At 40.8% G+C, this 72,089-nt stretch overlaps 2 protein-coding genes and 1 long non-coding RNA gene across 4 annotated transcripts in view; 1 reads left to right on the top strand and 2 right to left on the bottom strand.

The window, feature by feature from the left end:
• Window positions 1-11,545, bottom strand: part of LOC113935672 — a 19,466-nt gene extending 7,921 nt beyond the window's left edge. The window contains exons 1-2 of the long non-coding RNA XR_003524087.2: window positions 11,357-11,545; window positions 9,941-10,259 (exon numbers count right to left, since the gene is read on the bottom strand). This is a non-coding gene — a long non-coding RNA (uncharacterized LOC113935672). The remainder of the gene's footprint in view (window positions 1-9,940; window positions 10,260-11,356) is intronic.
• A 688-nt stretch (window positions 11,546-12,233) lies between these two features.
• ZNF792 (zinc finger protein 792) lies at window positions 12,234-20,072 on the top strand. Of its 2 annotated transcripts, XM_027617778.2 has the most exons (4): window positions 12,234-12,574; window positions 15,038-15,164; window positions 15,631-15,753; window positions 16,393-20,072. In XM_027617778.2, exons 1-4 carry the CDS (start codon window positions 12,527-12,529, stop codon window positions 17,991-17,993), a joined length of 1,899 nt encoding a protein of 632 aa, XP_027473579.2. In that variant the 5' UTR covers window positions 12,234-12,526; the 3' UTR covers window positions 17,994-20,072. The 2 variants fall into 2 exon arrangements, with proteins under 2 accessions (XP_027473579.2, XP_035580905.1); XM_035725012.1 differs by lacking the exon at window positions 15,038-15,164.
• Window positions 20,073-33,704: 13,632 nt separating this feature from the next.
• Window positions 33,705-56,527, bottom strand: ZNF30 (zinc finger protein 30). The gene is given in 11 exon segments (XM_035725015.1): window positions 33,705-34,462; window positions 34,464-35,035; window positions 35,037-35,398; window positions 35,401-35,609; window positions 35,611-35,949; window positions 36,471-36,597; window positions 37,550-37,664; window positions 50,917-51,015; window positions 52,013-52,163; window positions 53,390-53,478; window positions 54,792-56,527. Coding segments are annotated over 5 exon segments (1,560 nt in total). The 5' UTR covers window positions 35,916-35,949; window positions 36,471-36,597; window positions 37,550-37,664; window positions 50,917-51,015; window positions 52,013-52,163; window positions 53,390-53,478; window positions 54,792-56,527; the 3' UTR covers window positions 33,705-34,350.
• Window positions 56,528-72,089: the final 15,562 nt, after the last annotated feature.

The following is a 72,089-nucleotide window of genomic DNA, read 5'->3' as shown; positions in this document are numbered from 1 at the left end:
GTAAAATGCATATTGTTTTTCCCAAACCCCAACACTATCTCTGCTTCTATACCCTCTGACGTGACTTCTTTCATCGTGGTTGATTTATGCTCTGCTTTCTTCAGCAGACCCCCTTTATCTAACCCCCAATCCCTATTTATCCTTGCATGCAAAATTCAACAGTGTACCTAGACCACCATGTTCCAGGGTTTTTCCAAAGTCCCCACTTGTTTTGCATGAATGTTAAGTGCATATCTGAAGACTCTGGGCTTCTCTTATAATTCAGTGCTCAGTCAATATGTGGAGGACCTTCTTTGTTCTACTGGGTTCAGTAACTCATGGTTAGACACTTACTAGAAGCTCTGGCTTGTGTTAACCTTAAAAATAAAACTGTCAATGATTTTACCAGCAAAATGGGTTTATATGGGAATAGTAGAGAATTACAGTTCAGGACAGGCAAGCTACAGCAAAACAGTGTGGGAATCCAGAGTACAAAGGAGAGGAACGCTCTTTTATAGAGTAAAGGGGGAAATTGGGAGGGGCTGTTAGCAACAAAAAGTCCATTGGAGTAAACTGGGAGTCCAAGACTGGCTGCGTTGTGACTCTTTCATTGGCTGGGCTGTTGCTGAGCAAGGAGAAAATCTTCCTTCCCCATTCCGGGGGTAGTAAAGGAGCCTTCTTCCTGTTGGAAAATGCAAAGTATGTCTCTGCAAAGGGCTGTGAGGAGTGGTACAGCATGAGAGCTCCCCCTTCTGGCCTCCCAACTCCATTTTAAATGACATTCCCTTTTATTCAGTTCCACTGTTCTAGCTCAAAAGCTATCTACTATCTATGCAGATATTAATTCTCCTAGTCTTAACTAAAGTGCAGGCCCTTGTGAGAATCATAAGTTCTGCTATCTGGGATGAATTCTGTTACCTGGGATGATTTTGTGTCAGGCTGAGACTCATATTCATGGGGTTCTGGAAATCTGTAGTGGCATATGCTGCCTGGAATGTTCCTTCTGAGGTGAGGAGATAAGATCCATCAACAAAGAGGGTGAGGTCTGGGTCTGTAAGGGGAACCTCTAAAAGGTCAGGATGAGGAAGGGTTAAGTTTCGGTGGCTGCAATGCAATCACATGGTTATCCTCCAGTTAGGAAAAGAAGAAGAGCAAAGATTTTGAACAACGGGGGATGGTAATGTGAGAAGGAGAGAGCAAACAAATCTCAAGAGAGGCAAGCTGAGAGGTACACACACACACACACACACACACACACATACACACACACACAGTATTTCAGTTAGGAGAAGGATCTGGGCATCATGGCATACATAAAATTCAGGGTATGACCCAACACAAGATCCACTGTAACTTGAACCAATTTTGCTGTTCCCATGACTGCTCTAAAACAAGAAAAGGCTTCAGCCACACAGTCTGGAGTGAGGCTGAAATACTCAGTGGGCCTTTAGCTTCCATTAAGCTTCCGAGATAAGGCACCTAAAGTGTGTCCTTCTCTCTCATGAGTGACTGGGGAAAAAGGCAAAGGATAATTTGCTTGTCTCAAGGTGGAAGCAGAGGAAAGGAAGGTTCTTAAAGATTTGAATGCCATCATGGAAAGTGAGTCCCATTGCAGGAGGTCAAGTAGTTTCCTAAATTATACCATATAAAGGGGACACTACATTAGAAAAATTAGGAATCCACTTCCTACAATATCCAATTAATCCCAGAAAGCCCCAGAGTTGTCTTTTTGTTTCAGGTGGAGGGTAGTTAAAGATGGTCTTGACAGTCCCGAGGAAAAGGGTTTTCCCTCAGGGCAGATATCATGTTCTAAATATTGCACCTGGACAGCAAAGTTGTATTTTGTCCCTTGAAACCTTACATTCCTTGTAAATGTGAAACTGAATAAAGAAAATCTCATTTAAAATGGAGTCAGGGGGCGCCTGGGTGGCTCAGTGGGTTAAGCGTCCAAGTCTTGATCTCAGTGCAGGTCTTGATCTCAGAGTGGTGAGTTCAAGCCCCACACTGGGCTCCATACTAGGCATGGAGCCAATTAAAAACAACAATAACAACAACAACAATAATAATAATAATAATAATAAAAGTCTTTTAAAAAATAAAAAAAATTAAATGGAGTCAGAGGCCAGAAGGGGGAGCTCTCACACCATACCACTCCCCACAGTCCTTTGCGGAGCCAACAGGAAGAGACGTACTTGGCATTTTCCAACAGGAAGAAGTCTCCTTTACTACCCTAGGAGGGGGAAGGAAGATTTTCTCCTTGCCCAGCAACAGCCCAGCCAATGAGAGGCTGTTACAACTTAGCCAATGAAAAGCCACTACACTTTGGACTCTGTTTACTCCGACGGACTTTTTGTTGCTAACAGCCCCTCCCAAATTCCCCCTTTTCTCTATAAAAGAGCTTCCTCTCCTTTGTTCTTTGGACTTGCCTATGGTTTTGCTGTAGCTTGCGTGTCTTGAATTGCAATTCTCTCTTACTCTGAATAAACCCATTTTGCTCGTAAGACAATTGACATTTTTATTTTTAAGGTTAACAGTACACGACTGGTATTTATGACTGCCACTGGAACACCAATTAAATATAGGAAATGTGTGGCTGATCACTTAGAGGATTTATTATTACCAAGAGAAGTGGGCATATTTAAAATAGAAACTCATATGGGCAATAAGATCCCAAAGCAAAGGGGGAACTTGCTAAAGCTAGCAGCTCACGAACATGCCAATCCAGCAACTCATAAATCTGTCCCAATTCCACAACAACCAGACAGAATATTAAATCTACTCTGCCTTCCATCTGACCCTCAAATAGAAGAAATGAAAAGCTTTCAGTTCAAAGTCCCTAAGATTAAAAGGCCAATTGGAAACAAGCTGGATGTCTTTTGCATCCAGATAAATTTTGGAGACACCCAGATGGCCGTTTGGGCTCTCCTCAATCCCTTGCCTGAAATGCAGTCTAAGACTTTCACAAAATGGGAAAGAAAAACTAGATCAGCTACTCCATTCGTATTCGTGGGAAAATTTTACTCTTTACCTGAAACAATGGGTATTCTTTTGCCCTATCTGCTGAAAACATAATCCTGGTAAAAGTGTAATGGTGGCGCAAGGAAGAAAGCCACCTCCAGCAGGACCCTTTTCGTACTGGCAATTACATTTTATTCAATTTCCTATATATTATGGTTATGAACATGTCCTTACCATTATGCAGGTGTTCCCTCATTGAATCAAAGCTTTCCCATATAAGAGGACCACTGCTTGCTGTTGCTAAATTTCTGTTAGAACAACTTTTCTCTATCTGGGCTGTTCCTTTTGCCCGGTCTTGATAGAGTGGACAAATGGATTATTAGATCTAAAATCGCAAAACTCTCAGAGAAACTTGGCCTTCCCTGGTCGAAGGTTTTATCTGTGGCTTTGATGATTTTCTGCTCTCTACCAATGAGGCCACATCAATTCTTCTTTTGTGGCATAATTACCAGAACATCTATGAGAATTCCACACATAGACATGAGCTAAGGAAGATTCCAATTTGGTCAATTCCGACATTTTCCAATATTGTAATGGACTTATTAAACTATACCCTTACTTATCAACAGGTTAACACTATTTTTCCTCCTGTCTTCCCATCTAAACTAGTCCACATATAGAAGTTGGAGATTTGGTTCTCTGGAGACAGCACTAACAAAAGATTAACCTTGAACTTCATTGGAAGGGTTCATATATGCAAGTCCCAATTTCCCTACCTGCAAACAACAGCACTGTAGATCTGATCCTTTGTCCTCACACTTTTCTTGACATATCCTCTGTTCACACCACACTTGTGAACTCTAAGAGTGCCCAGAATTTTAAAATTAATAAAATACTTTAAGACTTTTAGATTGATGGAAAAAAAATGAACAGATAGTACAGAGGGTTCCTATATACCTCTCTCACCCTCATACCAATGAGGTATATAGGAATGTAAGGAATAACATCTTACATTATGTGATACATTTGCTACAATGAATGAATCAATTACTGATACATTATTATTGAGGCCCATAGTTTATTCAAATTTCCTGAGTTCTTAACCTAATGCCCTTTCTATGTATCAGACTCCCATCCACGATGCTGCACTGCATTCAGTTGTCATGTTTTTGTAGGCCTCTCTTGCCCGTGACAGTTTCTATGATTTTCCTTGTTTTTGATGACCTTGCGAGTTTTGAGTAGTACTGGTATACTGTAGGATGTGCCTCTATGGGAATTTATTTCATGATTTTCTCATAATTAGACCGGGGTTATGGAACTCGGGCAAGAAGATCACAGAGATAAAGTGTCATTTCCCCCACATTATATCAAAGGTACTGTGCTGTAATAAGAAATATATTTGGTCTTTGTCTCTGGTCCCTGAACAAAACTCCTAAAACCCACGGAATTTCCTGAGTGATAGGAGTGTCTGTTATTCATAAGGAACCCCTTTTGAGTACACCTGAGTTATGCCAATGAGCTGACTTAGGATGTGGCCACCAGATAGCCTTAGGATGGGGCTGATCACCAGAGAGATCAAGTGATTTGAGGTTGAAACTTTCATCTCCAGCCATTGACCTCTGGTAAGGGAGTTGGGGGCATTACAGATTAAATTCTATAAAAACTCTTGACCAACAAAATTTGATGAGCTTCCAATTTGGTGAATTCATCCACATGCCTGGAGGGTGGTGCACCCCAGTTTCATGGGGACAGAAGCTCCTGCATTTGGCACTCTTCCAGACCTGGCCCTATGTACCTCTCCATCTGGCTGTTCATCAGTACTCTGTATAATATCTTTTATAATAAACTGGTAAGTGTAGGTAAATGTTTCCCTGAGCTTTGTGAGCCATTCTAACAAATGATCAAATCCAAAGAGAAGGTTGTGGGAACCTCTGATTTAGAGTCAGTCAGTCAGCCAGGAGCATAGGTAACAATCTGGACTTGGAACTGGCATCTGAAGTAGGGGACAGTCTTGTGAGACTGAGCCTTTAATCTGCAGGATATGACGCTAACTTCAGGTAGAGAGAGTCAGAATTGAGTCAGATTTGTAGGACACCAGTCAGTGTCTGCTGAGAATAGGAGAACTGCATGGTGGTCTTGAAGAGTTCAGAAATGGACCCAAATCTAGTCAACTTATCTTTGACAAATAAGCAGAAACAGTTCAATGGCGAGAGGGTAATCTTTTTAACAAGTGGTGCTGGAACAATGAGACGTCTACATACCAAAATCATCATCATCATCATCATCATCATCTAGACACAGACCTTTCATCCCCACAAAAATTAACTCAAAATTGTTCACAGACCTAAATTTAGAGGACAAAACAGCAAAACTCTTAGAAGATAACACAGGTGGGGCACCTGGGTGGCTCAGTCAGTTAAGAGTCCGCCTTCAATTCAGGTCGTGATCCCAGGGTCCTGGGATCGAGCCCCGCATCGGGCTCTCTGCTCGGCAGGAGGCCTGCTTCTCCCTCTCCCACTCCCCCTGCTTGTGTTCCCTCTCTCACTGTGTCTCACTCTAATAAATAAATAAAATCTTTAAAAAAGAAGAAGAAGAAGAAGATAACATAGGAGAAAATCTGAATGACCTTGTGTTTGGCTGTGACTTTTTATATGCGGCACCAAAGGATGATCCATAAAAGAAAAACATTGATTAACTGGACTTCATTCAAATTAAAAACTTCTGCTCTGTGAAAGGCACTGTCAATAGAGTAAAAAGACCAATCTTCAGATTGGGAGGAAATTTTTTGCAAAATGTGTATATAATAAAGGACTGTGAGCTAAAGCAAACAAAGGGCTTCTAACTCCACAGAGAAAGTAAACAACCCAACAAAAACTGGGCAAAAGATTGAACAGATAGCTCACCAAAGATACACAGAGGGCAAATAAGCATATGAAAAGATGTTCAGCACCAGATATCATTAGGGAAATGCAAATTAACACAACAACGTCATACCACTACAAACTATCATACCACTATCAGAATGCCAAAATCCAAAACATTGACAACATTGACAACACTAAATGCTGGTGAGGACACAGAGCAACAAGAACTCTCATTCATCGCTGGTGGGAATGCAAATGGTACATTTGCTTTGGAGACAGTTTGGCAATTTCTTGCAAAACTCAACAGACTCTTAACACAATTCAGCAACTGCACTCCGTGGTATTTACTTAAAAGAAGCGAAAACTTATGTCCACACAAAAACTTGCATATGGATGTTTACAGCAGCTTTATTCATAATTGCCAGAAATTGGAAGTAACCAAGATGCCCTTCAGTAGGTGAATGGATATATAAAGCATTGTACATCCAGACAATGGAATATTAGACAGTGCTAAAAAGAAATGAGCTATCAAACTATGAAAAGACTTAGAGGAAACTTAAATGTATACTACTAAGTGAAAGAAGCCAATCTGAAAAGGCTAAATGTTGTATGATTCCAACCAAATGGCATTCTGGAAAAGGCAAAATTATGGAGGCAGTAAGAAGGTCGGTAGTTATGAGGAGTTTGCAGCGGCGGGAGGGATGGATAGATGAATAGATGGAACACGGGATTTTTTTAGGGCAGTGTAAGTATTTTGTATGAAAGTATAATAATGGCTACAAGATGTAGAGGTCGCTTTTAGGCAAACAGGCTCGAGTGATGGAGTGTAGAAAGGGCCCACAGAGACCCCCTGTCTGAATCCAGACAGGCACATCAGGCGACCCATCTCAAAATATCCACAGGCCCTAACTGACCAATGGGCTACTTACAACCAAGCACAGTTACCAAAAATGGGGAATTCCATATATTGTCATACCTCTTCATCTTCCCCCTTTAAAAATAGTCCCCACCCACTGCCTCCTGGCAGATGGCCTTTCCTCTGCTGTCCTGCCCCGGGCTCCTTGTGGTATATTCAGTAAACATCTATCTCCTTTGTTCTGCCTCAGGTGAATTCTTTCACTGCCCATGCCACCGGCTGCCACCCAATTGTTGCTCCACATTTGGGGGCCCTCATTTGATCAGGAGAGATCCCGTTTAGACACCACACAGGATATTATACATTTGTCAAAACCCATAGAGAGTGACGCAAGGAGGCCAGGTCCAAGGACCCAGAGGGGGTCCCACAGTACCAGCCAAGAGCATCCCTGGCTTCGGGCAGGATGGAAATCAAACACGAGCCCTCAGGAAGTAAGAGCAGAGTTTACTGAAAATGTAGACAGAGTAGACACAGATGGAACATCTGGAAGACTCAAAAGGAAAGGAGAGAGAGTCTCATCTTTGTTTGGGGTCTGGAGTTTTGAGGATGCTGATCTGGTATATGTGTCCTCTTAGGCATCCAGGAACTGGTCTAACAAGGATGAGTACTCAGGTGTCCTCCATAAGTCACTTACAACCTGGAGCCAGGGGTCTTGGCCTCAAGGTGTCTGGAGTCAGTGACCTTGGAAAATGTACAGGACAACCTCACCTGATCACCCCTTTAGATGTTAGCTATTGTGCTCGAAGACTCCAAAGAAATCACGAACTCCTGGACCCTCACAAGGACGACATATATTAAGGCATGTGTAAGGTTGGGGGTGCAGGTCCTAGCAAGAACAGAAGCAGTTTTTTAAAAACAGGTTTCCTTCAGTTTCCCTTTCTCAAAAGTACAATACAGTGAACTCTAATGTAAACTGTGGATTCATTTTTTTTTTAAAGATTTTATTTATTTATTCATGAGAGACAGAGAGAGAGAGAGAGATTGGCAGAGGGCAGGCTCCCAAAGAGCAGGGAGCCCGACGCGGGACTCGATCCCAGGACCCTGGGGTCATGCACTGAGCCGAAGGCAGACACTTAACCATCTGAGCCACCCAGGCGCCCCTGGATTCATTTTGTTTAATACTGATGTGTCAATATTAGTTCATGGATTATAACAAATGCACAGCCCTACACAGATGTTGAAGGAAGGAAGACCTGAATGCATGTGTGGGGGAAGAGGCTTATGGGGACACTGTATTTTCCGCTCAATTTTGCTGTACCTAAAGCTGCTCTAAATATAATGTCTATCAATTTGAAAAATTTCATCCTTTGCCTTACACCTGCCAGATTGCCTAAAATAAAAAAAAGACAGGAAATAACAAGTGTTGGCAAGGATGTGGAGAAAAAGGAACCCTGTACACTGCTGGTAGGGATGTAAATTGGTACAGCCACTGTGGAAAACAGTATGGAGGTTCCTCAAAAAATTAATAATAGAAATACCGTATGATCCAACAATTCCACTCCTGGGTATTTACCCAAAGAAAAAACAAAAACACCAATTCAAAAAGATATATGCACCCCTATGTTTGTTGCAGCATTATTTACAATAGGTAACATATGGGAGCAACCTAGGAGTTCGACTATAGATGGATGAATGGATAAGGAAGATGTGGGTGGAGTATTATGCAGCCATAAAAAGGATGAGCTCAGGGCGCCTGGGTGGCTCAGTCGGTTAAGTGTCTGCCTTCGGCTCAGGTCATGATCCTGGAGTCCCGGGATTGAGTCCCGCATCGGGCTCCCTGCTCAGCGGGGAGTCTGCTTCTCCCTCTGACCCTCCCCCCTCTCGTGCTCTCTCTCATTCTCTCTCTAATAAATAAATAAAATCTTTAAAAAAAAAAAAAAGGATGAGTTCATGCTGTTTTTGACAACATGCACAGACCCAGATGGCATTATGCCAAGTGAAAAAAGTCAGATTGAGAAAGACAAATACCATTTGATTTCACTCATATGTGGAATCTTAAAAAAAAAAAAACCCAAATGAATAAACAAACAAAAAGTAGAATCAGACTTATAAATATAAAAATTAATTATAATTAATCCTTCAGGGGCATTTTGAGACATTAAAAATCCCTAAATGCTCACTTGAATGTTTATTTGATAGTAATTTAATGTAAAGTTTGATGTGTTTGGGTTTTGTGCTTTTCTTTGCCTCATTGGTTCTTTACCCGATCCTTTAAAAATACTTTCTACTCATATATAATCCCCAATTTCTTTTCTAGTTTGGAAAGTATATTCTTTGATTTTACTTCTTTTATTTAAGCTAAAATTTACAAGTACTTATTTTAACACATTAGTGCACAGAGTTATAAATACGTTTACCTTTCTCCTAGACAATATAGGGAACTTGGAATATTCATCACTTTGTCCCATTTTGAATACTATGATTTTATGGTATGCATGGTAATGCCATCATTCTAACTCCACAGCAGATAATATTCACATCTTATACAGAGAATGCACAGTTACAGGAATCCACTGATACACTCCTCTCTCAGATTCTCATCCCTATCACCCTGAAGATTTCACCCCGAAAATCACTTTTCATTGTTGAGTTATAATCATTAGAATTGCATTTTATGTGGGTTCATTTTCCATTAAAATTTTCATCTGGGGCTTGAAATAATCTTATTTCAGATATCTTTTTTCTTGAGAGACACTTTTGCTATGTATAGAAATCTAGGTTGGTAGGTCCCTGAACCACAACTTATAGTGGGAGTGAGAGGTGACAAGTAATCTATTTTGTCATATAACCTGCTATTAGGTTAGGTTAGGAGCATAAGTACTAAGATAGTGACTGGAGGGGGTTTTTAGGTTGTCACGTAAAAGAGAGGCAATGAGTGTTGAATACACAGCAGGAACAAAAATAAGTATTTGGTTACCAAATTGATGGATTGTCTTGAAACTGGTTATATGCTCATCAATCTCTCTTTTTTTTTTAAGATTTATGTATTCATTTGAGAGAGAGAGAGAGAGCAAGAGAGAGTAAGAGTGATAGTGGAGGAAGGGCGGAGGGACAGGGAGAATCTCCAGCAGACTCCCTGTTGGAGCGCAGAGCCTGACACACGGCTTGATCTCATGGCCCCTCAGACCATGACCTGAGCCGAAATCAAGAGTGAGACACTTAACCAACTGAGCCACCCAGGCGCCCCTCACCAATCTCTTTCTGTACACCCCGCTTCCCTTACCTTTAATTTGGACCACGTAAATGAGGGCAATGATAAATGGACAGAAGCGACTGTGAAATTGTGTCTTCATTATGTCTTCATTTTGTGCCTCGTTCTGGCATTGCCTCCTTGGACCTCGGTTTCCACCTCTCCTGGAATGAGTGCTCCCTGGTGGGCTGCAGGTTCAGGTGGCAGGCTGATTAAGCCTTGTCAAGGACGAGGCCTGGTAACCTCCAGCCGATGGACATCAAGCTGGGATATCTCGTGATGGGATATTTGTACCTGGATTTGGCTGCTCTGAGTGCCACAGGGTAGTCAGGAGAGGGGCAAGTGTTGGTTCCTGTGACAAAGATATTCTCCTTGATCAATCTCTACTTGGGCTCTTCTGAATTCTCTTCTAAACGAGGCCCTGACTTCCAGACTTCCATGTTCCTCTCTGCATTGCAGCAAGAATCCCAAAGTCAGCTTGACCAGAACTACCCTCTGTATCTGATCACTGGTGATATCTGATCGGGTTCCTCATTCCCCAACACCCCCCAGGTGTCAGCTCATCATCCTAACCTGCCTTCAACAAGAATCCTGTTAGGTCAGTTTAGCCAGAACCCATCCCCTAGCCCCCACCTGTTCCTTGGCTATAAGAGTTGATCTCAATCCCTCTATCTCACTACAAGCTCCTATTGCAGTGGTCCCTATACCTAGCACAATAGGACCTGGTATCATTCCTCAACAAGCATCTTGAATAATTTTTTAATGCCTGAGAATTAGACATGAGTAATGACATCGCATCTTATGTAATGAACTTGAAACCATGTCCATTCTATTGTGTCCACTCAAGGACATTTAACCCTGAGGACATTTAACCCTGATGTTCTCAAATGTTGAATCATGCGGCCTGTAAGAATCTGGCCCTTGCACGATAGGCCTACCTGTTGTTTATGAAACTCTCCTGCATGACGTATTTTTCCTACGTATTTTAAATAATAAAATAAAATAGCCAAATGGTAAAAAAGTGTGCTTTCACGTGAACATTATCACCATCACCTATGCTGTTACTTTCTGAATTAGAGTCATTATTTTGACAAATATTCCAAGTTACCCTGTAGAGAGGTGTCTCTGATTTACCCTCCCACAGTGGGACTTGTGATGATGATGAGGTTGATGCTGCTGCGGCTGGCTCTTAGGTATCCAGCAGTAAATACGTGTGGACCCTGTTACCTACCAAAAGTCCCTTTTATCAAATTGGTATCCCTTGGAGAGCTTGTTCACACACAGAAGGCTGGGCCCCACCCGCAGAATTTCTGAGTCCCTAGGTTTGGGTTGCTGCCCAAGACCTTGCATTTTTAACAAATTTCCAGATGATGCTGATGCTGGTTTGAGAAGCACTGAATTAGAGCTGCATTCAGTGTTAGTACACGGCCCCGCAGATTAGGTGTTTACCTTCATTTGTCAGTGTGAACCTGGGCCCTCCCGAAAGTCTGAGAGGTGCAGGACGCGCCTCCAACCACGCACGCAAAAATAGGTCTCCCGTAAGAGACCCCTCATGGCGACTGGGACTTGGCTCCAGGCAGACAGAGAAATCTGGGGCCAGTCGGTTAAGAGGAAAAGCTCCCGTGTCCCCAACACCGAGAACCAGCGGGAACCTGCGAGAAGCAGGAAACCTGCGCGCGCACCGCCCCTCTGCACCGCCCCTTCGCACTGACTCCCCCGCCCTCGCACCGCCCCCTCGCACCCTCACCCCGCCCCCTGCGCGACTTCCCAAGCACCGCCCCCAGCACCGCCCACCAGCGCCGTCCCCACACGACCGCCCCCGCACCACGACCAGCACTTCCCCAGCACCGCCACCTCTGCACCACCACCTCCCAGCGTCGCCCCTCGCACCATCCCCCCGCCGCACAACAATCCAGCACCGAGCCCTCGCACCGCCCTCCCAGGACCACCTCCCAGCACCGCCTCCCGCACCACCACCCAGCACTCCCTCCCAGCACCTCCCCAGTCGCACCACCACCTGGCACCGCCCTCCCAGCACCACCTCCCAGAACTGTCCCCACGACCACCACTCAGCACCGCCCTCCCAGCATGGCCCCCCACCCACTCAGCACCGACAGCCCCCGGAACCACCCACCCAGCACCTCGCCCCCTTCACCCCACTACCCAGCACCACCCTCCCAGCACCACCTCCGCCCCCCCCCCCGCACAGCCTCCCCCCGGCATCCCCCCCCAGCACCGCCCCCAGCACAGCCCTCCAGCGCGGCCGGGGGCGGGACGGGAAACGCCGGCGGGGAAGACTGAACCTGTAGTCCGTGCCTGGCGCGGGGCCAATGACAGCCCGGGAGCGCGGCGCCGCTTCGGGCCGGAACTTCCTGCATTCCAGGTCTGCCAGTCCCGGTCCGGGCCGGGTGTGCACGCCCGCGTCCTCCGGCCTTTCCGGAGCTAGGGGGCCGAGACCGGGGGGCTGGGACCCTGCTCCGCCCCGCGGCCCGCGGCCCGCGCGCTTGCACCAGCCGGGAGCCCGAGGCCCGAGGGCCCGCCGCGCCCGGGGCCAGGCGAAGCCGGGGGTTACCGGGGGCTGACCCGTCTCCGGCGGCTCCGCTGCGAGCCCGGGCACCGATGGCGGCGGCTGCGGCGGCGGCGGCGGCACTCAGGGACCCGGCACAGGTGAGTGCACAAGTAGCCACCGCGACCCCCACGCCCTCGTGCCTGGCGCCCGGACCGCGGAGGTGGGTCTTGTCTGTTCTCTCCTCTCCCACCTCTCCTCGGCTTTTGAGTCTGGGGGCGCTGGAGCGGAGCTACGCCCAGCCTGGGGTGCTGGATCCAGGCCGGAGATGATAACAGAGCGCTTCTCATTTCCGAAATCCAGGGGCAGGAGGCGAGGAAGGGTTTCCTAGGCACAGGGACCGGCGTGTGCAAAGTCTTGGCGGTGAGATTGAGCTGAGTGTTCGGAGAGCAGGTGGGAGACAGTGAGCCCCGGAATGGCGGGCTGAGGAGCTGGGCCTCTATTCTGAGGGTGTTGGGAGCCATAGACGGTTTCCAGTAGAAGAGGAAGATTATCTGACTCGGGTCTTGACAGGCTCCCCGTGGACGCAGAGTGGAAAACGGACTTGGGGTAAGGGTGGAGGCAGGGAGGGCAGGGAGTCCGCTATTGCAGTAGTTCAGGGGAGCACTGCAGGTGGCTGGAAGTAGAAGTGATTGGATTCTGGATCCGGCTTTTAAGTCAGGCTGACCAGATTTTCTGATGTGGAAGGTGAGAAAGAGAAGGGATGGTTTTTGGCTTCAGCAGCTGGAAGGATGGATGCGGGAAGGAGCTGGAGAAGTTGGTTGTAGAAGGAATTTTCAATATAAAAGCAGAAGTGAGGTTTTGGCCCTGCTAAGCTCTGATGTTCCAGAGACCCCTGAATGGAGTTGAGTGGGCAGCTAGCCACTGGTTATGGTGTTTGGGGGTGGTATAGTTAAGGTTATGAGAGACCAAATGCACAAAGGGACAAAGGCCAGACCATATATAAAAATAGAATTCTTACCCACAACCTGTAGGGACCTGCCCAGGAAACCAACCTCTTTATCTACAATAAACAACCCAGGAAGCTAGCCTGCTTAAATTAGACTCACAGGAAGCCAGATTGCTATCTCTAGTGACAATCCGGGAACAGTAACTTCTGTAACAAGCGGCCCCAGATGACCAGAGCTGGATTAATAACTCACAGCTTCCCTAATATTTGTTCCTACTTCCACCTTTGGCCCAGGCAGAGAAAAGCAAATATGTACCCCTAACCGAACACATAGGATGCCCCGCTTCTAGTTAGCCTGCCTGCAGCTTCTCTGGGCCAGCAGCCCCCAGTCAGGGCACATCTGAAGCCTTCCCTTTTCTGCTATAAAGCTTTGAGTCTGCCAAAGCATAAGCGACAGAGGCTCCCTCCCTTGCTGTTGCAAGCTCAGTATAAATAGCCTTTGTTTTTCTTACTTGGTTAGTCTTTCCACAGTTAAAACATCTAAAATGTGGCATCTGGTGTGTGGACAAGGGTGTGGTTGTGTGTCCAGTTCAAGAAGGTGAACCTTCAGGTCAAGGCGGCAATGCTGTTAGAGAGAAAGAGGAAGGCAGGGCCTGGGAACTGAGAACGGGGTCTCTTGGTGGGACACCGTGGTTGGCTTGTTTGGCATCATCAAGACAGAGATGGAGGAGCAGTGGTCGTGGTGGTGGTGATGGTGTTGCTGTGTGGGGAAGGGGGTCTAGCAGGTGGTGTAGGTATGGGAAGGATGGGGAGGCTCAGTAGTAATGGAGGTAGTATTACAGCGAGCCCTGGACTGGTGCTTATTCACCCCTCTGCATCCTCGGCAGGCGTCTGTGGTGCCCCTTGATGGGGCCGGGGGTTTTCAGTTGGGCTGAGGAATTAGCTCAGGGGCAAATGGGGTCAGCTGGGAGTGGGTGACCCTGAGTGGGTGGGCATAGGAGAACCCATGTGCAACATAGAAGAGGAAGAGGCCCAAGGGTATCTGATATCTCTGTGGTTCTGTGTGGCTTAGATTGAAGCCAGGAAAGAGCTGGGCGGGGAGACCTTCAGATCACTGGCGGGTGTTGCCCTTGACAGTGGGAGCCATCCAAGGATCTGGATGGGATCATGGTTGGATTTGCTAAGAACTTTGTGCAGGTTGTGTGCAGAGTGACATGTGAGGGTCCGTGGCAATGGCTATGATGTGGGCTGGGATGGAGAGAGAGTACAGTGACAATGGGGTGCAGTGGTGAGGTCCAGAGTCTGAGGAAGGTGCAGTCCAAGAAGTGATATGCATATAGGAGTGAGTGTGAGCTGTTGGCCCCAGGGCCTTGGTACTGGCACTTAAGGGAGAAGATTGAGTCCATGTCTGTGTGTGGGAAGCATGAGGTTGGTGACATGGGAGGGGGCCCACAGAGGAGGGGGTTGGGCCGTGGTGTCCCTCTGCCCACCTGCCCGTTGATGCTGTGGACTGACACAGAGGTCAGGTGAGGCACAGAACGGAGCAAACACCAGTGAAGCCAGGGCCTGGGATCTCCTCTGAGTTGGGAAGCTGGGGAGAAGGGGGAGCAGGGGACAGATGGGGAGGCCTGAGGAGAGAAGCTGATCCTGAAATGAACTGTCCCCATCATGGCAGGGCTGTGTGACCTTTGAGGACGTGACCATTTACTTCTCCCAGGAGGAGTGGGGGCTCCTTGATGAGGCTCAGAGGCTCCTGTATTGCGACGTGATGCTGGAGAACTTTGCACTTATAGCCTCACTGGGTAAGGCCTTCACACCCACTGGGTTTCCTGAGCCCGTTTCTGCCTGCCCCCTTTTCCTTCCCATGGCCAGACCTATGGGCACCGCTTCCTGCCCCACTCTCCCAGGATATGTGCTGCACATTCCAGGCCCATGCCAAGTGCACGTCCCATCCTCTTCCTGAGCAGCCCCAAAGCATTGTGGGGAAGGGGCCGGCACTGAGGAGTCTTGCAGGTAGCCCAGTGGATCCCGGCTGGCTTGGCCACTCTCTGCCTGGGTGATCATGTCCTTTAGCTAACGTTTCCTAGGGCCTGACTGCTGGGGATCCTGGCCCTGATGTGGTTACCACTTGCTGTGACCACTGGGATGTTCCTGCTATACCTCCCTGTGTGTTCCTGTTGTAATATTTCACTTTCTTTCCTCTGGTCTGTCATCAGGTGGTTCACCTGGCCAGGTGCTGGCCACTTACCTGCCCTGTCTTTCCCTCAGGACTTACCTCCTTCAGGTCTCACATAGTCGCCCAGCTGCAGATGGGGGCAGAGCCATGGGTGCCTGACAGGGTGGATATGACGTCAGCCATGGCAAGAGGGGCATACAGCGGACCTATGTCTGGTGAGTAGGCGATGCGGGGACAGGTGACATCACTGCTGTCTTCAAATCACACCTGCAGTTTTTCTCATGTTCATCATTGTTTTGGTGCCGAAGCCAACGGCCACATCTCTCTTCTACCTTTCCTTTCCTATTCTTGACACATCGCCGACTTGTCATTTCTGCTCTGACTTGCGGCCCCTGGCTCACTCTTTCCAAGGCTCCCTCTGTGACTGTCTCCAACGTGGACCTACACTTACTCTGGCACTATAGGTGCATATTCCCTTTCATAGTCCTTAAACAGCGGCCACTCAGTTGCAGTCAGATTGCCCTGGGCCTGGACACACCGTTCTGCACAGGGTCCCATGTGTTAGCAGTGGCCAAGGCCCTGCTGGAAAGCCTTTAGAAAGAAATGAGTTGGAAACCCCGCCTTCCGGCCTAAGACTCTGCCCCATCCTTGTGTCCTGGGTCCTGGCAAGGCCTCCCTGGTTTGTGACCTTGCCAGGCACAGTAGTGCAGAGCAGACATCCTTACCCTGACCTCAGGCTCCTCTTCTTGCCAGCAGTCCTGAGGACTCATGCCAGGGCCAGGCATGATTTGTCACGGGGCTGCTTCCTTCCATCTGAGTTCCTAGGAACTTCACCAGCACTTCTCTGCTTTCAGGGTTTTGCTGTGGAATGGAGGGTGAGCGTAGAGTGTCTGCAGAAGGAGTGTCACAGGACAGGAAGCTCAAGGCGGCTCTGTCCAACCAGAAGGACTACTCCTGTGACACGTGTGGCCTGCACTTGAAAGACATTTTGCACTTGACTGAACACGAGGCAACACATGCCAGGCAGAAACCAGACGTGTGTGAGGTGGCTGGGAGAGGGATCAAGTCCAATGCAAACCTTTACCAGCATCAGATGCAGCAGAATATAGACAAGCCTGTCAGAAGGGATGAGGACAGGGCCTCACCTGTGAAGAGCTGCAGAGATGACACATCAAAGGAACCTTTCACAGTCAGGGAGGATGGGAAGGACTTTGTGGGTGGGACGGCCACATCCTGCTTTCTGTGGCATCAGGTCGCTCACAGAGTGGAGGAGCCACCCCAGAGCACTGGCATGCAGAGCCATAACAAGTGCAGTGAATTTGGGAACGCTTTCAGTGACAAGCCCACACCTGTTCAGCACCAGAGAACCCACACTGGAGAAAGGCCTTATGAGTGCAACAAATGTGGGATATTCTTCAGCCACGCTTCCGGCCTCTATCAGCACCAGAGAGATCACAATAGAGGAAAGCCTTATGAGTGCTGCGAATGTGGGAAGTTCTTTAGCCAACACTCTAGTCTCGTTAAACATCAGAGAGTTCACACTGGGGAAAGCCCTCACGTGTGCAGTGACTGTGGGAAATTCTTTAGCCGAAGCTCCAACCTCATTCAGCATAAGAGGGTGCACACAGGAGAGAAGCCTTACGAGTGCAGCGAATGTGGGAAGTTCTTCAGCCAGCGCTCCAACCTCATTCATCATAAGAGGGTTCATACAGGCAAAAGCGCTCACGAGTGCAGTGAGTGTGGGAAGTCTTTCAACTGCAACTCCAGCCTCATAAAGCACTGGAGGGTTCACACTGGAGAAAGACCTTATAAGTGCAACGAATGTGGGAAATTCTTCAGCCATATCGCCAGTCTCATCCAACATCAGATAGTCCACACTGGTGAACGGCCTTACGGGTGCAGCGAATGTGGGAAAGCCTTCAGCCGGAGCTCCGACCTCATGAAGCATCAGAGAGTCCACACTGGGGAACGGCCTTATGAGTGCATCGAATGTGGGAAATTGTTTAGCCAGAGCTCCAGCCTCAATAGCCATCGGAGACTTCACACTGGTGAACGGCCTTATCAGTGCCCCGAATGTGGGAAGTTCTTTAACCAAAGCTCCAGCCTCAATAACCATCGGAGACTTCACACCGGTGAGCGGCCTTATGAGTGCCTCGAATGTGGGAAAACCTTCAGACAAAGGTCTAATCTGAGGCAACACCAGAAGGTTCACAAACCAGACAGGCCATATAAGTGTGGCGAATGTGGAAAAGCCTTTAGCCAGAGGCCTACGCTCGTCCGGCACCAGAAAATTCACACTAGGGAAAGGAGTGCAGAGAATGTGCACCCTCCTCCAGCACAACGACGTGCAGTGGAAATAAGCTCTGAGAACAGTCTTTACGAGGGGGCCATCAGCCAGAGGTTGAACCTCCTTCATCCCAGTGTCCACACTGGGCAGATTCCCTATGAATGCTAGTTATGTTGGAAGGTCTCTGGAACAAAGTAACATTTTCTCACCGTGGACTCTGCCAGACCTTTGTCACTGTGTTTGTGGTAGAAGCCATTGAGCTCTGGCAGGTCTCCAGGAGCACGTGTCAGCCAGTCCCTGTGTTCAGACCTCTTCTCTTTTGCCAAGAGGGAATCCTGAGTAGCCTGAGGCCAAAGGAAGATGTCCTTCCCTCCTTCTGTGACCAATGTAGCTGTAGATACGACCCATCTTTGACCGTAAAGAGCTGAGCTGGGTTCTCCTGGCGGCTTTTGGAGAAGGTTTCCCTTCTTTCAAGGGAAGATCTCATATGATGCTCATGATGGATTTATCCAGACTCTACATTACCCATCCCAACAACTACCTACTTTACATTGCCTTCGTGATAAAGCCACCTTTAATCCCATGTGTTCTGATCACTGTGAAGTGGGTTGAGAACACAGTTAAGGTCTACCGAACTAAAAGGGTCTCCAAATGTATTGCCTCAGAAAGAGCAGGATAGTGGAGAATAGCTCTCAGTCCAGATTTGGCCTCCTTTGTGTTGCTACTCAAGGCTTCCTGGGGAAGATGGTAGGACTTTGTGGGCCTAACGTGATCTGAATGGCATGAATTTTTGTGAGCCACAGATTACCCTAAGGACGGGGCATTGTGACAACCTCCTCTGTGTCTGGGAGCAGCATGAATAGGGCCCCATTTCCACAGGATGCCTCATGTTACCTAGCACTGTTAAGCAGACACTGTTTCCCTGGTACCTGCCAAGGAGCCATATGCCTTGAAGTTTAGCATCTGGTATACAGGTGTCCTAACTGTAAGACTTACTGGGCCCAATTGAGACCATAATTTGTATGGAAACACTGGAGGTGATGATGAAGTAGACGAGTCTGCAGGAAACTAAAGGGAATGTACCTGTTCTAAAAGTGCATCCACAAATGTTCCTTTGAATGTGACTGTGCAGAATTCAGGCTTTGCAGAAATTCTCAGGACCTCCAGACCTCTGTCCTATGACTCAGGTCACTGACAAAGCAAAAATCTAAAGGTTTTGTGGGTACTAAGTCTCTCTGCACTATTCGTGCCACAGCCATTGCTGCGTTGGCAGGAGAATGGGGGCTGAGAGAAGGTAGATCCCGTACTCCAGGGATGTAGCATTTGTCACATAGCCAACCATTTTTGCTGCCAAGACAGAGAAGAGAGTCAATGTAGGGTTGCCAAATCTAATTTTCTAAAATGAATCAGAGATCAGATTTTTATGTGCAACAATTTATTTAAATGCTCTGTTGAGATATAATTGTCATGCAACAGTTGTACATATTTGATGTGTACAATTTGAGAAGTTTTTCAGTTATGTATACACTCAGGGAACCAACACCAGAACCATGACAATAACAATGGACCTATGCATCCCCCACAAAGCTACCTCGTGCCCTTTACTATCCCTCATGCCTTCCCAGAAAACCATGATTTACCTTTTTTCTTTTTACTACAGATTTGTTTGCCTTTCTTAGAATTTTATACAACTGGAATCATAAAGTATTTACACCCTATTTTTGGTCTATTTTCTTTTACAGTGTAATTATCTTGAGAATTATCCATGCTGTATGTATGAACACTTCATTCCTTTTGCTGTTGATTAGTGCTCTCTTGAGTGAATCCATCACAATTTTTTATGCTTTATTTTTTAAATTAAAAAGTCTCTGGTAAAATACACATAACATAAAATTTACCATCTTAACCATCTTTAAGTGCATAGTTCAGGGGTATTAAGTACATTCATATTGTACAGCCATCACCACCATTCACATCCCGAGCTCTTTTCATTTTGCAAAACAAAAAGTCTGTACCCATTAAACAATAATTTCAAAGCCTCCCCCCCCACCAAGCCCCTGGAAACCGCCCTTCTATTTTCTGTCTCTCTGAATTTGACTACTTCAGGTACCTCATATGCATTGAGTCATCTAGTATTTGTCTTTTTGTGAGTCGTTTATTTCACTTAGCATAATATCCTCAAGGTTCATCCATGTTTTATGCCATGTGTCAGGATTTCTTTTTATGGCTGAATAATATGCCATTGTATTTTTATGCCATATTTTGCTTATTCATTCATCTGTCAATGGATATTTGGTTTACTTCCACCTTTTAGCTATTGAGAACCACGCAGCTATGAACATGGGTATACAAATATCTCCTTGAGACCTTGCTTTCTATTCTTTTTTTTTTTTTAAGATTTTATTTGAGAGAGAGCAAGCAAGAGAGAGCATGAGTAGGCTGAGGGGCAGGGGGAGAAGCCGACTCCCTGCTGAGCAGGGAGCCCGATGTGGGGCTCAATCCTGGGACTCTGGGATCATGACCTGAGCTGAAGGCAGACAGCTAACCAACTGAGACACCCAGGTGCCCCCTTGCTTTCTTTATAGATATATCTGGAAGTGGAATTACTGGCTCATATGGTAATTATATTTTTAATTTTTTGAGGAACCTCCATACTGTTTTCCACAGTTGCTCTATCATTTTATATTCCTACCAACAGTATACATGGGTTCTGATTTTTCCACATCCTCACCAACACTTGTTTTATCTTTTAAAAAAATCTAAAAGATGTTTTAATAGTATCTATCCTGATATATATGAAGTGGTTTCCTTCTATCCTACCTTGTTGAGTGTTTTTATCATGAAAGGGTGTTGGATTTTGTCGAATGCTTTTTTTTCCCCATAAATTGATAGGGTCCTATGTTTTTTCCTTCTGTTAATGTGGTGTATTATACTGATTGATTTTCATATGTTGAAACTTCCTTGCATTCCAAGAATAAATCCCACTTAAACATGGTGTATAATCCTTTCAGTGTGCTGCTAAATTCTGTTTGCTAGTATTTTGTTAAAGATATTTGCACCCATGTTCATAAGTGATATTGGTCTGCACTTTTCTTATACTATCATTTTCTGGCTTTGGTATCAGGGCAAATGAATTAGGAATTGTTCTCTTCAAGTTTTTGGAAAATCTTAACAAAGATTAATGCTATTTCTTTAATGTGTAGAATTCACCAATAAAGTCACTGGGTCCAGAGCTTTGTTGTGAGGAGGTTTTTGGTTGTTTATTCATTATACTTACTAATTATAAGTTTATTCAGATATTCTCTTCATGATTCAGTCTTGATAGGATTTGTGTTTCTAAGGATTAGTCTATTTCATCTAGGTTCCATTTTTTGTGTGTACACTTCTTCATAGTACTCTTGTAATCCTTTTTATTTCTGTAGAATTGGTAGTAATGCCCCCACTTATATTTCTGATTCCAGTAATTTGAGTCTTCTTTCTTCTTTTAGTCACTCTAGCTAAACGTTGGTCAATTTTGTTCAACTTTTTGAAGAACCATCTTCTGGATTTGTTGATTTTTCTCTTGTTTTTCTATTCTCTATTTTTTAAATCTCTAGTCTTTAGTATATATTTTTTAAAGATTTTATTTATTTGACAGAAAGAGACACGGTGTGAGAGAGGGAACACAAGCAGAGGGAGTAGGAGAGGGAGAAGCAGGCTTCCTGTGGAGCACGGAGCCCGATGCAGGGCTCGATCCCAGGACCCTGAGATCATGACCTGAGCCGAAGGCAGACGCTTAACAACTGAGCCACCCAGGCACCCCATCTTTAGTATTTCTTAACTTTTTCTAGCTCTTGGTTTAGTTCTCTTTCTAGTTCTTTAAGTTGCAAAGTAAGGTTGTTGATTTAACATCTGTCTTTTTTAATATAAGCTTCCTCCATACAGCTTTTGCTACATCTCATAAATTTTGGTATGTTGTTTTTGTTTTCTTCCTTCCTTCCTTTCTTTTCTTTCTATCTTTCCTTCCTGTCTTCCTTCCTTCTTTCCTCTCTCCCTCCCTCCTTCCATCCTTTCTTCTTCCTTTTTTTTTTTTTTTTTTTTTGAGAGAGAGCATGCATGCGCCCATGTGAGCAGGAGGGGGAGGCCCAGAGGGAGAGGGAGAGAATCTTAAGCAGACTCTGCTTTGAGCATAAAGCTTGACCTGGGGATTGATCTCATGATTCTGAGATCATGACGAGCCAAAATCAAGAGTCGGTCACTTAATTGACTGAGACACCCAGGTGCCCTGTGTTTTTGTTTTCTTTCATCTTGGGTATTTTCTAATATTCCTTGTGATTTCTCCTTTGTTTCATTGATTGTTTAAGCATGTGTTATTTAATTTCCACAAATTTGTGAATTTTCCAATTTGCCTTTCATCAATTTCTAACTTCATCCTGTTGAGATTAGAGAAAATAGTTTGCATAATATCTTTTAAAACCTATTAAGCCTTAATCTGTGACCTAATGTGGTCTATCATAGAAATGTCCTATGTGCACCTGAGAACAATGTTTTCTGTTGGTGGTGGTTAGAGTATTGTGTACATTTCTGTTAGTTCTGATTGGTTTATTGTATTGTTCAAGACCTTTATTTCCTTAATGACTTTTTTCCATTATTGAGAGCAGGGTATTGAAGTCTCCAACTATTGTAAAACTCTTTCTTCCTGTCAATTTTTGAATCATATATTTTCTTGGTCTGTTATTAGTTTCACAAATGTTTATAATTGTTACACCTTCTTGCTGTATAAAACCTTTTATTGTGATATAAAAATGTCCAAATTTGTGTTGTAACTTTTTTCGTATGGAAACTTATTTGCATGAAATGTTTTTCCATCCTTTCACTTTCAACCTTCTTGTGTCTTTGGCTGTAAAGTTAGTCTCTGTGGACAGCATATAGTGGGATAATATTTTAAACATCCATTCTGTCAGTCTCTCTTTTGATTGGAGAGTTTAATCCATTTACATTTGAAGTAATTACTGATGAAGGATTTACTTCTGTGATTTTGCTATTTGTTTTCTATATGGCTTTTCTGTCATCCATTTCCTATATTACTGTCTTTTTTTTAATGTAAAATGCTTTAATTCCCTTCTCATTTCCTTTTGTGTATATTCTATAGCTATTTTCTTTGTGGTTACCATAGAGATTATGTTGAACATTCAAAAATTATTAACACTCTAATTTGAATTTATATCAACCTAACTTCAATACCATACAAAAACTCTGCTCCTATGTAATTCCATTCCCAACTCTTTCAGTTACTGATATCACAGAATTACATTTTTATACATTTTATGTCCAAAACATAGGCTAATAATTGTTCTTAAAGATGTACAAGCTTTTTAAGAAAACACGAGCTTTTTAAATCATGTAGAAATTTTAAAATGGAGTTATAAACCAAAGTTACAATAATAGTAGTTTTTAAAATTGTCCATGTATTTATCTTTACAAGTGATCTTTATTCCTTCATATGGCTTAGAATTAGTCCAATGCCCTTTGATTTCAAGTGGAAGGACTCCCTTTAGCATTTCTTGCTGGGCAGGTCTAGCGGTAACAAACTTCCTTGGATTTTGTTTATCTGGGAATTAATTTCTCCCTTACTTTTGAAAGACAGTTTTGCCAGATATACAATGCTTGGTTACCATTTTCTTTTCTTTCAGTACTTTTAACATACCAGCCCATTGCCTTCTGGCGTCTAAGGATTCTGATGAAGAATCTGTGGATAATCTTATTGAGTATCCTTTGTATGCAACAAGTCACCTCTCTTGTTCCCTTCAAATTTCTCTTTGTCTTTCGACAGATTGTAATTTGTCTTGATTTGGGCCTCTTTGAATTTATCCTTCTAGGAGTTCATTGAGCTTCTTGGATGCTTATATTCATGTATTTCATCAAATTGGGGTAGTTAATTCTTTCAAGTTATCTCTCTTCTCCTTTCTCTCATCTCCTGGGATTCACACATGTGTATTGTTCCTCTTGAAGGTGTTCCAGAGGTGCTTTATATTCTGTTGACTTCTTCAATCTTTTTTCTTTTGATTTTCCTATCTTGAAGTTCACTGATTCGTCTGTATTCTCACATCTGCTTTTAAATCCCTCTAGCAAATTTTTCATTTCAGTTATGGTAATTTTAGCAACAGAATTTTTTTTCTTTTTATGTTTCCTATGTCTTGTGTGACATTTCCATTTTGTTCATACATTATTTTCTTGCCTTCTCCACATCTTACTTTAGTTATTTGATCATCTGTAAGATAGTTGTTTTAAAGTCTTTGTCTAGTAGAGCTGCCATCAGGTCTTTTTAAGATTTCTGATTTTTTTTTTTTCCTCTGAATGGGCCATACTTTCCCATTTCCTTATATGCCTTGTGATTTCTTTCTTTCTTTTTTTTTTTGAACACTGGACAATTTAAATTTAATAATGTGTTAACTCTGAAAATCAGATTCTTCATCTTTCCCCAGGGTTTGCCATTTTTAATTTTTAAAATTTAATTGTCATAGATTGTCTCTGCTGGGGAACAGCCTATGGTGTATCTCAGGTCTTTTCTGAGCCTGTGCCTTGAATTTTAAAATTCTCCTGTATATGTGATTGCTTTGGAATGTCTTAATCCTAAATATTTGGCTCCCAAAAGGAGAGAAAGAAAAATGAAGGGGAAAAAAATGTGCTGGTACCTAAATTCCCTGAAAGTCACTCTGCCAGAGAGGGAGGGGCTTGCAACAATTGGATAAGGGTTGCACAAATGGCTGCCCGCTACTGTGATTTCACCTCTGCAATCAGGTTAGAGCACAGGTCCTCAATATTTGGAGTGGGGTCCTACCCAGGCTCCCAAAAATTGCATGCATGCTGCTCCAGGGACAAACACATAGCTGCCTACCACAGGGCAAGGGGATAAGGGATGGGAACGGCTACAGTGCTAAGGACTGACACTAACCCAAATTAACTGTAATTTACTACTGCCTAAGCCTTCCACTGGAAGTTGTAAGCCTTTGAATGGACCCCAGAGTTCCAAAATAATTACAGTAGACACATTCTGCCAGTACAATTGTTGTCAGGGTAGGGAGATTACTTTCTAGTGCTTCCTATCTACTACCTTCCCAGAATCCTTATTCAAATGCACTATAATTTTTTAACCTTTTAATATGTTAAATGGCATGGGTTTTTAGCTATTACAAATTAAGCTATGACCATGAATGTACAGGTCTTCATATGGGTCTATGCTTTCATTTCCCTTGTGATAATATCTAGGAGTACAGTACCTTTGTCACAGGGCAGAGAAATATTTAAATTTTTGGAAACAGACAAATTGTGTTCTAAAGTACTTATACCATGTTACTTCCCCCCAGGAGTGAATGAGTTCCAGTTCTTCCATATACTAGCCAACAATTGCTATGATCAATGTTTTTAATGTTTGTCATTTTAACAGATAGGTAGTAGTAGATCCTCACGTGGCTTTACCTTGCATTTATCTAATGACTCATGACCTTGAGCATTTTTAAAATGTTATTTACCACCCACATATCTTTGGTAAAATGTCCTTTCATATCTTTTGCCTTCTTTTGAAATAAATGTTGGTTAATATTTCTATTTTCATTAACAAGAATACAATGAAACAGCAAAGAACTTTGTTGGAACTTCAGTCATTTATCAATGATGTTGTAACTTATTTACTTAATGGGGTAATAAATTTGAATACTGAAAATATTTCCTCAAAATTTTATGTTGTTCCCAATGGAAAACTATAGACACAATACACTTTGAATTATTAACATGATGTCTACTTTCTTAAATCTTCACAGCTAATAAAACAATAAGTCAAGCTTTGAGCTATAGTGTTTACCATGCAGCCATTTTCAAGCTATGAATGCTGTCCCTGAATGGGAAGTTGGGAAACTGTGTTTAGTAGTACACCATTGTATTCTATATCCATCATAGAGATGCAACAGATGTAAATAACTTTATGCAAAGGTTTCTAATTCCAAATTTAACTTAATAGATATAGGGCTACCCAGATTACCTATTTTTTATTATGTAAACTTCAGTCATTTATGCCTTTAAAGGAATTTGTCCATTTCATTTAAGTTGTCCATTTATTGGTATAGATAGGTTCATAATTTTCCCTTATTCCCTTTCAATATTTGTATAATCTGTAGTGATGTCTTCTTTCTAATTCCTGATATTGGTAATTGGTGTGTTTTCTTTTTTAATGTGATAAATCTTAGCTAGAGGCTTATCTATTTTATTATTCATAAGGCTTTTGGTTTTACTGACTTTATAGTCTGTTTACTTCACTGATTTCCATTTAGATTTTTATTATTTTGCAGTTTTTTTGCTTTTCTTTTACTAGTTTTCATTTTACTTTATTTTTAAGATTTATTTAAAGTAAACTTGACACGCAGCATGGGGCTTGAACTTACAACCGAGTCAAGAGTCACATGCTCTACTGACTGAACCAGCCAGATGCTTCTTCTTTTCTTGTTTTTTAAATGTGGAAACAGATCCTTTTCTCAATACTTTTGTTTGTTTAATGTTTCCTTATAGTTCACTTAGCCTTCAATCCTGACAATTTCCTCTTATATTTCCTTCTAAATATTTTGTACTTTTACATTTTATTTCAGTCTGTGATCTATTTTAAGTTCATTTTTGTTTAAGGTAAAAGCCTTTTCTTCCTCTTGTGTCTCACATCTGGGCAAGCTGATAAGAAAGCCCTAGTGGTCTCTTCTTTTGCAAGATTCAAACCATGTAAGCCCCTGCCCAAGCAAGGAAATGGTATTTATCTCAGCCCCACCTTCAGGTATTCTGGGTATGCTAGTCTGTTTCTATTAATAAAAACAAACTGTATTTGGAAATTTTAATAATAAAACGTTATAAAATTAATATAGTCCTGTCCAGAGATGACATAAGTGAGCTACATCTCTGGTCTGTTAAAATTTGAGCAATAAAAGAGAATCCAGACCATTATGGATTAAAATACACTGAACACATAAAAATGAGCCCATAAGGAGACTTCTTTAAAAAGCATAAAGGTCTTACATGCCATTACATCTATATGACATTGCAGAAAAATTAAGTATGAAGCTTTATATGAGTTTAAACTCACATGAAAGGATTGAGCAAAGATAAAAATATAAGCGAAATTTCTATAAAGTGGATACATACCAAATTCACACTGGTTGATAGTTCTGGGGAGGTAGAACATGTGACCAGGTATTCAGACAAAGAAACATTTCTCAAACTCTTCCAAAAAAAAAAAAAAAAAAAAAAACTGAAGAGGAGGAAATCCTTCCAGACTTATTTAAGAAGGCCAGTGTTACCCTAATAACAAAACCAGACAAGAACACCACAGAAAAAGAAAATTGTAGGTCCATATCCCTGATGGACATAGATATAAAAATCCTCAACAAAATATTAGCAATCCAAATAAAATCATCCATTAAAAAGAACATACACTGTGATTAAGTGGGATTTATTCCAGGCGTGAAAGTACGGTTCAACATCCACAAATCAATCAATGTGATAAACTACATTAACAAAGTGACGAATCAAAATCATATGATCATCTCAACGTTATAGGAAAAGCATGTGACAAAATTCAACATCAATTTATGATAAAAACTTTCAACAAAGCGGGTATAGTGTGACTATTTCTCAACACAATAAAGGCCATTTATGACAAGCCCACAGCAAACATACTCAACAGTGAAAAGCTGAAAGCTTTTCCTCCATGATCAGGAACAAGACAAAGATGCCCACTCTCTCCACTTTTATTCAATATAGTATTGCAAGTCTTAGCCAGAGCAATTAGGCAAGGAACAGAAATAGAAGGCACCCAAATTGGAAAGGAAGAAATAAAACTATCACTATCTGTGGACAGTAAGATTTTATATACAGAAAACCCTAAACATTCCACCAAAAAACTATTAGAATTAATAAACAAATTCAGTAAAGTTGCAGGATACAAAATCAGTATACAAAACCAGTCGTGTTTCTATATACTAACAATCAGAAAGAAGAAATTAAAACAATCCCAGAGGTGCCTGGGTGGCTCAGTCGTTAAGCATCTGCCTACACTCAGGTCATGATCCCAGGGTCCTGGGATCGGGCCCCGTGTCGGGCTACCTGATCAGTAGGAAGCCTGCTTCTCCCTCTCCCACTCCCCCTGCTTGTGTTCCCTCTCTTGCTGGTCTCTCTCTGTCAAATAAATAAATAAATAAAATCTTTAAAAAAAAAAGAAAAAAGAAAACAATCCCATTTACAATTACATCAAAAAGAATAAAACAACTAGGAATAAATTTAATCAAGGTGAAAGACCCTTACACTGAAAATTTAAAGACATTGATAAAAGAAATCAAAGAAGACAAATAAATCTAAAGATATTTCATGCTTATGGATTGGAAGAAATAATATTGTTAAAATGTCCATATTACCCCAAGCAATCTATGGGTTCAGTGCAGTCCCTATCAAAATCCCAATGGCATTTTTCACAGAAATAGAACAATCCTAAAATTTGTATGGAACGACTAAATTTGTACTATATAACCAAAGCAATTTTGAGAAAGAACAAAGCTGGAGGCATCATACTTCTTGATTTCAAACTATATTATAAGGCTACAGTAATCAAAACAGTATGGTATTGGCATAAAGCAGACTCACAGACCTACACAATGGAATAGAGAGCCCATAAATAAATCCATGCATATGTAGTCAGTTAAATTTACGAGAAAGGAGCCAAGAATATACAATTGGGAAAGGACAGTCTCTTCAATAAATGGTGCTGGAAAAACCAGATAGCTACACGCAAAAGAATGAAACTATACCACTATCTTACACCATTTACAAACTTTAACTCACAATGGATTAAAGACTTGAATAAAAGATGAGAAACCATAAAACTCCTAGAAGAAAACAGGCAGTAAGCTCCTTGATGTTGCTCTTGGGAGATATTTTTTGGATCTGACTCCAGAGGCAATGGCAGCAAAAGTAAACAAATGGGACTAGATCAAATTAAAATGCTTCTGCACAATGAAAGAAATCAACAATATAAAAAGGCAAGCTACTGAATGGGAGACGTTTGCAAATGATACATTTGATAAGGGGTTAATATCCAAAATATATTATAAAGGAATCATACAACTTGGTAGCAAAAATCAATCCAATTAAAAAATGGGCAGAAGATCTGAACAGAGATTTTTCCAAAAAAGACATATAGATGGTCGACAGGCATATGAAAAGATGCTTATTACCAATCATCAGGAAAATGCAAATCAAAACCACAATGAGATATCACCTCACACCTGTCAGAATGGCTATTAGCAAAAAGACAAGAATTAACAAATGTCAATGAGAATGTGGAGAAAAGGGAATCCTCATGCACTGTTGGTGAAAAATGAAAAATATAACTACCATACAATCCAGCATTTCCATTTCTAGGTATTTATCCAAAGACAATGAAATCACTAATTCAAAAAGATATATGCACCCCTACGTTCATTGCAGTATTATTATGGAAACAATCAATGGATGAATGGATAAAGAATTTATATACAATGGAATACTATTCAGCCATAAAAAAGAATAAAATCTTGCCATTTACAACAACATGGATAGATCTTGAGGGTATTATGTTAAATAAGTCAGGAAAAAACAAATACCGTATGATTTCACTTATATGTGGAATGTAGAAAAAAAACAAAACTCATAGATGCAGAGAACAAATTTGTGCTTGCCAGAACGGGGGTGGATGAAATGGGTGAAGGAAGTCAAGATATAACAACTTCTAGTCATTAAATAAATAAGTCATGGGGATATAATATACAGCATGGTGTCTATAGTCAACAATATTTATGATACATGTAACTTTATATGACGATAGGAGGAAACCCGACATTATAGTGATCATTTTATAGTGTATATACAAATGTTGAATCATTATGTTGTATACCTGAAAATGTTATGTCAATTATGCCTCAATTAAAAAAAAACATGGAAAAACGTCACTAAAACAGCTGACTTAAAACTGTATGTGCTTCAAATTATGGTAGAGTTGTGTTTTGTACCATCATTTCTTTGGATAATACCAAATATCAGTATCTATAAGCATATTTTTGGAGGTTGCATAGTTTACACAGAAAGGAAACAACTGAAATCCATCAAAATGAGTACTACATAGTAGCAAAATGGAAAAGATAAATGGAGACATAAAAATTCAGATGATGGTGTGAGTGGTCATCATGGTAGGGGAGGGTCTGGGTGGAGGCTGGGGCTGTGAGTATGTTGGATTTACTCCTACTGCCTGTACAACATAAACACTATGGAGCCCATGGAGTCCAAAATATATAATCAAAGAAGGAAACAGGAATTGATACAGTTTGGTTATAAATGAATCAGAACTTATTGAATGGTCTCAATCATTATTCATAATTTTTTTCTGATACATCTAATCTTCCTTAGACCAGTAATAGGCATAATGATGTTTATCAGGAGGTGGAAGATTCATTTTTGGCAAAAGTTCAAAGGCAATTCAATAAAGAAAGGATAACCTTTGCAGCAAGTGGTGTTGGAAAAATTGGACATCCAAATGCAAAAAAATGAACCTCGACCTATAACCTTGCATATTACACAAAAATTATTTCAAAATGAATCATAGACACAAAATGTTGAAGTATAAAACTCCGAGAAGAGAATACAGGAAAAAAAATCTTCATGACCTTGGGTTACACAAAGAGTTCTCAGATAAAATACCAAATGCACTATCCATAAGGTAAACTGATAAAATGGGAGTATATGAAAATTAAATACCTTTGCTCTACAAAAGATAGTTAAGATAATGAAAAAGACAAACTGGATTAAACAAAATATATTTATAAGTCACACATCTAACAAAGAGCTTATATCTAGAATATATAAAGAACTCTTCAAAACTCAACAGTATGAGAACAAACAGCCCAATAAATAAATGCTTCACAAGATATGTGGATGTCAAATAATCACTTGAAAAAGTGGCAAACGTATTAGCCACTAGGAAAATGCAAATTAAAAACAGTGAGGTACCATCAGACACCTATGAGAGTAACTGAAAACAAAAACAAACTGACAATACCAAGTGCTAACAACAGTGTAATAACTGGAACTTTCATACATTGATGTTGGGAATGTAAAATAATACAGTCACTTTGGAAAATAGTTTGGTAATTTCTTGTAAAGTTAAAAACATGTAGTTACCATATGACAGCACCTCTACTCCTAGGTTACCTAAAGAAATGGAAATGTCCACACAAAAGTACAAACAGTGCCTTTATTCATGATTGCCAAAACCCGGAAACAACCCAAACTGCTATCATCTGGTGAATGGATAAACAGATTGTGGTTCACCCATAAGGACTACTACTCAACAATAAAAACAAATGAGCAATATGTGTGTACATATGTATGTATATTCATTCATTTGTTATATATTGTTGTATATAATCATTTGTTATAAATTGTTATATATATAAAGTATTTATGTATATTATATATATTTAACAACAGAATTTATCATAACATCAAGAATTATGACATACTTAAGGGTAAGTTTAACAAAATATGAGGAAGACTGACCATTACCCAGCATTGCTAAGAGAAATTAAAGACCTAAATAAAAAGAAACAGATGTTCATGAATTGGTGGACTCAATAGTGTTCAGATGTGAATTATCTCCATATTGATCTATAGATTCAATACAATCCATATTATAATCCCCCCATTTTTCCCCTTAGCAATTGACAAGCTGATTTTAAAATATGTAACTGAAAAAGACTTTCAACAAAGCAGTAGCAGTTTTGAAGTGTGCAGTAATCAATACTCTTTGGTATTGTTAGAATAGACACATGGTACAATAGTATATAAGAGTATTCGGAAATAAATGTTATGCAGTCTACTGATTTTCAAAAAGCAACTCAATGGAGGGAGAGAATTCGTTTCAAGAAATGGTCCTAGAACAAATGTGTATGATCGTCCCTTCTTTTAACACCTTTATTAATTGCATACACTGTGACAATAAGTTTCTAATTAATTTTGTTATTTTATTTTTAATATATTTATTTATTTGAGAGAGACAGTGAGAGAGAGCACAAGTGGAAAGGAGGGGGAGAGGCAGGCTCTCCGCTGAGCAGGGAGCCCGATGCGGGGCTCAATCCCAGGACCCTGGGATCACGATCTGAGCCGAAGGCAGATGCTTAACTAACTGAGCCACCCAGGTGCCCCTGGAACATTAATTTTAAGATAACATTAATTTTAAAATTAGGGGCACCTAATTTTTAAATTACATTAATTTTAAATAACATTAATAACATAAAATAACATTAATTTTAAAATTAGGGGCACCTGGGTGGCACAGTTAGTTAAGCATCTGCCTTCGGCTCAGATCGTGATCCCAGGGTCCTGGGATCGAGCCCTGTACCCGGCTCCCTGCTCAGTGTGGAGTCTGCTTCTCCCTCTCCCTCTGCCCCTCACCCCTGCTCATGCTCACATGTGTGTGCTCTCTCAAAATAAATAAATAAATATATTTTTAAATAAAATTAATGTTCCAATTACAGTTCGGGCCTCATATCAAAATTTCTGATACACAGGCATCTCATTATTATCTTCTCTGAGTAAACCGTAATTTCATAATTTTTGGTTTTCTCTTTAATCCCAAACTTATGCATACACGTAATCACTTCCCAAATTGAGATGTTAAAAATATCACTATTCAGCTCATTAATTGCAAAAGAAGCTGTACAATGGAAAGCTCCAGCAGTGACTACCCTATCAAAGTTGCAACACTTAGTATTATTAATTATGGGAAAACCTGATGTTGTGTGTTTATAAAAAATGCCGCATTGCCTTGGAAGTGTTTTTCAGAACCCAGTGAAATCTGTGTAACCTCCAATATGGAAAAAATCTGGGTAGAGGAACAAGTTAGGTGACAGCATGAGGAAACAAATACAGAATGTGAGGCATTCTCTAATACAACTCCCTTGGATTTTTCCCAAAAAATCATGTAAAAAAGGTGGGGCTCAAGAGTAAAAGGCTAATATTTAGGAGTAAAGCCTACAACTTCCTCTTACGTGTAGAAATAAACATGTACACATGGAGAGATAAGAATATAGAGATAAAATAAATAAGGCAAAATGTTACAAAGATGGTGGCAATTTTGCTATTCTTTCAACTTTTCTCTATTTTGAAATGTCTATGAAAAAAAAAGTTGTAAAAGAAATTTCCAAGTGGACATTATTCTATCTTATTATTAATTTTGAACTTATCTTGAATTTTGGACAAAGAATGTGGATTATAGGTTATTCTCAATAACTTCATACACATTAAAAGGCTGGGATCTTTCAAGAATTGTTTGATTTAACTTAACAGATAAGTTCTAAATGAATATCCTCTCATGTTTCTTTTTTTCTACAAAGTTTTATCCAGAAAGATTTATCTAAAATTCTCAAATGGATACACAAATATAAGGGTATATCTAAATTAACTACTCCTGTAGGGTCTTACTCTCAAAATTTCACTACCAGTTTAAAAAAAATGCTAATGGGGCGCCTGGATGGCTTGGTCAGTTAAGCATCTGCCTTCAGCTCAGGTCGTGATCCCAGGGTCCTAGAATCAAGCCCCACATCGGGCTCCCTTCTCTGCGGGAGGCCTCCTTCTCCCACTCCCCCTGCTTGTGTTCCCTCTCTTGCTGTGTCTCTCTCTGTCAAATAAATAAATAAAATCTTTAAAAAATTAAAAATAAAAAATGCTAATAATAGGGCACCTGGGTGGCTCAGTCAGTTAAGCGACTGCCTTCGGCTCAGGTCATGATCCTGGAGTCCCGGGATCGAGTCCCGCATCGGGCTCCCTGCTCAGCGGGCAGTCCGATTCTCCCTCTGACCCTCCTCCCTCTCGTGCTCTCTATCTCTCATTCTCTCTCTCAAATAAATAAATAAAATCTTTTAAAAAATGCTAATAAAATTAATAAATATTGAGCATAGGTTTTTACAAATACATAGGTTCTATCACCACCATTTTGAAGCAATGCCCTGAAATAAAAAATAAGGTGCCTAATGTCAAATAGGTTGACGGTGGTGGCATGACAATGACAAGAACTGACATCTGTGCTATGGCAGACTTTCCAACATATATTAACTGTTTTTTTAAAAATCAGGATGGATTATCTGAAGTTTAGCAATGATTTAAGAGTAGTGGAAGGTTTTTTTATTCACTAGTTCATTCAACCATATTAGAATATGTCATATAAACTTTCATGCTATCAATGCTGTATTAATGTCTCCCACCTTTTCTGAACTGGCCAATCCAGAATATTCGGATTCAAATATTATAAACACAAGAATGACAAAGGCTTTATGTTTTCTGAATTCCATTATGAATTCTCTAATAGGAGAATATTTTCTAAAGGCCTACCAAGATTTTTAACATCCATGTTTCTCATTAGCATAAACTCTCTGACGCTGAACAATGTTTAAGCCATACATAATGGACTTCCCAATTCCTTAAATTTTTAGGGTTTTACATGCATATGGTTTCTCTGATGTACTTTAAAGGCTGAACTATATCTAAAGGGCTTCCCACATTTTCTGCATTTAAAGGGTTTCTCACCAGTGTGTATCCTGATGTTCACTAAGGAATGAATTAAGTCTAAAGGTCTTGCCACATTCCTTACATTCAAAGGGTTTCTCACCAGTATGAACACTCTGATGTCCAATAAGTTGTCCATACACAGTAAAGGCCTTTCCACATTCCTAACATTCATAAGGTTTCTCACCAGTATGAATTCTTCCATGTTGTACAAGGTAGGAGGCACAACCAATAGTTTTTCCAAATTCCTTGCATTTATAGGGTTTCACATCAATGTGAATTTTCTGATGTTGTGTAAGATGTACATGTACTCTAAAGACCTTCTCACATTCCTTACATTCATAGGGTTTCTCACCAGTATGAACCCTTTGATGTACAGTAAATTGATGGCGACTAATAAAAGCCTTCCCACATTCCTTACACTCATAGGGTTTCTCACCGGTATGAATCCTCTGGTGTTGAACAAGGTATGAGCCAGTGCTAAAGGCCTTGCCACACTCTTTACACTCATACGGTTTCTCACCTGTATGAAGTCTTTCATGTTGAACAAGGTATGAGGCAGGACTAAAGGCCTTCCCACATTCCTTGCATTCGTAGGGCTTTACCCCCTGAATGAATTCTCTGATGTGCATTAAGAAATGAACTAAGTCTAAAGGCCTTCCCACATTCCTTACATTCAAAAGGTTTCTCACCAGTACGAATACTCTGATATCGAGTAAGTTGTCCATACACAGTAAAGGACTTCCCACATTCCTTGCATTCATAGGGTTTCTCACCAGTATGAATTCTCTGATGTTTAACCAGGGGTAAGCTACTACTGAAGGCCTCTCCACATTCTTTACATTCATAGGGTTTTTCACCAGTCTGAATAGTCTGATGCCGAAGAAGTTTTCCATACACTATAAAAGCTTTCTCGCATTCCTTACATTCATAGGGTTTCTCACCTTTATGGATTTTTTGATGTTGAACAGGTATGAGCTACTATAAAAAGCTTTTCCACATTTCCCACTTTCATAGGGTGTCTTAACAGTATGAATACTCTGATGTATAGTAAATTGATGGCTATTACTAAAGGTCTTCCCACATTCCTTACATTCATATGGTTTCTCACCAGTATGAATTCTCCCATGTTTAACAAAGTCTGAGCCTCTAATAAAAGCCTTCCCACATTCTTTACATTCACAGTTTCTCAACAGTGTGAATTCTCTGATGTCGAACAAGGTACGAAAAGGTGGCAAATTCCTTACATTTATAAGGTTTCTCACCAATATGAAATCTCTGATGTATGGTGAGTTGATGTCCATTACTAAAGTTCTTCCCACATTCTTTACATTTGCAGGTTTTTTCACTAGAATGTGTTCTCTCATGTTGAACAAGGTTCGAGCCTTGACAAAACATGTTCCCACATCCCTGACATTCACATGATTGCTCTCTGTTAGGAAGTCTCTGATGTAGAGCAAAAGATGTACATTTCTCAATAGTGGGCATTTCTTTAGAGTTGTCTCATCCTTCAACTGAAAATCTGAAAGAAAACAAACAAAAAAAAACCCCAAATATTCTGTTTTCCTATATGAGAAAATATAGGAATAGAGATTTCTATGGAAGAAAAGAGACACATTGAAAATATCTACTAGAAATAAATAGCCTAGGCAATACTAAAATACTCTTACAAAAATCAAAAACAGGTCAAAGAGAAATACAGAGATTAATGAGAGCTTATTTAAAATATCAAGGTTGGTGATAAAATAGGTTTCACTTCTGATATTAGGTGTGGATCAGAATCTTTGAAGAGCTTGTTGAGAAACTGATACTCCAGCATCATCCCAGACGTCCTAAATCAGAATATACAAGGCAATCAAGTTCCTGGGCACTAATATGTTTAACATTTCTTACAAATGTTTCTGATACAGATGAAATTTCATTTCCCCCCACTGTGGCTTCTCTTTATACTTAGAGTAAAACCCATGCTTCTTTCATTAATATGATCCCCGCTTACCTATCAGGCCTCATATCAAGTCATAATTTTCTTTGTTCCCTATTTACCTCACTTTCCCCTTTCAGCACTTGGAATGTGTCACAAATTTTCTCATCTTTTGGTTCCATCTGCAGGTGATGTCATCTCCCAAAAATTCTTTGGCATGTGTTGTTTGCAGACTGGATCTTTCTCATCCTATATATGTTTAAGGTAAAATGTCACTTTATCAGGATACTGTAAATTGCTGACCTTGTCTAAGGATGTCCATGTCTTTATCTTCTGTTCTAACACTTACTTCTTGTAATTCCTATCTGTTTTCAATTATATAATTATTTCTCTTTGTCAAAATTTTAATTTACTTCTCCCAAACATACCTGTGATAGATATTTTGGCCTTCATGACCTTTGCCCACATCATGCCTGTGAATATGTTGCATCACATGGCAAAAGATGTGTAATTAAGGTTACTAATTAGTTGCTTTAAGACGGAGACATTAACCTGGCTTATCTGGGTTGGCCCTAAAAAGCAGAGCTTTCTCCTGGCTGAGGGCAGAAGGGGAGTCAGAGACCTTCAAAGTGTGAGATGGACAAGACTTGCTGGTTGCTGGCTGGAAGACAGAGGGGGCCACATGGAAAGTGTGAGAAGGAAATAAATTCTGCCAGTAACCTGTGAGCTTGGAAGAAGACCCCATGCCCCAAAGAACTGCAGTCACAGCTGATACTTGGATTTAGCCATCCTGTGCTGAACTGATCTATACAATTATTTGATTACATAGGACTATAGTCTTAAGCTACTAAATTTGTGGTAATTTGTTACAAAGTAATAGAAAACGAACACACTCTCCAAAAAGCAGGCCCAACCCCTATTTCATTCAGCACTGAACTATAACTCGCTAGCACACAGCAGAAATTGATTGCACAAAAAGACAAATCTCTAGACAAAAGAAATAATTAGGATATAATTAAAAGACAATATCATACAAATAACTCACTGATAACCCATTAATATAATATAGATAATCCTTGAAGAAATAAACAATTTCTGGAATGAGGCAGGGAAGGTATACGATGAACCTCAGATATCTTTGCCAAAAAGTCAGGTAAATTTTGAAGACTCATAGGTTTCTCAAGAAACAGAAGAGACTTACTCTGGAGCTCTGTATGGCAAATACAATGACAAAAGGAACACATGAATGATTATTTTCAATTATACATTCTGAATCAATGATAATGGATGGATAAAAGATGAATCCATAGTAATTCCTGCAAGCGAACAGAAAAAAAATAATTTTTAATCTTTGTTGTTGAATAATCTCACACTTAGAAAAAGTATTTAACTACTAGTAAAGAGTCAAATAATTTGTCTTTCTCTTTTCATTGGAACTATGTTTCAAGATAAACAAAAAGTACTAGTTTAGAATACTAAAATATTTACACAAGAAACTATAGTAACAAAGTACCTTCCTACAAATAATGATATTTTTTATTCTGATGAGGATTAACAACGTGACAAGTTGCTAAAGAAATGAATATTCCTGGATAATAAAGTAAGAGGAAAACCACACAGATTACTGTTTAGTTACAAGGGGAAAAATTAAATAATGTGGGTTTGGACTGTTATCACTCTAATCCAGTGGTCAATTTTTTTTTTTTTTAAGATTTATTTATTTTACAGAGAGAGCATGCATCTGTGTGATTGGGGGAAGAACAGGAGAGGGAGAGAGAGAATCCTCAAGCAGACTCCCTGCTGAATGTGGAGCCCAACACGGGGCTTGATCCCAGGACCCTGAGATCATGACCTGAGCCAAAATCAAGAGTTGGCTGTTTAACCCACTGAGATAAAAATGTTTACCTTTAAAAAATATTTCCATGTTATGTGATAAGCTGTACAGGCATTTCGACCAGAACCAGACCACTGGGATGGCCCCTACAGATAAGTATTGAATTTGCACACAAGAGTCAACTGGAAAATTGGATCAGATATGTTATCTCATTAAACTGACTGTCTGCCTTTAGGATGATTTCTGTTATCTCTTAAGATCATTTTGGCCCATCAATTCTCCAACTTCTCAGAAAAAAAAAAAAAGAGCTATTTAGATCATTTCATTCAAAAAGGAGAAAATCTGGGCATTGACTATTGTCAAAAAACTTCAACCACCATTAAAGGAGAATTTTGAACTGCTTTCTTCTGCTCTCAGGGCTTTTCACGTCATACTATACCAGATGACCTCAAAATGGGGAGAATTATACAGCACTGTGGTTCAGGACCCCTAGATTTGGGTCACGTTACAAAGGTATAGCACTCGTATCCAAGAAATTGGATAGGCAGTGGGTTCTAGACAGATTCTATTTAGAAAATATACTGGCCCAACAAGGCAGAGATATGACTCTTAAGAGAATGTTGTACTCACATCTTTAAAGACCTCTCTGAGATCTAGGAACCCAGGAAACAAGTAAGAAATCACCAAGTTAGGTAATAAGAATAATTCCCTCCATATTGGGTTCTGTCGGCTCTTTGGATCAGGAATGGAATCTGTTCTTTTGGTTGAATTTGACTACTAGCCTCTGATCCTGGTTTAGAATCCTGATCATAATATTTCTCATAGTACTGTCTATACTACAGCATTCAAATGTATAATCTACAGTCCTAAATGCTGTTGTGCTACCATATTCTTATCAACAGATCCAAATAATTTTCCAAATAAAAAAATAAGAAAATACACTTTCAAAAGGTTGAAATGACTTTCATATACACACAACCATGACACATCCAACAACTGTGTACATTTGGAGAATTTTGCTCCCAAGAAGATAATGTTCTATCCTCCAGATAAGGCTGAAAAATGACCTAAAAGGTGGTAGGGGAAACCAAGAAGTGAAACCAATATAATTCCTTGTCTCTGGGTTAAACAAAATTGAGAAAAACATACTTCCTAGGACATGTCTTAACCTTCCATAAATTATCAGGGCCCATGGGATTAAGTTTTAGTTTTTGAGTTGTTTTTTTTTTTAAGCAGTTCTAACTATTTGTAAGAATTAATATTTTCTGACTTTTATTCTTTCTTAAAGACCTTCCAAAGACAAAAATTCACTTATTTTCAAAAAAGAATAAATTTCTTTCTACCTTACAGTTACATAGGGTTCTACTGGATCTTTTCATGGAACTAAGATATACAATGGGATACCAATCATCTATTTTTCCTTTAAGAATAAAAGAATAATGTTCCCTTGGGACATTTTTCTGTTTCATCATCTGAAAAGCTATTTCATCATTATCAATTATATCCCAGTGTGCAAAAAAGAAAAATTTAAAATAAGGAAGTGGAAGAATGCTGGAATTGCCCAGAAAGATGATACAGTAGTGAAATAAATCATTACTACATTGTCCTTCAATTTTCTCAATGTGTTGCTCAAAGGATTGCACCCATCACCTTTTAAGGTTTCAAAGAAGACTTCAGACATCAATTTTGTGCCTTAAAAAATATTTAGCATTTGGGACGCCTGGGTGGCTCAGTTGGTTAAGCATCTGCCTTCGGCTCAGGTCATGATCCCAGGGTCCTGGGATTGAGCCCCACATCGGGCTCCCTGCTCAGTGGGGAGCCTCCTTCTCCCTCTGCCTGCCGCTCCCCCTGCTTGTGCTCTCTCTCTGTCAAATAAATAAATAAAATCTTTAAAAAATATTTAGCGTTTATTGAACCCAGTTGAGAATTCAAAATTTTTCATTTTCTACCCATTATGGCAAAGATAAGCAAAGTGACAAAGAAAGACACTTCATAAACATCATGTAAATCAGAAGATGAGTGCAAAGATAAAGGAGGCAGTGCTCTAGAGCAGCCTGTCCAATATGGTAGCCACCAGCTCTGTGACTAAACTAAACTGAGAGGTGCTGTGAGTGTAACATACACACCAGATTTTGAAGACTTAGAGCAAAGAGAAATGTAAACTATCTCATTAGTAATTTTATAGTGATTGTACATAAAAACTGATATTTGGGATATATTGAAATAAACAAAATGCATTATTAATTTTACCATTTTCTTTTTAAATTCACCACTAGGAGATTTTAAATTACCTATGTGGCTTGCATTACATTCTAGATGACAAAATGGTATGTGGTGTACTATCTTACTAATATTGTTTACAGTAAAAAAAGACCACTGAGAGACAAGTTGCATATGGACTCAGAAAATAGGAAAAGTCATCGGGAGGCCAATTTTGTAGTGCGAACTGGGGGTGATGGTGGTTTGGATTAGAATGTTAGTGGTGGAAAGTGGTGAGAAGGTATGGCACTCATAATATATTTTGAACATAGAACGAACAACATGCTGGTGTTCCTGCTGTGTGATATTCCGAATAGTTAAAGCCAAGATCATCAAAGGCAGTCTTAGTCTGAATGTTCATCTGAGCCTAAGATGACCCTCTCATAGGTGCTGCAAGTTAAAAAAAATGATTTTCTTGTTGTGGTTATAGAGAATAATGTCCTTTTCTTAGTATATTCTTTTTTTAAAAATTTTTATTGTTATGTTAATCACCATACATTACATCATTAGTTTTTGATGTATTTTCTTAGTATATTCTTGAATATTTAGGGATGAAATGTTAATTTGTGCAACTTACTTAAGTGGTACAGCAAAACTTTTTTTATATATAGATACAGAACAAAGCAAAAGATTAAAAATTGGTGAATCTAAGTGATGGTGTTAAGGATTGCTATATTACTTTTTCAACTTTTACGTGGATTTTAATTCAGTTGGCAACATACAAAACCAAAACACAACAAAACAGACTTTTAAGAACAGCATATTTCCTTACATTAAGAAACATTAAAAACAATACAATTTATTTAAAACAAAACAAAACAAAACAAAAAACCCTCAAAGTGATATATGTAGACTGATTAGATACAAAGTGGATAGGGTTGAATGGTGGTTCCCCCTCCCTCAGAAGGTGAGGAAATAGATGTAATTCATTAATATGAGGTCATTTCGGATTAGTGTGAGCACTAAATCTAAAGTGACTGGTGTCCTTAGGAGAAAAGGAGAGGACACATAGAGACAGACACAAAGGAGGACATGCTGTGACAACAGAGGCAGAGATGGGAGTGATGTAGCTATAAACCAAAGAAGGCCAAGACTACCAGCAACCACCAGAAGCTACAAAAAAGCAAAAAATGATCCTCCCCCGGAACCTTCAGAGACAGCATGCCCTTGACTTCTTGATTTCAAACTTCTGGCTTTGAGAATTGTGAGGCAGTAGATTTCTGTTGTCTTAAGCCACCAAGTTTGTAGTAATTTGTTATAGCAGAACCAATTTACAAGTTTGTGATAACTTATGATGGCAAAAACTAATACACAAAGATAAATATATAATACAGAAAAGAGCTACGAGACAGGTGTTAAAAAAAAACTTTTCTTCAGGTAATTTCCATTTCTGAAAATCAATTCTAATCAAATCCTGAATAATTATAGGAATAAATAGAGAGTTAGTCTCAATTAAAAAAAAATAGGTGGGAGCCAATCAAAATGTGTGACACAGAACTGAAACTAAATAAAAATTTTAAATGCAAATAATAGTCTCTGAAAAAATTATAAATTTTTTTTAAAGATTTTATTTATTTATTTGACAGAGAGAGACATAGCGAGAGCAGGAACACAAGCAGGGGGAGTGAGAGAGGGAGAAGCAGGCTTCCCACAGAGCAGGGAGCCCGATGTGGGACTCGACCCCAGGACCCTGGGATCATGACCTGAGCCGAAGGCAGACGCTTAACGACTGAGCCACCCAGGTGCCCCAAAAATTATAAATTTCAAACATGAACATTTTCTGCTCTTTTCTTTTTTAATTTATATTTTACTTAGTTAACATACAGTGTAATATTGTTTCTGGAGTAGAATTCAGTGATTTGTCACTTAAATACAACACCCAGTGCTCATCACAACAAGCGCCCTCCTTAATACCCAGCACCTGTCTAGCCCATCTTCCACTCACCTCCCTCCATCAATCCTCAGTTTGTTCTCTATCTTTAAGAATCTTTTATGGTTTGTTTCCCTCTCTCCTTTTTCTTTCCCCTTCCCATCAAACATGAACATTTTCTATTAGAACTTATATCAGCTTTTCAAAAAAGAAGGTAAATTTCTTCTGTTTTTTAAATGAAAAATAATTAGTGCATTTTCCTAACTATATGACTTTCAACCACAGAATTGTATTTGAAATGTTGCAAAAGATCTTCATTTTATCAAAAAGAATGCTATCTCTTTCTTCCTGCCTTCTCTTCACTGCTAGGATACTGCATCTTCTTCCAGGACATTCCTCCTTCCCAGCCACTCTTGGGCCATCTCTCCTCAGCAGACTCCAGTGTCTACATCTCTCGCCCTCACTTACATCTCCATATCCTACTAGAGCTGCTCTTTACTAGAGCTCCCTTTACTAAGTTGTGAATGCCATTTAATTACATATTCTAGCTCACATATTAAGACTAAATTTCATTATAAGGGTTTGTTTTAAGTAAAAAAGGACACAGGCTACCATGAAGAGGCTCCCATTTGCCAAATACGAGACAATTTGAATATCAGAATGATAGTAGAAGATTACAGCTAGCTGAATATAGTAAGAATGCCTGGGTTCACACCGAATAAATAACTGAAACATTGTTCAAATTGAGAAACAATCTGCAAAAGAGATGTACTCATCAAAAATGCCAAGGTCATAAAAGGCAAAGACAGACCAAGGAGTCCTTTCAAATTAAAGGAGATTAAAGTAAGAAGACTACCAAATGAAATTCATGACTTTTGTCTTGGATACTGGGTTGAATTTTATTTTTTTTCTATAAAGGATACCACTGAGGAGGCACCTGCGTGGCTCAGTTGGTTAAGCGTCTGGCTCTTGTTTTTGGCTCAGGTCATGATCTCAGGGTTGGGCTCTGCACTCAGCAGGGAGTCTGCTTGGGATTCTCTCTCTCCTTCTCCCTCTGCCCCTCCCCCTGCTCATGTGCACTCTCTCTCTAAATAAAAGAATATAAATAAAAGAAAATAAAGAAAAAAAGAAATATACACTGAAACATTTAGGGTAAAGGTGAAGTCATTTCAAGGGAAAGGGACAGAATGAGAATGATAAAAAGCAAATATATAAAATATTAACAGTCTCCAGCTAAAGGTTACATGTATGTTCTGTGTTATTCTCACAAATTTTCTGGTTAGGAATTATTTCAAAATAAAGAGTTACATAAAATCCATCAATTAAGAACCCTGTACATATTTGTTTAAATCAATACATTTCAGCTAAAAGAAGAAGATACAAATGCAGAATGGCACAGTGATTATTAAAGATAAGCCAACTCTGTCTAAATTCTAGTTCCAAGAACTAGCTCTATAATTAGGGAAATTTCTTAATCATCCCAAGTCTTAGTTCCCTCAAATAATAAAATACCGATAGCAATCTGAAAAACGTCTCACAATATTGCCGTGAGAATCAATAAGGCAATAACGTGTAAAATGCTGAGAAGAGTGTCAGGCATACAGTAGAGAATCAATAAAGTAACTGCTATTATCACCCCCCCCCCGTATGCATCAGAGACAATGATAAAAAAGGGAGAAAGTCGGTAGAGCATGAGTAAAGCTCAACAAAGGTTTCATACCTCCCCTCACTAATTTTCAGTTAATCATTTTTCTTCCTATAGCTCTGAGAAAACACAAGATAAAAGATATATATTCGTTCCTCTACTATATCAATTAAGTTATCGACATCCACATCCACTGTCACCGTTTTCGCTTACTCACAAAATTCCACCATCTTCCCCGTCCAGCTCAAGGCCATTGCTTCTACAATAATTTCCTCTTAACTCATCCATTTTTACCACTCTGTGGAAGCGTTCCCAACATCAATCATGCAGGTGTAACCCCATGTCCCAACCAACCCCATCTCTTCATAGGCAATGCCTCTACAGAACTGTGGTACTCACTCCCATTCTGCTTAAACCACTCCTGTCAGGCTTTCATTCCTTGATGCCACTGAGGATTTTCCCTTCCAGGAAGGTCAAACATTGAGGCCATTGCTCATTTCTTGTTTTAATTCCTGTTTCAGCGATCGTTCGTCCGCCCTGAATCATATTCTTCATCTTTGGTGGTACCACTTTCCTGTTTTAATTCTACCTTAAAATGTGCTTCTTCTCAACAGTCTCTTGTGCAGCCCCCCCCCGAAAGACAGAACTATGAGACTCCTCTATCTGCACTGGCTCTTTGGGAAGACCTCATGCACTTCCCTGGCTTTAAATACCAGCCATATGCCAATAAAACCCAACTGCTAAGTGTGAGCCTACATTCTCCCTGAACTCAGGCTTGCATATTCAACAGCCTCGTCAGCATTTCTAATTGGATGATTAATAGCCATCTCAAGCTTCACTTATTCAAAGTACATGTGTTTAGATTTGCTCTCCATCCTGCCTTTTCTCTCTTTCCCATCTCAGGCAGTTGTGTCACCATTCACCGGCTCAATTCAAAACCTGCTCATCCTTCTTCATGTCCTTCTGCCGCCACCCCCATTTATAATTCACCAGCATGTTGTTAGTTCTATGTTCAAAATCCATTATGAGGGGGGCAGAGCAAGATGGCGGAGGAGTAGGAGACCTGGGTTTCGTCTGGTCTCAGGAATTCAGATGGATAGGGATCAAACCATTCTGAACACCTATGAACTCAACAGGAGATCGAAGAAAAGAATAGCAACAACTCTCTGAACAGAAAAGCGACCACTTTCTGGAAGGTAGGATGTGTGGAGAAATGAATCCGAGGCGATATTCGGGAGGATAGACGCGGGGGAGGGGGCCTCCATGGGCCGCTTCTGGCAAGTGATAGAGCCCCGGAGCACAAAATCGGAACTTTTGGAAGTCGGCTCTGCTGAGGGACGTCGCTCCAGTGGCTAAGCGGGGGATGGAACCCTCGCAGGACAGTGTGGTCTCAGGACCCTCGGGGTCACAGAAAGACTGGGGTGCCTGAGTGCCGCAAAGCTCCCAGGGATCGGAGCGGGGAAGCCAGCTGCAGAGATGGAGCTGAGGCACGGGCTCTCAGTTCGGGGCTGCCATAAAATGTGATCAGTGACACAGTCGGGCCACTGCTCCTCCAGCAGGGACCCAACAAGCAGCAGATCCCCTTCCTCCCCTGGGAGGAGCGGCGCGGGAGCGCACCACAGGGATCTGCTGGGTTTGGAGACTCCACACCTAGTCAGGCGCCAGAGATAGAAACGCTCGGTCACAGGCCGCGTGAGCACGGAGTGCGGCCGGAGACCGGGGAGACAGGAGTGATTGACTGCTTTTCTCTGGGGGCGCACTGAGGAGCGGGGCCCCAAGTTCTCGGGTCCTCCGGGGCGGAGATTGGGAGGCTGCCATTTTTCACTCTGGTCCTCCAAAGCTGTACTGAAAACTTGCAGGGAACAAAAACTCCCGAGAGCAAACCCGAGCAGATTACTTAGCCCGGACCCACAAGGGCGGGGCAATTCCGCCTCCGGCAAAGACATTTGGGAACCACGGCAACAGGCCCCTCCCCCAGAAGATCATCAAGAACAGCCAGCAAGCCAAGACCAAGTTTACCTATCAATAAGAACCGCAGAACTCCAGCGCTAGGGGAATACTGCACATAGAATTCATGACTTTTTTACCATGATTCTTTAGTCTTTCAAAGTTAATCTTTTTTTAACTTTTTATTTTTTGAATTTTTCTTTTTCCCTTTTTCAACCAACATCTTATCAATCCCTTTTTTAAAAAAACATTTTTAGGGCACCTGCGTGGCTCAGTTGGTTAAGCGACTGCCTTCAGCTCAGGTCATGATCCCGGAGTCCCGGGATTGAGTCCCACATTGGGCTCCCTGCTCAGTAAGGGAGCCTGCTTCTCCCTCTGACCCTCCCCCCTCTCATGTACTCTCTCTCTCTCATTCCCTCTCTCTCAAATAAATAATCTTTAAAAAAAAATAAAAAAATAAAAAAAAAAACATTTTTATTTTTCATTTTTAGAGTCATAATCTATCCCTTCATAGTAGTTACCCTTATTTTTGCATATATATATATATATAAGTTGCTCTCTCTTTAAAATTTTGAGATACAGTTTCTTCTAACAGATCAAAATATACCCTAAATCTCTAGTGTATGGCTTTGTTCTAGTCTCCTGCCTGATCACATTCTCTCCTTTTTCTTTCTTTTTTTTAAAAATCCTCTTCTTTCTTTTTTCAAACAACTTATCAATTCCTTTTATAAAATTTTTTATAATTTTCATCTTTACAGTCATATTCCATCCCTTCATTGTATCAACCCTTATTTTGTACATATATAAGTCTTTCTTTCTTTAAAATTTTGGGAGGCACTTTCTTCTAACAGACCAAAATACACCCAAAATCTAGTGTGTGGCACTGATCTATGTACCAGCCTGATCATATTTGATCATATTCTGTTTTTTTTTGTTTTGTTCTGTTTTTGTTTGTTTTTATCTTTTTCTTTTTTTTTTCCTCTTTCTTTTTTCTTTCTTTCCCTTTCTTTTCCCCCAGTTTCAGGTCTTTTCTGATTTGTTTAGAGTATATTTTCTGGGGACGTTGTTACCCTGTTAGCATTTTGTTCTCTCATTCATCTATTCTCCTCTGGACAAAATGACAAGACGGAAAAAATCACCTCAACAAAAAGAACAAGAAGTAGTACCATCTGCCAGGGACCTACTCAATATGGACATTAGTACGATGTCGGACCTAGAGTTCAGAATCATGATTTTAAAAATACTAGCTGGGCTTGAAAAAAGCATTGAAGTTATTAGAGAAACTCTTTCTGGAGAAATAAAAGAACTAAAATCTAACCAAGTCGAAATCAAAAAGGCTATTAATGAGGTGCAATCAAAAATGGGGGCACTAACTGCTAGGATAAATGAGGCAGAAGAGAGAATCAGCGACATAGAAGACCAAATGATGGAAAATAAAGCTGCTGAGAAAAAGAGAGATAAATACTACTGGATCACGAGGGCAGAATTCGAGAGATAAGTGATACCATTAAGACGAAACAAATTAGGGCGCCTGGGTGGCTCAGTTGGTTAAGCAACTGCCTTCGGCTCAGGTCATGATCCTGGAGTCCCAGGATCGAGTCCTGCATTGGGCTCCCCGCTCAGCGGGGAGTCTGCTTCTCCCTCTGACCCTCCCCCCTCTCATGCTCTCTCTCTATATCTCATTCTCTCTCTCAAATAAATAAAATCTTTAAAAAAAAAAAGACAAAACAACATTATAATAATTGGGATCCCAGAAGAAGAAGAAAGAGAGAGGGGCAGAAGGTATATTGGAGCAAATTATAACAGAGAACTTCCCTAATGTGGGGAAGGAAAAAGGCCCCAAAATCCAGGAGGCACAGAGAACCCCTCTCAAAATCAATAAAAATAGGTCAACACCCCAACATCTAATAGTAAAACTTACGAGTCTCAGAGACAAAGAGAAAATCCTGAAAGCAGCTCGGGAGAAGAGATATGTAACCTACAATGGTAGAAACATTAGACTGGCAACAGACCTATCCACAGAGACCTGGCAGGCCAGAAAGGACTGGCATGATATCTTCAGAGCACTAAACGAGAAAAAGATACAGCCAAGAATACTATATCCAGCTAGGCTGTCAGTGAAAATAGGAGAGAGAAAAATCTTCCAGGACAAACAAAAACTAAAGGAATTTGCAAACACAAAACCAGCCCTACAAGAAATATTGAAAGGGGTCCTCTAAGCAAAGAGAGAGACTAAAAGCAGCATAGATCAGAAAGGAACACAGACAATATACAGTAACAGTCACCTCATAGGCAATACAATGGCACTAAATTCATACCTTTCAATAGTTACCCTGAATGTAAATGGGCTAAATGCCCCAATCAAAAGACACAGGCTATCAGATTGGATTAAAAAACAAGACCCAGGGGCGCCTGGGTGGCTTAGTCGTTAAGCGTCTGCCTTTGGCTCAGGTTGTGATCCCAGGGTCCTGGGATCGAGTCCCGCATCGGGCTCCCTGCTCGGCAGGAAGCCTGTTTCTCCCTCTCCCACTCCCCCTACTTGTGTTCCCTCTCTCGCTGTGTCTCTCTCTGTCAAGTAAATAAATAAAATCTTAAAAAAAAAACCCTATGATTCCATTAAAAAAAAAAAACAAGATCCATCGATATGCTGTCTGCAAGAGACTCATTTTAGACCCAAAGACACCCCCAGATTGAAAGTGAGGGGGTGGAAAACCATTTACCATGCTAATGGACACCAAAAGAAAGAGCCAAGATGTCCATTGACAGATGAATGGATAAAGAAGATGTGGTGTATATATACAATGGAATATTATGCAGCCATCAAAAGGAATGAGATCTTGCCATTTGCAACGACGTGGATGGAACTGGAGGGTGTTATGCTGAGCGAAAAAAGTCAATCAGAGAAAGACATGTATCATATGACCTCACTGATATGAGGAATTTTTCATCTCAGGAAACAAATTGAGGGTTGTTGGAGTGGGGGTGGGGTGGGAGGGATGGGGTGGCTGGGTGATAGACACTGGGGAGGGTATGTGCTATGGTGAGTGCTGTGAATTGTGCAAGACTGCTGAATCACAGATCTGTACCTCTGAAACAAATAATGAAATTATGTTAAGAAAAAAAAAAAAGAAGATAGCAGGAGGGGAAGAATGAAGGGGGGGAAATCGGAGGGGGAGACAAACCATGAGAGATGATGGACTCTGAAAAACAAACTGAGGGTTCTAGAGGGGAGGGGGGTGGGGGGATGGGTTAGCCTGGTGATGGGTATTAAAGAGGGCATGTTCTGCGTGGAGCACTGGGTATTATGCACAAACAATGAATCACGGAACACTACATCATAAACTAATGATGTAATGTATGGTGATTAACATAACAATAAAAAATTTATAGAAAAAAAATCCATTATGAGTGCCATACCTTCTCACCACTTTCCACCACTAACATTCTAATCCAAACCACCATCACCCCCAGTTCGCACTACAGAATTGGCCTCCCGGCAGCTTTTCCTATTCTTACCCTTGTCCCCATTCAGTCCATCCTCTATGCAATCTGTGCAGGAAAAAGTGGGGGAGAGCGATGGAGGGTATCTGCAGACCTGAGAACCTCAAAATAACCAGTAGATACTCATCTAAAAGGTTAGCAGGCTAATTGGAGGAGAGGTAATGAAACCGATAGTGAGGTTTGGGGTGTTTGGTAAGGTTGGATGTGGTTGGAAGTGATCTATCAGGGAGAGAGAAAAAAGGGTTGTGATTAGGTAGAGGCAGGTAAAGGGCTTGAGGGGTAGTTGGAGAAGTTTTATCTCCTCATTTGGAGAATCTGGGTGAAGAGAACAGGAAAATTCTTTGTATAATTCTGCAATTTCTCTGTAAGCCTGAAATTATTTTTTATTTAATTAGTTTATTATTATTGTTTATTTTTTTTAAGATTTTATTTTTAAGTAATCTCTACACCCAACATGGGGCTTGAACTCAACCCCAAGATCAAGAGTCGCTCACTCTCCGACTAAGCCAGCCAGGTGCCCCTGAAATTATTATTTTTTAAATGTTTTACTTCTGGGGTGCCTGGGTGGCTCAGTTGGTTAAGTGACTACCTTCAGCTCAGGTCATGATCCTGGAGTCCCAGGATCGAGTCCTGCATCAGGCTCCCTGCTCAGCAGGGAGTCTGCTTCTCCCTCTGCCCCTCCCCCTTCTCATGTGCTCTCTCTCTCTCTCTCTCATTCTCTCTCTCAAATAAATAAATAAATAAAATCTTTAAAAAAAATGTTTTACTTCTGCTCAGGGTGATGTTTTAAGGATATCTGTTTTATAATAACTCGTTAAGCTATATATTTTAATATGGCTTTCTAGTCTTTATCTCATTTTTAAAAATTTTTTTAAATTTTAAAATCAGAAAAATGTAAATTAGATCATTGCTTCTAGTCACTTTCAGAAAATAAGCCAGGTTCCTGATAATTAACAAAAAAATACACAGGACTTGGTCCCTTCTGATATTCTCCCTTTTTTATTGTTACTCTCCCCTCATTAATTCTGTTCCACTCTGCTCATTGCTCCTGAATCACACAAAGCTCATTCCCACCTCAAGGAATGCAAATTTGTTATTCACTCTGCCTGGAATGTTCTATATAATCATATAGCCTAAGCCCTTCTTGTTCTTATCTCTGCTCAGTTATCACCACCTCAGAATATACAAATAATCTAAATGCAAAAGAGGAGCTGAAAGCAGTCAAATTCAAAATATAGCTGAAATATTGCACTGGGAAAGATAACAGGCCTAATAAGATGACCAGGGAAATATGAGAAGGTGAGGGAATGATAAAATTGGTAAAGGTGAAGTTTCTTTGGAAATTTTGGTGAGATATTCATCTTTCTCCCAAATATCAGGCTTTCTATGCAGGCCTTGCTGGGGCCTTTGAAGGGAGAGTTACAAACAACAGCTCAGAGATGTGCCTACTCCCTGACCACATGGGTTACTTCCAGCAATGAGAGCTTCTCTACCTGACCGGCTCTTACTCACCTGTGTATTGTCTTCTTTGATCTTTCCTCACTATCATTCACAGCTCTTTCCATTGTTCCAATAAAGTAATCACATGTGGTTTAGAAATGGAATGTCCGGCTTACAAGGTAAGAATGCCATACAAAGTAGAAAGGAAATAAAACAGGAATTAAAAAATACTTTGAGCTTAGGTTAAACTTGGAATAGACTAAAATGACATTGAGAAGTACTTTGGGGAAAGGTAAGGCGATTCAAGAATCCAAATAGATGGGCAAAAGGTTTTATTTTAAGTGAAATCTATTCTCTCTTTCTTTCTCTCTCTCCTGTGTCTTGACAGAAAGTATGACCTTGTATTGAGAACACAGACTCTGGTACCAGAGTGCATGGGTTCAAATTCCTGCTTCTGCCTCCTACCAGCTGTGTGACCTAGGGAAACTCACTTAAACTCACTGTCTTCAACATTCTCATCTGAAATGGTTATCAATAATCCCTATCTCATAGGGTGATTGTGAGGAGAAAAATCAGTTAATACAAATCAGACACAAACACGTAAAGAGCTTAGAATAGTGACTGGTACACAGTAAGCACAATGTGAGTTACTAACATTATTACCGTTATTTTTCTAAGAGAAAAACCAAAAAGTTTCTTGAGACATATGTATCTATAGGACACTCATTTAATCTTAAATGTAAAGGTCGTGAATTATAAATTTTAACCACAAAATCAGGGTAATTGTTTTGTAAGAAAGAAAGTGAGGTACCTTCAGGTTTAAATGATTTGTTTATCCAGCCCCCCACTGTATAAGTTGCACAGGCTCTTCAGATAGAACAAATCAGGACCCTCTGTCTAGCTGTTTTGCCTGCAGGTGGGTCAGACAGTAATAGTGCATTTATAGCAATTTTGAGCATAAACATAATGGGAAATCTGGCCTTTGTCAATGTTTATGCAATAAACAGCCCAGAGTTCTAATCCTACCATTTCATCCTTTCCAGCCTAACAAAGCTCAAACCATTTCTTTGGCAACAGAGGGAAGAAATTACGTTCACTTTTTAAGACAGCCCTAAAATGTACGATGTTGCGGAGAAGATTCTAATTTACCTGAGAGAGGTACACTTACCCAGTGAGACCAAGTTACTATAGTTCTCCAACATCACATTCCTGTACAAGTGCCTCTGAGCAGGATTCAGACTCTCCCACTCCTGCTGAGAGAAAGGTACGGCCACATCCCTGAATGTCACTCATCCCTGAAACTGCAAACCCACATACGTCTGGTGAAATTAAAAAAAAAAAAAAGTTTTAAGATGAAAGAAAAGGAGACAATAAGTTTCAACGTAGCAAGGGAAGAATCACAGAGCAATCAAGTGGCTGGAAGCTTAGGATATAAGAAGCAAATGAATCAGAATATCTGCATGTTCTGGAAGAACCCTGTTGCTATGGTCAAAATTTTCTGTATGTTGCGGGATACCACAGCACTCCAGATCTGTTGAGAAATTGATGAAATAATCCAAGTTTCTCTGTTAAATAAAACAGCGTACACAAAGACACTCCCTGCTCAGTACCTAACCTAATAAGTTCTCAAGAAATGGTAATCTTTACATTATTTTCCCTTTAAGAGAAATAGGCATTTTTAAGCATAAAATCCTTATTTTAGAAAATAGATATCACACAAATTTGTTAACTTCTCAAGCTTCAAGATTATGATGTCAAATCATATCATTCCATTTTTCCTTATATTAATAAAAAAATTTTTCATGATGGCATAAAAGTACCTCTTGTGAATATGTACCAGAATTAGTCATTATTTTAGATTTATATGAGATTTGACCAAATGTCTTTGATTTCCCCAATTCAGGTAATCTACGACTTATGATAATAAGCTCATATTGTCATGCAGCATTCCTCACTCAACACTTTTGCTGTTTTTCAGTTAGTGGATTATGATTCAGAATCAACGAATGTCACCCAAGTCTGGCAGGTCCCATTCCACCACAAAATTGACCTACTGTCACTCTCAGGCATCACCTGGCAAGAATGATGGTATCAATGTTTCCATGTCACAGTCATGGCCCTAATATGTTCCTAAAAGCCCCACAGAGCACGTGATCTCATCACATTAAGACTGAGACCAATCAGTACAAAATCCCATCTTAGTAGGTCTGTGGAAAATGTTAAATCTTCTGATGTACGGTCAAATGAGGCCAGTATCTCAAACTCACCAAACCACTGACTGACACAGGGAGCTCAAATAATTCATGAGACTTCACATCTTCACTGTATCATCACAGTCCTTCAGCAAAGACTTATCACATATGATCTTTTCCATAATTTGCTCAATGAATTAATGAACACCAATTAGAAAAGGGGACCTCACAAGGAAGAAGCAATTGTTTGGCACTGTTTCAAACAGGAGGAATCAAGCAGGTAATGAGATGGTGCTTAATGAAAATATCTGTGTAGTCTAAAAATCCCAGTATTTCACAGAGAAGCAACTTACATGGGCCATGCTTTTAGAAATCTAAGAACCGATCAGTCTTCCTGGGGGGTTCCTCTACCAGAGAAGTTCAAACTCTAGAAAATTCAGAGCTGAGAGAAGAAAAGGCAGCTTTAGTGTTCCCAGTAACTTCAGCCAATAAACCTTCTTGTCCCCGCATTTTGGCTTCCAAATGATGTTACAACAACCCTCACATGAAATTTTGGAGAACAGAGGGATTCTGGATAAATCCAAACCCCAGTGAACCAAGATGCACACAGCTGGATGCAGAACAACAGCGCTTCTTCACGGAAGCCAGAATTAGACACGTCAGCAGGTTTTCTGGACAGGCCTTCATTTTGGAGAGGCTGATCTAGATCAAATGTTGGCCTGCACAGTTCTGCTTTGAACAGGTCCTCCTCCCTACATCCCTACATTCTCTTTTGGGCTGGAATTTTTTTTTTATTGTAGTTGACATATAATATTATTTTCAGTTTCAGGCACACAACACAGTGACTTGACATTTATACACATTATGAAATTATCACCCCAATAGATCTATCACCTGCCACCATACAAAGTTATTATTATTGACTACATTCTCTATTCTACATATCTCTGTGACTTACTTATTTTACTGGAGGTTTGTATCTTTTAATCCTTGTCACTTATTTCACCCATCTCCCTCCCTCCTCCCCTCTGGCAACCACCCATTTGTTCTCTGTATTTTTGAGTCTGTTTCTGTTTTGTTTTGTTTGCTCGATTGTTTTGTTTTTTATATTCAACATATATAAGTGAAAGCAAATGGTACTTGTCTTTCTCTGACTTATTTTACTTAGCATAATACCCTCTAGGTCTCTCCATGTTGTCACGGATGGCAAAATTTTATTCTTTTTTATGGATGAATAATATTCCATTGTATGTGTACATGTACTACATCTTCTTTATCCATTCATCTACTGATGGATGCTTCCATATCTTAGCTATTGTAAATAATGCTGCAATGAACATAGGGGTGCTGATATCTTTTTGATTTCATGTTTTTGTTTTCTTTGGGTAAATACCCAAAGTGGAATTGCTGGGTTTTGTAGGGTAGTTCTATTTTTACCTTTTTGAGGACCCTCCATACCATTTTCCACAGTGGCTGCTCCAGTTTGCATTCCCACCAACAGTGCACGAGGGTTCCCTTTTCCCCACATCCTCATCAACACTTGTTATTTCTTGTCTTTTTTATAATAGCCATTCTAACAGTGTGAGGTGGTGCCGCATTGTGGTTTTGATTTACATTTCCCTGATGATGAGTGATATTGAGCATCTTTTTATGTGTCTGTCGGCTATCTGTATGTCTTCTTTGGAAAAGTGTTTATTCAGGGCTTCTGCCCATTTTAAAATCATTCCTACATTCTAAATGAAAAAGAAGCCTTACCATCCAAACCAGAACTTCTTTTGTGGCCTCAGGATAACGTCAAGACATGGGAGAGAGAGAATAGAGAAGACATTGATCAGGCATTTACTAACATCTTAGTAGCTCGGTTTTCTCATCATTAAAATGAGGATAAGAATATCAACTACTACATATGGTTATCTTGAAGAATAAGTAAGAAAATCCATTTAAAACACTTACTAGAAAATTGGCTTAACATGAGTTAGCTATTATTGTTATTGAAGAATATGACATGCCCCTCATTTCATTTTTATAAAGGACATAATTTGTTTCCATTTTTTACTTCTCTCTGGCATGTTTTCTTATAATTTTAATGAAAACACTTAGAACCTGACCTTAAGAATGCAACTTTTCTTTTAAAAAATAGCAGGAAAGATTTCTCTGATGTTTAAATTTCCTCTTTCTCTATAGAAATTACAGAGAGGCACCATTCTTTTATAAGATGCAAAACTGAAATAACTAACAAAGGTTGAATCCTGTTCTTCCTGTGCAACGTGGAGACTAGTGTACATATTCATAACTGCTATCATCTTACTCTTTTTTCTTATATAAATTTGTCACTGGAAGAGTAATTTGTACAACAGATCCTTGGAAATCCTTTCACCTGCACGTATAATTTTTATATGACATTGCTATAATCCCAAAATGTGTAAATACCGATAAGGTTTTTCAAATAAGAGGATCACTGGTGCTTCCCTCTTCTTCCTGCAGCATGCAAAGAACATTGAGTCCTATAGTTTCCCTGTTTTAGTCTAAGAGTTGAAGAGTCTTTGCTACTTTGCATAATCAATTAGCGTGATTCTATTCTGCAGATACAATAAAACCCTACATATCTGCTAACAAAAAACCGGGGAGGAGGAAGAATGCACACCAAAATATTAATATTATGTCTGTGTTTAGGACACATGCATTGGTTTCCTCTACTCTCACACTCACAGTGCTTCTGACACCAACTATGTATTTTTTTTAAACACATCAACAATTTTCTGACACCAGCTGGATGCCCTACAATTCAATTCAGCTCTGAGCTCTGACACTATCTACCTGGAGTTAGCATCAAATCCCACAAGTTAAGGGCTCAGTCCAAGACTGCCCCCACTTCAGAAACCAATCACAAGTCCCAGGTTGTCACCCGTAATTCTGACCAACTGGCTATAAATTGGGGTTCCCACACCCCCCTCCTCAGGTTCAAAATTTTGCTAGAACTGCTCAGAGAACTCAGGGAAAACACTAAGTTTATTGGTTTATTATACATTAAGGGATATGATAAAGTATACAGATAAATAGCTAGATGAAGAGATACATAAGGTGAGGCCTGGAAGGTTCCAAGTGTAGGAGCTTCTGTCTCTGAGGAGATGGGGTGTACCATGCTCCCAGCACATGGATGTGCTAACCAACCCAGAAGTCCTCCACATCCTGTACTTTAGGGATTTTTACAGAGGTTTCATCATATAGGCATGATCGATTATTAACTCATTTTCCAGTCCCTTCCCCCTATCCCTGCCCTGAGAATGGGAGCTAGAGCTGAAGGTTCAAGTTTTTTTCTTAAAAAAAAATTTTTTTTTACTTATTTATTTGACAGAGACAGAGAGCAGGAAAGCACAAGCAGTGGGAGCAGCAGAGTGAGAGGGAGAAGCACGCTTCCTGCGGAGCTGGGATCCTCATGCAGAGCTGGATCCCAGGACGCTGGGCTCATGAACTGAGCCGAAGGCAGTCGCTTAACCAACTGAGCCACCCAGGAGCCCCTGAGGGTTTGAGCTTCTAAACATGGCTTGGTCTTTCTAGTGACCAGGCCCCATTCAAGAACCCAAGAGTCACTTCTTTAGAACAAAAGATACTCCTATTACCCAGGAAATTCTAAGGGATTTAGGAGCTCTGTGTCAGACACTCCTACTACTCAGGAAATCACAAGGATTTTAGGAGCTCTGTGTCAGGAACCCTGATCAAAGACCAAATATTAGCAGGCACCAGGGGTAGAAACCAATATAAATACATTTTTTTATTATTTCACAGTCTAATAGGTAGAATTATGGGGAACTTTTTTTTTTAATGTTAACTTTTTTCATAAATTCTTTGGATTACTGATTTTTTTGGGGGGGGAGGACAAGTCTGCACTAATTCTACCTTCAGAATTTAATATGAAGACTTTTACAATAGTTTTACAGTTATAATTAAAGAGTTATTCACAGTGGATACATTCTAGACTTTAATAAAACCAAGATCAAATAGGATCATCAGGGAAAAGCAGTACTTGGACATCTTTTAGTTGTATCTCATCAACATAATTATATGTATTCTTCTCTGAAAGACGTAATTCAGGTTAAGTGGCCACTGCAGACGGAATGAGAGTATGAACGCAAAGTAGAGAGAACAGTCTTGGGTACAAAAGGAATGATCCATAAATGTGGCCAAATCCCTCTTCTCCACTATTTAAAATATATACCGTCCTTGAAAAGTATCTCACAAAAGCATATGATAGTAAATGAGATTCATATATAATTTAAGATTTCTTTGAATACTACTGTCCATAACTGTGCACGTAGTTTAAAACTACTTCACATTTTTCTTCTTGTGACTAATCCTTTATAAACATATTTTTGTTAGTTGCATAATATTCCATCACATAAATATGGACTGAGGTACTTAACTATTTACACAATATTGAACTCTAATTTTGTACAAGATCATTCCCAGCTATTAAAATCTTTGCTTGCCCACCAACGGTTTTAAATATTTTTATTGCATATACCACCTTTGTTAATTGAATAAATCACTATGTTTCTCTCCAGAAAAATACACATATATAAACTACAACTCTGTATGCAATTATAAGTGGTTTGTGGTCACCTGGAAGCCCTAGTCAGTCTTCAGTTTAAGAATTTGTTTAAGGGGCTCTTGGGTGGCTCAGTTGGTTGGGCGTCTGCCTTCAGCTCGGGTCATGATCCCTGGGCCCTGGGATTGAGGCCTACGTAGGGCTTCCTGCTCAGCGGGAAGTGCTCTCCCACTCCCCCTGCTTGTGTTCCCTCTCTCGCTGTGTCTCTCTCAGTCAAATAAATAAATAAAATCTTAAAAAAAATATTTGTTTTAAAAAAAAAGAATTTGTTTAAAAAAATTTGTTTTTAACAAGTTAAGCTTATTCTATTGCTACTGAATTCTGAAAGGAATGACCCAGAATCACCAATGATGAAGAGTTAATACTTCCTGAGTATTCATTATGTTCCAGACATTGTTTTAAGGAACTTTATACGTATTAATACATCTTATCCTTATTATATCCCTATGAAGCAGGAACTATTGTTATACCCATTTTAAAGATTTAGAAAACAGAGTGTGCAGAGTGTGTAGATGGTAAATATCTAGTAGTGGCAAAGTCAAGATTCAAAGCCAGATATTTCAGACTCAGAACTCATACTCTTCAACAGCATACCACACTGCCTCTCACTGTCCAATGACGTGTAAACAAATTCTGGCTGTCAAATCAAGGCCTAACAAATAAAACAAAATGTAAAAAGTAAAATTAGGGGCCCCTAGGTGGCTCAGTCAGTTAACTGTCTGCCTCTGCCCGGTCATGATCCCAGGGTCCTGAGACCAAGCCCTGCATCAGGCTTGAGTCTGCTTCTCCCTCTCCCTCTGTGTGCGTGCTCGCTCTCTCTCTCTCAAATAAATAAATACTTTTTAAAAAATTAAAATTAAAAAAATAAAACAAATGACTAAGGACACAGACCTACCAATACACTCAAACCTACAATCACATTCCCACTTCTAAAAGCTTCTCATGGAAGACGACTGCTACATGCTACTGAAATTATTAAACCAATGCCTACCTTGCTGAACTTGACAATGAAGCCTTGGGAGAAGGTGAGTTGTCTAGTGTAGTAGTATCTAGGATGCCAACCAAATACTAATACTCATCTTTTTACTCTATCGAAGTCTAAAATAAAGCCCTGAGAGCAAACTTCAGGAATTGTATTCCTACAACCTACTATCACGATGCTTAGAAAAGGGATCACAGAATAAGATTTAAATGATTTGTAATCAGTAGTGAGAAACAACAACTAAAATGCTAATGAGAATATTGGGTAAAAGGGGAGTGTGAGGGGGACACAGGGAGGGGGAATCCATCTCTAAGGACCCCATCATTCACTGGAAAGAAGACACAGAGTAGGTCACAATTACGTAGAGTACTTCGGGCAAAGGAAAACAAATGTGCTCTTAAAACAAGTTAGTGAACAAAAAGGGGGTAATTTCCCATCCAGTCTTCTCGGGAGCTTTCCTTGGAGAAACTGAAGGCTCTAAAACTCCCGTCTCCAGATCAGTTCCCCGCCTTCCCGCTGGGAAGCTTTCATTCAAAGGCTCCATGACCGACCTCCGTCCGGGGACCGTCCGTCTAAGGCAGACCACTTGGCTGTGAGGGGAAAGGGGCAGGAGGCGGCAGGAACCTAGGACACGGCTCACGGTGGCACCGCTCCCGCCCAGCCTCCGCGGGCGCACAGCCCACGCCCGAACCACACAATCACCGTCCGGCACCCCGCTACTCCCGCACACACACGAGCTGGGGACGCGGGCAGCGCCGGCCAGCCCCCTCCCCGCACGCCCTGCACTCAGTGTTTTCCTTCACAGAAGTCCACGCAGCCCTCTGGGCGGGTCGGAGTCTGCAGTGACGTCCCCTTGAGGCTGGGTGTCGACTGTTTCCTCACAGACTTCCAAGCCCGCAGCCACGCCAACAATCACCAAACAGTGGGAGGGAAAGGCAAAGGGCTAGGTTGCCCCGGTGGTCTTTGGGAAATGTAGTCCCAGGCTGATTCGGCCTGATCGCAGTAGCCTGTGGGAAATGTAGTCTCGGGCGGTAAAACCCGTAGCAAGTGTGCGGCCCACCGCCCATAAGGACCGCCCACCCCGCGCCCGGGAGACTTCTGGGAGTTCCCGTTGGTGTTGGGCTTACGCAGGCGCAGGCTCTCGCCGAGCTGACAGGCCAACCCGTTTCCGCCAACTTTAGGGCTGGGCGAGTTTAATGGGCTGGTCGTCGGGGCGCAAGGGAGGCGAGTAAGTACCGGACCCGCCCAGGGAAAGCAGAGTTGAGGATTCAGGAGTTCACGATTGCCCGACGCTCGACGCCCAAAGTAGAGAGGCAGCCCGGGACACCGCCGTACCAGACCTCCCCAAACCATAATAATATATTCTAAATTGTGTTATTATTTTAACATAAAAATATGAAAAATAGGTGTTTACAATTATTTCTTTCTGGATTGTTTACTTTTTTATTACAGAAATGCTATTAAATAGAACATCAATAGAACTAATAGTGGCAGTTAATAATAATAAAACAAGCAGGTGTGAGAAATGTTTCCATCCTCTGACACAGCAGTTTCTTACTAAATATTTAAATTTTGTACCCTATATTATTGTGTATTCTTAAGATACATAAACGTTAGACCTTTAAAAAGGAGAATAAATACAGTAGGACTAATTAAACATATATATATTTAAAAGAAATGTTTCTTCCTGTCTCGTCATACATTAGGATATTTTTACTTTTTCCTTTTTCAGTAATACTTGTCTGAACTGTCCGTGGGTTTTATAGCTTTTTTTTTTTTTTTTGGTAGTGGTAAGACTGAATACAGTCAAATAATTCACTTTGACTTGCAGATCTTGTCTTTTTTTTTTTAAGATTTATTTTGAGAGAGAGAGCACTAGCAGGGAAGGGGCAGAGGGAGAGGAAGAGAAACTCAAGCAGACTCCCCTTTGAGCCTGTCGCTGGGGCTCCATCTCACCAGCCTGAGATCGGTACCTGAGGTGAAACCAAGAGTCTATAGTTTAACTGACTGAGCCACCCAAGCACCCTTGAAGATCTGGTCTTTACATTACACTATTTTTAGTGTTAGCCCAGTGTTAGGATATCAGTGTTCGCATATGGAATACTTAGGATTTTACTTACTAGCAGCAGTATGTTTTCCACCTTGTAGGAATTAGTTTCCAGCTCTCCAAAAATGTCCCTCCACTTTGTTAGCTACAGGGTCTTTTGGTGGAGCAGCTGTTTGTTGACCACACCCTTTGCCTTATAAGTTCAAAATATAGGTGGTTCATGTCCAAAATGTCTGTCATTTGGGGGGGGCGGGGCAGGGGGAGAGAGAGAATCCTAAGCAGGCTCTACACCGAGCGTGGAGCCCAACTCGGGGCTTGATCTCATGACCCTAAGATCATGACCTGAGCCGAAATCAAGTGTTGGACACTAAACCGACAGCCACCCAGGTGCCCCTATGTCTGTCGTTTTTAAACACTCTGAAACATGTTGGATGTCACCAGAAGTTATACCTTTTTCTCGGGGAAAATGGCATTAAATCATCACAGAGGCAATATCAACTTGTGAAACTGACTGGATTCCACATAAGCAGCTCAGGGTCCAGGGCTAAAGACAGATCCACAGAAAGGAACTCCATAATTGAGCAAGATATCAGTTCTGAAGACAACCAAATAGAAGGGAAGAGATTAAAGAGATCGGGGTGACTTTATGTGGGATAACTGGGCAAGGTGTCATTAGGATGGAATGCCAGCCCAAGGCAGGGATGAAGTGAGGGAGCAAATGGAAATGAATGAATAGAAAGGAAAGGTCCTGACAATGATCACGGCTATAATGAATGTCAACAGGGCTGCATGTTAGAGAATAACCCAGGTCCTATTATATGTTTATGCTTTAAGGGATACAACACTCCTGCACACTAGCATTATTGGGTATTTTAAAAGGCTCACTTTTCAAATACAAATAAATGTCTTATAATAAATGTATATAGTATGGACTGTAGCCTTCTGCTCCTTTCACAAACTTTATTTTAGTTTGAGCCACATGAAATTACCAGTCCTCTAAGTCAAAAGAGATCAAATGTTTGCAGTTTAATTTTGTTCAATCTAATAAAGTAAACACTCCTCAATTTAATTCAGTCACCATAATTATGAAATTTTGATGGTTATGAATTATTCTATTTTATTAATAAAATAATATTTTACTTATTTTCCTCTTTAGAGTTATTTATGTTACATAGCAGCAAATGGATCCCCCCCAGTGGGGTTGTTATTCCCACTGACACAATTCATCTGAATTCACATCCCCTTTGGGACCTGGGTTCCCTACACCGATGCCACACAGGTCCCCCCATTGCCTTGTTCTTCTTCTCCCTCCTGGTCCAAAGCCTACTTTGCTTCTTAGCCCAGTGCTTCTACCCCCTAAAAGACCTGTCATCAAGGTCTAATTCAAGGTCAAAATATCAAGGGGTCAATTGTATCGTAAGGCCTGAATTTTCTTTTTTTAAATTCATCTAATTAAAAAAGTGAGATATAATTGTGTAAGGTTAAGGTATACAATGTGTTGATTTGATACACTTATGTATTGCAATAGGATCTCAACCATAGCGTCAGCTAACACTACCCACCACATCACATAACTATCATCTTTTTTGTGTGTGTGGTGAGAACATTTAAGATCTAGTCTCTTAGCAACTTTCAAGTACTATGTACAGTATTGTTGTCTATAATCACAATGTCGTGCATGAGATCTGCACAACCTACTCATCTTCTACTTGTAGGTTTGTGCACTTTAACAACATCCCTCCAGTTACCACATGCCCCCAGCCCCTGACAACCACAGTTCTACTCTGTTTCTACAAATTTGTTTTTTTCAGATTCCACATGTGATATACAGATTTCCTTTCTTTGTCTAACTTATTTAGCATACTGCCTTCAAGGTCCATCCACGTTGTTACAAATAAAAGGATTTCATATTTCTCATGGCTGGATAATAGTCCAGTGTGTGTGTGTGTGTGTGTGTGTGTGTGTGTGTGTGTGTGTATGCCACCTCTTCTTTATCCATTCATCTGTTGACAGACACTTACCTTGTTTCCATATCTTGGCTATCGTGGGTAATGCGGCAATGAACATGGGAGTGCAGATGTCTTTTTGAGCTCTTGTTTTCTTTTTTCTTTTAAGATTTTATTTATTTGTCAGCAAGAGAGAGAGCGAGCGAGCACAAGCAGGGGGAGTGGCAGGCAGAGGGAGAAGCAGGCTCCCTGCTGAGCCATCGTGACCTGAGCCAAAGGCAGAGCTTAACTGACTTGAACCACTCAGGTGTCCCTGAGCTCCCGTTTTTCATTTCCAGTGGATATATACCCAGAAGTGGGGGATTGATTGCTCGATCATAATGGTAATTCTATTTTTAATTTTTTGAAAAGTCACCATACTGTTTTCCATAGTGGTTGAACCAAGTTACATTCCCATCGAAAGTACGAAGGTTTCCTTATCTCTACATCCTCACCAACACTTGTTTTTTTTTAAGATTTTTATTTATTTATTGAGAGAGAGAGAATGGTAGAGAGAGAGCATGAGAGGGAAGGAGGTCAGAGGGAGAGGCAGACTCCCCACTGAGCAGGGAGCCCGATGCGGGACTCGATCCCGGGACTCCAGGATCATGACCCAAGCCGAAGGCAGTCACTTAACCAACTGAGCCACCCAGACGCCCCTCGCCAACACTTATCTTTTTTGCTGACAGCCATTTTAACAGGGATGACATAATATCTCACTATGGTTTTGATTTGCATTTCCCTGATCATCAGTGATGTTGAGCAGGTTTTCCCAGGCACCTCTTCAGTCAGAACTGAGATTGCAAGTGGTACCTTGACCTCTCTGAGTCTCACAGGGGCCCAAGGACCACACTGCGAGGTCCCCGGCTCGGGCCACGTAGGCTCCCCACCCCAGGGAGAAAGGCTGCTTACCTGGCTAGCACCCCCTATCAGCAGTGCACTGCACCTGGTCCTTAATCAGCGGGTCTCAGTTCCCCGCCAGCTGGTGAAATTACTCTTACAAGCCAGGTCAATACTTCCATGGCAACCAGGGGCACCTCACACTCTCATTACTATAAACCACCCCTTGCCCAGAGCCCCTTCTCATGAGTGCAACACTTGCGTGACCCTGTGTGGCATGTGATGTCTTGGCCTAGGCTGTGTGTATATGTGACTAATAAACTGTTGCCACTTTCATTTGTCCAGTGTTAGGTGTTATGTGTTCGACCATCCTGTGTTATTTGGGTTGGGGAAATCTCTCCTTCACCAGCTGTGTAGTGATTAGAACACAAGGCTACCATGAATTCTTAAAATTTTCTGTCAACTTCCTTAAAAAATGCAAAGAAGGATATGCTCATGTTAGGATGGGGAGGGAGCTCTTTGTAAAAATTGTGATAAATAAAACTGGCATAACATAAAATTTACATTATAACCATTTCTAAGTGTACAATTCAATGGCATTAAGAACATTTACATTGCCGTGCAACCAACACCAGTATCCATCTCCAGGACCTTTTCATTGTCTCAGACTGAAATTCTTTTTTTTTTTTTTAAGATTTTATTTATTTGACAGAGAAAGACACAGCGAGAGAGGGAACACAAGCAAGGGAAGTGGGAGAGGGAGAAGCAGGCTTCCCACTGAGCAGGGAGCCCGATGCGGGGCTCGATCCCAGGACCCTGGGATCATGACCTGAGCTACAGGCAGATGCTTAACAACTGAGCCACCCAGGTGCCCCTAAAGTGCAATTATTTAAATAAGAAGAGATAAGTAATGCTGTGGGCAATTTTGGCCCCACATGGTAAGGATCCTCTGAGAAATCAGATGGAGCATCCTCAGAATTGTCCCACCAAAGCATGGGGAAGCTGGGGTATTTATCTGCTGTTGAGAGGTGCTCCTGCAGAAAACTATTCCCCACAATCTGGTTAGTGCCCGTGGGCGGCTGATCAAGCTTTGTGTTTTCCTACAAGATCTCAGATGCATGGACGTATGCACTCACAGACTTTCTTCTTTTTTTAATCGATAAGCAAGACAATAACCACATATTTGGTCTTTATTTAGATGTTTAGATTCATATTTGATTTTTTTCCTCATTTTTCCCCTCCATGTTTTCCACTACTTTTTAAAGGTTTCCTTAATATATTTAAAAACAGTTCTCACATACTTTCTTTTTATGTATATCTAGAAGTTATATTTCCCTTTTTAAACATTGCCTCTCCTTTGTAGGTTTGTATTGTCCAGATATTATACTTCATTCCAATTATTCAAAGAAGCTTTCAAAGGAGCTTAGGTGTTGAGGACAGCTCACCTGGACCTCAAAACAATGATAGTAGTGGCCTCAGCAGGGGCATTGGAATTTTGTTTACAGAGCCTACCACTGGCAGGTGTGGACAGCATGTTCTGAGACCTTTCTTCCCTGCCTCTTCTCTGCCTTCTGAGGCTGAAGGACTGGATGAGCTGCGTTCATCAGCTCTTCCTTTGTTGAACTTTCTGGCAACATGGAAGCCCATTGAGGATGGACCAGAAAGCACCTCGATTATTCCTCCAAAGAGGCAGCGATGCTCCCGCAGGCTATGTGAGCTGGTGACGGCATAGCCTGTAATAAATGAGCACGTATGTCTCCGGTTTCTTACGCAGGGTGCCTTCTGGGTGGTTGGAATGGAGGTTTCCCATAGAGGCTTAAGCCTTCAGGGGTAGATGTTGATTATATACTCCCACTGCTATGGTGGGACTCCTTCTCCTATTGCCCTGCCCTTCGGTCACTTCGGATCTTCCTCCACCTTCACTAGCCCTTCCTGGTCTCTCTTGGGGTCCTCGCTTCAGTCTCCTTTGGGCCAGGATTTAGGAAGTGTCTGGATGGCACTGGCTTCATAGAGGAGACTGCCTGCTCAGGTGGCAATTGGAAAGTCAGTTTGCATCCTGGACAATCCACTTAACTTTCTTGAATGAGGAATATCATGGACTTGCCGGCAGACGGCACTGAGCTAACCTGAGAGTCCTGCGGGGACACGGAGTATGGACTCCAGGGAGAAGAGCTGAGCCCGTGGGATCAGATAAGCGCCTCTTAGCAATGGAAAACCGAGGGGAGGAAAACACGCGTTTGCAATAGAAGAGCCTGCGAAGACACGTGATTGCAGTAGGGGCGGGGGTGGGGGTTGGAGAGGCACAGGGTCATCACGGTGGTGATGCCTGGAGAAGTGGTGAGCGCTGGAGGGCGGTGGCGGCTGGGGCGTGGGGGCACAAGGCGGGAGCGAGGCTCGCCTAGGAGGGTGCCACGAAGAGCAACTGTGCACTGCGGGGTCCTCGGGAGCGGGCTGGGGGACGCAGGACGGGGTCCCCGGCTTGCGACCCCTCCGCGACGAAGCTCACGCTGCCCAGCGGATGTTGGACCCACTGCAACGGGTGACGGAGAAACGGTGCGCGAGCCAAGGGCGCGAAGACCTAGCGGCCAAGGGCAAAGGGCGAGGTCCAACGGCCCAAGCCCAGCTGACTCCCCGAGCCTTCGAGCCTTCCCTCACCTCGTTCCAGGCGTTTGGCACCCAAAGGGCCACGCCAGGTGTGCAGACTGTCCGGGACTGCGGAGGCTCTCCTGACATCTGGCACCCAGGCCTGTGACCCACCAGCCCTTCCTGCTTGGGTCCCTGGAGGCAGAACGGGCTCCCACCCAAGGGCAGGAGCGACCCTGATCCTCCCACGGTGGGGATGCTGCATGGGGTGGGGGGCGCAGCGGGCCAGTGCTGGCGGGGGAGAGACCAGAGCAGAGGCGGCGCCAAGAACCCCCAGCGGGTCCCTCCCAGGCAGCCGCCCGAGAGGACACGTTTTCCCTCCCTCCACCCCCATACAGGTAGTTCAGAGCCCCGGGGAACTTCTGTAGTGCCTCACCGGGTCCCGGAGCCAGGGAAAGGTATGAGCCTACAGCATCACCATCTGGGCAGTGAACTTTTCTGAGGTGGAAACAAGATGCCCCCAACGGCCCGGATGCTGCTTTTCACACCTCTTCCTGGCAGGCAGGTTCTCTTCATTGCTTTTTTTTTTGTGAATTTGGTAAAACAGCATTTAAGCCTTAGAACTTTTCTTAGGTTATACAGGTGGTAGTGGCTGAGCCAGCATTGGAAGCGGGTCTGTGTGATTCCAGAGCTCCTGAATGTAGCCACCGGACTGTGGCGCCTCCTCATTATGTAGGCATCAGGTATTACCATTTTTAACAGTCCTTAGAGTACTTAGCATTATGGCTCACCTTTGGTGAGTACATGCGCTGCCAGGAGGCATCTGAATTGGTTCAACTCATAAGTGGACCATTGGCCACGTTGGGCTCCAGGCTCCTCAGAAGATGCTGGACAGAGACCACCAGTTGGCAGCATATCCCCATTGGCCATTTCTCTTCTGACTGATCCTTGCAGCCAATCACGTAACTGTCTGTGCAGGGACAGGAGATACACACATCAGATGGGTAAAGGATCCATCGTGGCTTAAAAGCCTTGTGCCCTAAAGGCACCAATAACTTCTGAAATCATTCCATAGACCAGTTTTCAAGATCCTGCTTGAAACTGACAACAGTATATTAATTTTTGCAGTCCACTGCACGGGACCTAACTGTATCTAATTGGGTCTTTTTAATTGCCTCTCAACCATGTTTTGTAGCAAGAAACAGCAAATTATAGCCTATGGGCCAAATGCAGCTCATAGCCTGTGAGGCTGGTGAACTAAGCATTGTGTTAATATTTTTAAAGAGCTATAAAAATTATTATAAAAAAGAATATTTGATAGAGACTATATGTGAGCCACAAAACTTGTATTTGCTCTCTAGCCCTTTACAGAGAAAGTTTGCAACTACTGTTTTGTAGTTTTCTGTGTACGGGTCTTGCACAGCTTTTGTTAATTTATTCCTAATTTTATGAGATTTGTAAATGTTATTTTAAATGGTATCTTTTGTAATTAGTAGTACATGGAAAATACACTTCCTTCTCTCTCTATGTTGACTGGGACCTTGCTAAGTTTACTTTTTGCTTCTGGTGGTTTCTTTGCAGATTCCTTTGAGTTTTCTATGTACACATAGTACTTTCTGTAAATCACGTATCTCTGAATAAAGTCAGCATTACTTCTGCCTTATCTGCATGCCTTCGGTTTCTCTTTCTTACCTCCTACATTTGCAGAGACCGACAATTGTCAGCACAGCAATATTGGGCATTTCTCTCCTAGTTGAGTCTTGCAGCTGATTACACAGCTGTCTATGAGTGATCTTCTTCCAGAGGCAAGGAGAGCAGATGCGTTTCAGGTGAGTGAAGTATGCACCCTGGCTTAAAAGCCAAGGACTGCAATGTATCTTGTATAGTGATTCCATAACCAGCTTTTAAAGTCCTGGCCGAAAATGACTACTTACCAATATTAACTTATCTAGTCCACTCATATGATATATAGAGACATAAGAGCAGAAGGAGATAGAGACATAGATACATATGATATAATAGACATAGACATGTATATTCGTATTTATGTCTAGATATAGTTTTGGCAATGATCTTTTGGATTTGACACCAAAAGCAAAGGCAACAAAAGTAAAAACAAACAAGTGGAACTACATCAAACCAAAAAGCTTCTGCACAAAAAAAAAGAAAAAAAAATAAATGAAATGCAAAGCCAACCTGCTGAGTGAGAAAAAAATATTGGCAAGTCATACATCTGATAAAAATTAATATCCAAAATACATAAAGAACTCATACAACTCAATGACAAAAAACCAAACAATCTGATTTAAAAATGAGCAGAGGAAGGAAAAATAAGATAGGAACAGAGAGGGAGGCAAACCATAAGAGATTCTTTTTTTTTTTTAAGATTTTATTTAGTCATTTGGCAGAGACACAGCAAGAGAGGGAACACAAGCAGGGGGAGTGGGAGAGGGAGAAGCAGGCTTCCCGCAGAGCAGGAAGCCCGATGCGGGCCTCGATCCCAGGACCCTGGGATCATGACCTGAGCCCAAGGCAGACGCTTAACGGCTGAGCCACCCAGGCGCCACCATAAGAGATTCTTAACTCTAGGAAACAAACTGAGTGTTGTTGGAGGGGAGGTGGGTGGAGGGATGGCATAACTGGGTGATGGGCATTAAGGAGGACACTTGATGTAATGAGCATTGGTTGTTATATGCAACTGATGAATCACTAAATTCTACCCCTGAAACTAATAGTACACTATACGTTAATGAAATTGAATTTAAATTAAAAATTTTTTAAATTTTAATCTAAATTTAATTTAACTAAATTTAACTAAATTTACTTAATTTACTAAATTAACTAAATTAAATTTAAATTAACTAAATTTAATTTAAATTAAAATTTTTTTAATTAAAAAAATAAATAAAAATAAGCAGAGAACCTGAATAGACATTTTGCCAAAGAAGACATACAGATAGCCAACAGGTACATGAAGAGGTGCTCAGCATCAGTAATTATCAGAGAAATGCATCAAAACCACAATGAGGAAAAACATACATAATGAGATGCCACCTTAGACCCTGTTAGAATGGCTATCATCAAAAGACAAGGAATAATAAGTGTTGGTGAGGATGTGAGGAAAGGGAACACTTGTGCACAGTTGGTGAGAATGTGACTGGTGTAGTCAGTATGGAAACAACTATAGAGGTTCCTCAAAAAATTAAAAGTAGAACTACAATATGATCCAGCAATTTCACTTCTGGTTATCTGTCAAAGAGAAGGAAAACATTATCTTTTTTTTTTTAATTTTTTTATTGTTATGTTAATCACCATATATTACATCATCAGTTTTTGATGTAGTGTTCCATGATTCATTGTTGGAAAACACTATCTTGAAGAGATATCTGACCCTCATGTTCACTGCAGCATTATTCACAATAGCCAGGCCATGGAAGCAACCAAGGTGTCCATCAATGGATTAATGGATAAAGAAGATGAATGAATAGGAATATTATTCAGCCCTAAAAAAAGAATTAAATCTTGCCATTTGTGACAACCTGGATGGGCCTTGAGGGTATTACGCGAAATGAAATAAGTCAGAGAAAGGCAAATAGCATTATGATCTCACTTATATGTGAAATCTAAAAATATTGAACTCCTATATAAAGAGAATAGATTGGTATTTGTCAGAGGTAGGGGTTAGAGGTGTGCAAAATGAGTGAAGGTGAAGATAGTCAAAAGGTACAAACTTCCAGTTATAAAATAAATCCTGGGTATATAATGCACAGTATTGTATACTTGAAGGTTTGTAAGAGAGTAGATCTTAAAAGTCCTTGTCACAACAACAACAAAAAATGTAACTCTGTGGTGATGACATTAACTAGACTTGTTGTTATCACTTTGCAATACATACAAATATCAAATCATTATGTTGTACATGTGAAACTAATATGTCAATTATAATTAATTGCAAGACATCAGTGGAATTTTTTAAAAATTACATGATCATCTCAACAGATGCAGAAAAAGCATGTGACAAAACCCAACATCTTTTTATTATAAAAGAACTCAACAAAGCATAAAAGTGAACCTCCTCAAGCTGATATGGCATGGACAAAAACCCATGGCAAATATCACTATTACAGGTGAAAGATGGATGCTTTATCTCTAAGTTGAGGAACAAAATTAGAATGTCCACTCTCACCCCTTTTACTCAATATTTTACTGGACTTTCTAGCCAAAGCTGTTAGACAAGAGAAAGAAAAAAAAATGCCATCCAAATTGAAAAAGCATAAGAAAAACTATATTCACAGATGATATGCATCTTATATAGAGAGTATCGAAGGAATACACTAAAAAATATTAAAACTAATAAATAATTTCAGCAAGATTACAGGATACAAATCAATATACAAAAATCAATTGTATTTCTATATATTTGTGGTGAACCAATAAAAAATGAAACTAAGAAAACATTTTCAATGCCATCATAAAAATAAAATACTTAGGAATAAATGTAACAAGAAAGTTTCCTGAAAACTACAAGAATGTTGTTGAAAGGGATTTTAAAAGCTCTAAATAAGATGAAAAACCTCATGTTCATGAATAAGACCTGATTCAAGATGGTGGTACTTCCCAAAATGATCTATAGATTCAACGTGATCCCTGTTTAGAATCCCAGTTGACTTCTTTGTTAAAATTTATAATCTGATTCTAAAATTCATAAGGAATTGCAAAGGACCTCAATTAGCCAAAGATCTTGAAAAAGCACAGTGTAAGAGGACTCATACTTCTCTATTTCAAAAGCTACTACAATGCAGTGTTAATTGAGACAGTGTGGTATTGGCATAAAGATAGATATATAGATCAATGTAATAAAAAGAGTCCAGAAATAAACTCATATATCTATGGTCAACTTATTTTTTATAAGGGTGCTAAGACCATTCAATAAGGAGAAACAGTCTTTTCAATAAATGGTGGTGGAGCAACTAACTGGATAGCCACATGCAAAAGAATGAAGCTGTACCATTATCTTTCTTTTTTAAAAAAGATTTATTTATTTGAGAGAGAGAGAGATTGAGTGGGAGGAGGGGCAGAGGGAGAGAATCCTCAAGCAGAATCCCTTCTGAGCAAGGAGCCCAATGTGGGGCTTGATCCCAGGATGCTGAGCTCACAACTTGAGCTCAAATCAAGAGTTGGACGCTTAACCTACTGAGCCACCCAGGTGCCCCACTATTATCTTTCACCATATACAAAATTTAACTCAAAATGGATCAACTACCCAAATGTTTAAGTTAAAAACTTTATAGAAGAAACTCTTAGAAGAAAACATGCGGGTAAATCTTCACGACCTTTTGTTTGTTGTATTTGGCAAAGAATTCTTAGGTAAGACAGTTAGCAAAAGAAAGCAAAAGAAAAAAACAGATAAAATGGATTACATCAAAATTTAAAACTTTTGTGCTTCAAAGGATACCATCAAGAAATTGAGAAGAAAACCCACAGAATGGGAGAAAATATTTATACATCATATATCTGATTAGGGACTTGTATCCACAGGTATGTAAGCAACACAACTCAATAATAAAAAGACATAGACAAAAAAAAAGAATTGAAAAATAGGCAAAATATCTAAATAGACATTCCTTAAGGAAGACATGTAAATGGCTAATTTGCACATGAAAAGATGTTCAACAGCATTAGTTATCAGGGAAATGCAAATCAAAGCCAGAATGATATACCAACTAGGTTCCCCTATGTATCTCTTCCTCTAGCTATTCACTCATATCTTCTAATATCCTCTATAGTAAACTGGTAATCTAGTAAGTAAACTGGTTTCCTGAGTTCTATGAGCTGCTCTAACGAATTAAATTGAAGCTGTGGAGAAAGTCATGGGAACCTCCAATTTATGGCCAGTCAGGAGCACGGGTGACAACCTGAGACTTGTGATTGGACTGTGAGCTCTTAACCTAAGGGATCTGACACAATCTCCGGTAGACAGTGTCAGAATTGAGCTAAATTTGTAGGACTC

Source organism: Zalophus californianus, chromosome 17, assembly GCF_009762305.2.
Source record: "Zalophus californianus isolate mZalCal1 chromosome 17, mZalCal1.pri.v2, whole genome shotgun sequence".
Taxonomy (NCBI): domain Eukaryota; kingdom Metazoa; phylum Chordata; class Mammalia; order Carnivora; family Otariidae; genus Zalophus; species Zalophus californianus.
The sequence above is the reverse complement of the archived record's forward strand: the minus strand, read 5'-3'. Positions and strand labels throughout refer to the sequence as shown.

Coding starts and splice junctions, on each gene's coding strand:
- ZNF792 (XM_027617778.2), top strand. CDS start 12,527: ATGGCGGCGGCTGCGGCGGCGGCGGCGGCACTCAGGGACCCGGCACAG. Junction 15,165..15,630: donor TGCACTTATAGCCTCACTGG/GTAAGGCCTTCA, acceptor TCTTTCCCTCAG/GACTTACCTCCTTCAGGTCT. Junction 15,754..16,392: donor ATACAGCGGACCTATGTCTG/GTGAGTAGGCGA, acceptor CTCTGCTTTCAG/GGTTTTGCTGTGGAATGGAG.